This window comes from Musa acuminata, chromosome BXJ2-6 (assembly GCF_036884655.1).
Source record: "Musa acuminata AAA Group cultivar baxijiao chromosome BXJ2-6, Cavendish_Baxijiao_AAA, whole genome shotgun sequence".
Taxonomy (NCBI): Eukaryota; Viridiplantae; Streptophyta; class Magnoliopsida; order Zingiberales; family Musaceae; genus Musa; species Musa acuminata.
This window is the reverse complement of record NC_088343.1, coordinates 10,455,302-10,516,249: the sequence shown is the minus strand read 5'-3', so window position 1 is coordinate 10,516,249 and position 60,948 is coordinate 10,455,302. Positions and strand designations below refer to the sequence as shown.

Genomic DNA, 60,948 nt, shown 5'->3' with positions numbered 1-60,948 from the left:
CAACTAATGTAAGAAATAGAAGATCTCCTCTAGCATGGTTGTGAGCCCATCGAGCCGATGCCTCACTTCGGGCAATCCTAATAATGACGAAACAATTCCATTGCTTGCAGGACATATGCAACCAATGCCTCACTTCATGAGTTATCAAAACAACACAACTTATAACAATTAGCAATGGTAGACAGTGTACCCAGAAATAATGAAACGTGAGTCCATAGGGCATCAGGGGAGTACCATTTGCAGATCACGGCTCCCTGAAGTACTCTCCACGAGCTGAGGCCATGCGCGAACATCGTATATGATTGGCCTCTCCAACCACGGCACCATCAGATGCGTTCCTTCGGGACAAACCTGCACAACGAAGCTCCACCTTACCTACGATAACCAGAACTAAAACCATCAAAACCGCATTCAGATAGCACTCCCTTCGATGAAACAGGAAAGATCCCCGAAACACAATCGCCACACCCGAATCGAACTTGGTAGCCTCAAAGGGCACTCCCCACACCAAACTAACGAGGAAACCACACGATCGCCCTATTAGTCGACTAATTAGATCATTCGGGAAGACTTCGAGACCTTGTCCTTGATGCCGTAGATGCGATTGAAGCCGATGGCGCGGTGGCCACCTTCGCCGTTGCAGAGGCCGGCGCCGCCAAAGATCGCGACCTTGAGGAGGTTCGCTGCGGCGTGGAAGCAAACGCGCCAGGAAGCGAGTAGTGGCGATCGGCAGTGGAGGGTTTTGGAACTTCTTGCCCGTGTCGAAGCAGAAACTCGTGGCGTTTATACGACCGAAACGATTTTATCTCGATCTTGGAGTGATAAGATGAACGGCGTAAAAACATTATAAGTCGAGTCATAAAAGCTTGGATTGAAATAAATGTTTTATATATCATGTAAAGTAATTTTAATCGGATCAGTAAACAAGTATCGGAGAACACTTACGTCCTAACATCGCGGGAGGGATTAAGCGGGCAATTGACTTGGTCAACGACCCATCAGGATATTGGAGCTGGCACGTGCGGACCTGACTCCACCCGTTTCGGTTCGTTCCTTTTTTTACAAGTCAATTCTCCAACCTGTACCTCTCGACCACCTCCGACCGTCAAGAACGGCACCCCTTCCATCTCTATTCTTCGCTCCTTTTCTAATTCTTTTACCGGTAATCTTTCCTCTCTCTCTCTCTCTCTCTCTCTCTCTCTCTCTCTCTCTCTCCCTCGTGATGTTCGTTCCTGTCCGATCCCTGCATCTCCAATTCCGAAGGGTTGCATGAATCCATTAGCATCTCGATCCCACCTCCGCCACCGCCACCTCGCCGACTCCCGGCTCATGAACGCGGGCTCTTCCCGATGGATTCTTCTTCTTCTTCTTCTTCGCCCGGAAACATCGTCTTCTTCAGCGTGTCCAAGGAGAAGGACCTTCTGTACTCCTACAATGGCGGCGGCCAGGAGATCCAGGCTTTGGCTCTGAGCTGGTCGGACAAGGCGAAATACCATCACGCTTGGCACTCCCACACCGTCGACAACATGACCTTCGGCTTCCTGATGCAGGACGGGTATACATTCTTCGCCATCGACGACGACGGGAACACCGGCAACTCGGAGATCCTGCTGTTCCTGGAGCGCCTCCGGGACGCCTTCAGGGAGGTGGCCAAGGACGACAAAGTGGGAGACGAGCTCAGCTGGGTTATCAGAGTCCGAGCAGGCGACAAGACCAGGAACGCCTCCATGAAGGCGCAGCAGCTGTCGGGGGACACGCACGAGGAGAAGAGTCCGGAGGATGTCGGCGGCATTTCGAGCAGGGCGTTGAAGGTGGACGTGCTGCAGGGGCCGGCGGGCGGTGTGATTTCTCTGAGCCGGAGCTTGAGCTGCAGGCTGATGGCGCAGCAGCGGGCGCGGCGGTTGTGGTGGCGCCAGGTGAAGATTGTTGCCGCGGTCGACGCGCTGCTGTGTTTGACCATGTTTGCCGTGTGGCTGGTAGTATGCGAAGGCTTTCAATGTGTGTCTTGATGAGAGGATGAGGACGACGACGACGATGAGACTGCATCATTAGACTTGAATCAGTCCACATCCTCTTGTTTTCGATCTGCAATTCTACGCCAAAGCAGAGTTGTTAGCCCAAAAAGATTTCATGCTGGAATGATGTTTGCTGAACGAAATGTTTGATTTATCACCAGTCAAATGTCCTGTCCAATCTGACTAAATGTCTTGTTTGTTGTCATCATCTCCTTCCCTTCATGGACTTCGCGTACCTGCATACATTTAGCCTCCAAAGATTCTTAAGGTACATGTATAATTATTAAGTTCTTCCACATTGGACCATAGCATCAACTTCAGCATGCATTCTGCTGTTGAAAAATGTCATGTCAACAAAGGGGAGTCACCACATGCAAACTAGTTTTACAAGCAAATTTCACCACATTGAACAAAAGCAGCAACATATCGACTGTATAAACATAGACGGTTAATCCATTTATCAACGAGGGAAGAAACATATAAGGTGTTATGCTTGTTACCCACTACCCTAATTGCATTGTTCTTCTTCCTCGGCATCAGGCAGTAGCCCATTTCAGGCTTGAAAGAAAGACCATAAACATAAGGATGTATATTTATCCGCATCACGAACACCAGACACAACATGGCAACTGGTGCAACAGCAACCTTGGCAATCAAAGAGCCCATATTGGTGCCACATACTAATGGCCAAACCGCTACCAAAAACAGCATGGACAATTGCATTCCTACATGGGGAGAAGGTACGTCAGTGATTCTTAACCAGAAACATCATCCTGGCCTCCAAGACCTTTCTGCCCCGCGGCTGCATTCGTGTCGGCATCAGCATCAAATAAGGCTTTCTTTGAACCAGACTTGACAACCTCACCAATGACTGGTGGCAGCTTCCTCTTAGGAGAAAGTCTCTTGGCTTCTTCGCTTGTGTAAATATATATCTTCCTCACCATGCTGCAGAACTCACTGCAAAAACATGTGCATAAATCCAAATCAGTTTGGTGGCAGATGTTCATACACCTCACCAAAAAAAATTCAGAAGCGGATTCAGGACATGATTTCTAGTAATTTATATATATAGTTAAAGGGGAATCTTTCGGAGACTTACAGCCAAGGGTCATCACCAACCAACATCATGTCATCCTCATTGTCTGTGTAGACAACCACCCACTTTTTGACTGCACCAGAGAGCTCTCCTTCAATACTAAACATGTTTTCCAGCTTGTAAAGAAGATCATCATATCCACATAATCTTGTCAAGTCCACTGCCCTTCCAACTGCCATACCTTGCATGTGAACCTGCATAACAAGAAGGGCTTCAGTCATACTTCAATCTTAGCAAGAATATCCTTCGCTGCAGAAATTTTTTTTTTTTTCTGCCAGCATCTCTGGCAAAACAATTTTCCAATATTCAAATAATGAGTTTCTCCTGACCAGAGAAGTAAACTTTCAATATTAAGATGCAAAATTATCATGATCAACGGAAGGCAAATCAAAATGAAACATCAATCCATAACCTTGGTGCAGCTCCTCGGTTGCCTGCTTTGTGTCTCCCAAGATGACCTTAAGCATAACTTCTCCGGCTCACTGTTGTCTGCAGGTGCATCAGACCTCTCAATGTTTGATGGCCGTGACTGTAGGTCTGAATCCACTTCCAAAGATATTGCAGGTTGGTCCACCCCAACCCCTGAAATTGTCGGGACTGGTGACATTTCTCCCATTCCAGAACTCTCAATCAGCTGAATCCCAAATAGCCTGCAGCCTTTGCTAGTTTCCTGTTTTCTATCACATGGTTCTCTATTGATGCTTGCCGAGAAGGTGTCACTTTGAGTTTCAGTCATGATTGGCCAGCATAGGCGGCTGTTGATAGCAGTAGATGGAGCATGGCTGTTGATAGCAGTAGATGGAGCATTGCTTGCATTGAATCCAATGGAACCAGACTGTGATGCAGATGAGAATATACATGCTGGTTTATATGATGAATATGGCTCTTCACCTCTTTGTGGCCCGGAAAAAGAGAACATTTGGGCAGTCTCGACTTGGGATTTCCAAGAACCTACATAAACAACTACAGCAGTGTGACGGCAGCTAGGAAAAATTATCTGAAGAGCGGAATTAAAAGAAGTAGCTGACCATCATTACAGGACAAAAATGCGTATCATGTACAGATTACTTCATCTATTGATTCATCGAATACAAAAATCTTCATCGATCAGTGCTAATGACAAGAATAGTGTGGCGTTCTTTTTGTTGTCATTTATGAACAATTAAGTGTGTTATATGAAACACTCTGATGCTCCCTTATCTTTCAGAATATCTTAGTCCTTAAGCAGTTGATACCAGATTTGATGCAAAAGCTGAAAAAAAAAAATTTTGCAAGTTTATCTCACAGCATCTGAGTACTTGTATGAAGACTGATCGCTTCTCAAAGCATACAGATGGAAGTTAATTCTCGGAATGTTCTACACAATTAGTTCAACTGCTTATTAAACAACTGACAGGTCAAATAGCATCACCAAAAACAATTGAAGGTACTCAAATTCAGAAAGAAAAAAAGGATAAAATAAAACCAAAAATTGAAACCTGATTCACAGGTAAAGAAGGGAACTGGAAGCAGTTACAGATAGCTAAATTCATACCAGGCGTAGGAGAAGGTCCTGGTGTTCCAACAGGTGAAGCAGGTAATCGTGCACGCTTGATTCGCTGGACTGGTTGGGCGGACGGAGGAGCAGCTGCGATCAGCGGCTCCAACTCCCAAGGTGAAACACTGTCTGGACGCAGCGTAGATGATGGTTCATCCCATTGGACCTAATCATAAAATTCAAACCCCTTACTTGGCAGACAGACAATTCAGTAATTACTATTTAAGAAAAAACATAGTACAATCTAAAAAGTAAAAGGTTTCATATCATTACATGGATGGGGGTTAAAAAACTTCCAGAAACTTCTAAGTGGCATCATGCTTCTATGCCCCATAGCAGGAAATCTTACCTTCAAGGATCTCCACTCTGAATCTGCCCATTGAGATGATACCTTGTCTATGGCACCAACAATAGTACCACTAAATCTGCAACAACATAGAATGATAACTAGCTCATCACTGTCACTAGCAAGTCTGATTATTTAGCTTAGAAAGACATCAAAAGTACCTCCTTTCAGGAGTATCATCACCCTCAAATCTCATCTTAAACCTCATCCCTACAGAAAATTTGTGACTCTTGGCTTCAATATACTTGTTGAGACTTATGATGAACTCAGATCGACTTGCTCTGCAGTATTCACATTTCATTATAAGTCAATTTCTGATTTTGTGCTCGCAAGAAAATGAATTTAAATTGACATCTAAGGCAAATCTATTAAGTTCAGATAAGCTGGCAAAAGAAGACATAATAACTAGCTAAAAGATGTGGACCAAATGACAAAATGCAAATTGTTCATTACAAGTTAAAAAAGGAACTAAATGAACATTAATGTTAAAAAAAGACTTTATCACTGCATTGGAAAGCTGGACCACCAAGTTCCTCAAAACATTTTAATCTGCCAAAACATATACCTCAAAGCAAGTGTAGCGTGCGAGGATGGCCAAAGAGATTTAAGAGCATAAATGCCATAAATGAAGGGGGATAAAAATGTAACCTTGGTTTGTAAAAAACAGAAAAAAGAGTCCCAGTAGTGATAGCATGGGATGCTGTAGCAAGAACTCCAAGATGCATACTATGACTGGAAATGACAGATGATGGCATGTTATTGAGTTGCCTCATGAGCCTCCTGACACCAACTCGCAGCTCACCATTTTCCCCTCTGACACGAACATATATAGATAGAAATTTCTAAGTTAAAACAAATTGTATTTCTTGCCAAATAAATGTCAAGCTTCTCAATTGCTCAATGAAACTAATGATTTCCTCACCTTAAAAATATAAAAGCATCACCAGCCACCAATCGCTTTGAGCTGACAAATACACTCCAACCTGTTGTAAGCAGGTGGCGCCTAGGTTGACCTGGAAGAAAAGAAAATGAAAAAGCATTATTATCTTAATTCCATAGTTTAAGCACTACGTGATCGCTACTTCAATTGTAAATGATGACAATATTTGGCAAGTATCATAAAGGATTGCAATTTTCCAACTCTGGAGCTTAATGAGAAAAACACTTTTGGCACCTCACGGCTTTCTTGAAAATTGTCATGCCTTGCAGAAGTGAAAACTACACATTGACCCATATCAGTTACAAATTATAAAAAGCACGCATTATCAGAGAGTCTTTCCTGCAAAATACATGTGTCTGTTGCAAATTATATTCACTTTCTGACTCGGAAAACTTTTTTTAAAACAGTATGGGGTCATCCACAACAGAAGATATCTAACATTCTTGTCTAGCTGTTAAAGAAATTCTCTGGCCCACGTGAAATCAACTCCTAGTCCCTAAGTGGGAAACCAAATATTTGGGAAAGCTCGAAAGGTGCAATAACAGCATTGAGTAACAGAAATATGAAGTATATTTTATATGATTAACAATTTGAAAAATAAAATATAAACCTCGAAAAATGTGGCGGAACCGCCACTCGTTTCGATGAAGATCTTTGGCAACTAGTTCTTGGCAAGGTGGATCCTGTGTCATGTCCTACACAAGGATGAATGAATTTAGCAAGAAAGTTGAAATATACAAAAAAATAAGAACTAATCAAATTCATTTGTGGGACAGTTAAGAATCATAGCCTGCTCAGATTGATGAATGAGCATATAAGTAACACGTAATATCAACTAACCAATGGAGGAAGACATTCATCTGCATGTCTCCTCAGAACTGAAAAACCTCCATGAGTGCTTGTGTCCGAGGCAGTTAAAGTCTTACAGAAGGAGTAGACTTTGCACCTTTCAGGCTCAGAAAAAGGAGGATCCGGACTAGTGACCTCACCTTGCTAATTTATAGATAGCAAGAAAAGAAATGATAGTATAAATAACAAAGAAATAATCCAAAGTATAGTGACATTAGTATCAAAAGACTAATCATTTGAAAGAAAAAAAACTATCAGGATACATAATCTTGTTTGTAGAATCATTAGAATCAGAAAACCAACTTTGTGGTAAACAGATGAAGGAAAAGCATTAACAGGAATACACAATAGCTTATGACAGACCACAAAAAGAAACTGAAGCTTCGATGGTCACTTCAAAAACATCTTTCTCTGTAGAAGGAGAGCACCTCAAAACATGCATCACACATTTCCTGAATAACTTGATATCACAGACAACTATATAAACTCAATTAAAAAAAACTCACATTTGGTTCAGGTAACAGTATAATGTGTGCATAAACTTCGTCTGTATCTGGTTCTGCCTGCATCATGACATTACACGAATGAAAATAGCATTATTCCCTTTTATTACAGGGACATACATCAAAAAGAATGTTACAGGTAGAAAATAAACATGAACTTTATAGCACTTACTCGAAGTTCAACATTTACCACCCTGCACAGGATCTTTGGTGGTAGATTGAACACAGGCACATGCTGGTCAAGTCCCTGATTTGTTGATGCCTCCAGCTATAACATTGAAAAAAGAAAACTAAGGCAGAGACGAATATGTATCTAATGTTGTTTTATCATTAAAGCCCTTCCACAATCAGGATAATGGAAACAAGATGGAACTGGTGATCAACTACACTTTCCTAAAAGGCTGCATCACTGGTAGCAACTAATGCAAAACTCTCAAACCAAGTAAACAGAAGACACTCAAAAGCTTCTTGCACCTGTTCCATGTGACCTTGGGGAAAGTAATACACACGTTCATTTTCACGAGGTAAGGTAACCAAGGGTCCAGCACAAGCATGCCATAGTTCCTTGTACAAGACATCACCAGAAGTCCCTGGGAAAGAAGATATAACATATAAGTCCCAAGAACCAAGAAGAATTACAGCAGCCCCAAGAACCAAGCAAATTGAAAACAAACCCTCAATAGAAAGACGACCAAGAAGAATCTTGCTGTATATGAGAAAACAAGTTTGAAGGACTAGCAGTTTAGAAGAGATTATTGTTTAATGAATCTGCAACATACGATTGGACAAGCCAGAATCTAAGGCTATTAACGACATTGAACATCTTGAAGAAACAATACTGAGGAGGAGGAAAAACCCCCAAAAAACAATAAGCAAAGCAACATTAAAATTAGATTCGAAGCCCATCAAAGTAACATAATAAAGAATAAAAAGTGAACCAAACGAAATACCACATTCAGCGCACATCAAATTAGCAGAATCTAATGTGAAAACAAAACAGGACAAAAATAGAAAGAGTATGGTTGTGAGGAAAGGGCAAACATAGATTAGAAATCTTTTTAATCTTTGGACTTAATTTGTTTGTAGGAGCAATATCCAGAAATGCAGATTTCCTCAACCAAGGTACAAAAAGTATTACAAAAGCCAAGCAACTAAAACTAGAAGAGTAAAGAAAGAACCATTTAAAACACCATATTTCAAGCATAAAAATGAACACAGTAGCTCTCTATAGTAGAGATGCAATCACTGAAAGAAACCACTACTCAATTATATATATATGTTAACAAAAATAAACACTAAATGAAACCTGATGAGATATTCACATTTGCCACCGCCATATGGGAACAGCTGAAGCTTCACTCCAACAGCTAAGCAAGCAAAGGATTGAAATTGGGACAAAATCACAACAAAACAGATACTCTGCTTCAGGTTTCGTTACCCCATGACCACAAGGTATATGACAAACGGAGGTGGATCGGATCTCTTCTTCTTCCGGACCTTCAAGACAGAATAAATACTCATTAAAGCCTGCTGATCACAACATTAACTCCAACTCCAAACTACAGCACACCTACAAATCCCTACAAAACCCACCTAACTCTAGACTAATTCCGGGTCGGTGCAACACCTAATATAGAATATGAAGCCTATTTCTGATCCCGGCTTTGACGCTTTTACTCCAGTGGAAAAGGAAACAATCCCTCGCAGCCCTCACTCTTCAACTCCTGAGAAACAGATAGAATACAATCTTTAACGGCCGTAAGGAACAATAAAGGTGGCCATCTTGCCCTCTTGAAAACGCCTTCGGTGCGAATTCCTCTTGTAAACCACAGATCTGAAGCGAAGAACACGAACAACTCCGGAATTTACGGACTTGGAAACCTCACTTTAATGTCCAACTTCATTATTTGTTCTGAACATCAAATTCCACCAAAGATTCGTACTGACCTTCAAGATTCACGCGATCCTACAGAGAGAAAAAGAATAAGCAAGTCGACTGAAACCAGAACAAATCCGGCTACCAAGAAAATCGAATACCGATCTGAAGAGAGGCGCAGATCAAAGAAATCAAAGGAATCTACCTAGATCAGTCGATCTTTAGCACTCGAGCCGAAGTTCCTAACTGAAAACCGCTAAACCCCGAAAAGTAATCCCAATTCCGCGACAATCTTTCAGAGAAGACCCACAAAAACCAAGAATCCAAAATTCCTACGGAAACCGATCCCTTTCCGCCCCGTTCACCCCACGAACCGGCGGCACTCCGGTCCACGACCCACCGAGGACGCGAGATTCCGACCGATCTGATCCCTAAATTGCTCAAGATCGGAAGAACGAGAAGAAGAAGAAGCGGCAGAAATGTGTGGCTTTGAGGAAGAAAGATAGGATTTCTCTATATTATTTCTTCATGTGTGTTGTGTGCGTGCTGCCTCTGCGAGACCCTACACGGACTCCCCGGCAGCGATGTCTCCTGCCCTAAAGGTCGCTCGTACAAGTCTCACCGCATGATGTACCAAACGACTTTTACTATCGAGTGCCACGAGACCCGCTTCTCCAATCCCAGCCGTCCGCTTCGTGCGATGATAATTAAGTTCGCTTAGCTGGCCTCGTCAGTACCCAATTGTACGAAACGCTTTGCAAACCACTGGTAGGCTATTACTGATCTACCCCGAGACTTCGAACCGGACGGTTCAGGCCATCGCCAATGAATTTGATCGATCTGATGTCGAGCGGATAAACGAGGATTTCCGCGAGGCGAATCCGACCGTCGATGCCGATACATCTGGCGGCTGGAACCGCGACACGTCGACGAGGTAGGGGGTGGGGAAACCGTGGCGTGTGGGATAGTCTATGCTCGGGTGCGCGTTTATCCCGTGAGGGATGAAGCATCTCGTGTACGGTCCCAGACAGGGTTGAGGGAGTTCGTGGTTGGGACCCCGGGAAGCAGCGGCCACGAGGCGTGACGTCGGGTGGGGTCCAGCTGCTGGCGAGCCACCGGACACAGATCTCCGCGTGTCTGCGGTCCGCGTTGACCCATCGTACGACCATTTATGTGAGGTGGATTAGTTGCGTAAATATCCAATTTGTGGCTGCCATCGAAGGATTTTAATTATTTTATATATTATTTATTATTTGCTTCTTCTAAAAAGTTATATATATATATATATATATATATATATATATATATATATATATATATATATATATATCAACAAAGGTGGAAACTTGGTTGGGTATAAGAACTGGATGGGCATTAACAATGAATAATGCTACAGCAATAAGCCTCATGCAATCAGGGTTGGTCACTGGGCTGGGAAGAAGAAGACAACGGAAAGAGAGGAAGCAACTCCGGCGCCTCGGCGTTACGCGGCCGTGGCGAGGGGTGCAAGTAAAACCTCCTCTCCTTGATAGCCTTCTCCTCCTCCTCGTTCGGATCCACCTGCACCTTGTTGCCTCCCTCCTCGCGTATGTGAAGCCTGGCGAAGCTGGTCGAAGGAGACGCCACCACGGGGCTCATGGCAGGGGAGATGGCGGCGGGGCTGGCCGGGAGGGAGAGCGGCCGAGGCCGGAGGGCGGTGAACCTGCGCCGAGGGACTCCCCGCCGCTGCTCGTGCTGCCGCTTGAGCCCCGGCGTCTTCAGCTTGTGGGAAGAGGAGGAGGAGGAGGAGAGGGCGGGGTGGTGCTTGTGGGCGTCGTCGATCTGGGGGCCGGCCGTCAGCCGCTGCACGAGCTCTTTGAAGGTGGCCGTGTCGGTTCGCACGAAGGTGGTGGCCGGAGCGGGGCTTCGCGGCGCTGCCTTCTCCATGCACGTAAGTCTTCTCAGTCACTGCGGCATGAAAGCATGAAGAAAGAGCACAAAGCTAACATAGAACTCGAAAGAATTAATAGAGCAAAAACGGCGTGGAAATAAACATTATTTTAGATTCCAAAACATTAAATATTATTTCTAACTTCATATGATTATACATATCGATAGCATATAATACAAATCAACTCCAAGAAATATACCACCGCACATAACCAAACCTATCGATAGCATATAACCAAACCTACTCGTAGAATAGATTAAATGAGAAGGAACAAAAGAAGAAGAATTCCTCCTCACAGTGAACACACAGCTTCAGAGGTGTTCTTTGTAGAAAGGGCAAAAAGGTAACGACCGTTCTCCAACACCTCTTCCTCATTTGATGGGCTTTTCGTGTACGACTCGCCACCGAGCATCCCTCGTCACAACCAGAAGCAGCAGGCGTTGGATGAGAGAGAGGGAGAGAGAGAGAGTTGAGTTTGTGCAATTCGTGTATCATCTCATATTTAATCTGATATTTGAAGTGAGTAAAAGCATATACATAATCTAAACACGAAGAACAACAAAAACATCTCAAGAATCTCTCTCTATATATACATATACATATATATATGTATATATTTTCTTTTATTTTCTCTCTATATATGTTCCATCAAGTGGTAGCCAAAAAGAACAACTCCTCACCAGGTTATCTTCTTTGCGCAGTAGAAGACCTACTTCAAGCTGGAACTCGTCCATCGAGCTCTGCCAACCCGAGCCATAAACAAATCGAGATCAATTCGGCTTCCAAGAGGCCAAGCAAGAAGCGAAACGAAGAACCGGGCGAGGAGGAGGAGAGAAAGGAAGAAAGAGGAGAAGGCTATGGGCGTGAGGGCTTCATTTGCAGGGGAGGTGGACAAAGGAGCAGAGGGAGCTCCACAAGATTACGTTGGAAGCGTGAGGGGTTTCTTTGCGTTCAAGTGTCCATTTCAGATATTTTTAGCTAAACGGAACGGGTCAGCAAAGACACAGCCGAGCTGAGGAGGAATGCCAATAGACTAGAGAGGTTTGGCACCACACCAACCTCCTCCCGTGGCATGACAGAATAGAAACTCCAGCCATGGCGTGCGAGGCCGTTTCTAATAATACCAGCGGAGGCCGGTTGGGACAAAGCATTTAGCGGACGGTAATGCTTTGTGTGCACACAATGCCTGCATCAGGAAATCCTTCAGGTTTTCACAAGAAGACGACGCACAAACCGCTGTTTCGGCGTATCCTTTCGATATAGCCTGTCAACCTGCAGACCGAAAAGCCAGCCGTCATGAATTAATTGCTCCCTCGGCATCAGCTGCAATACAAAACTACGAATCCAGTAAATTAGATGATGACAATTTCGATTCGTATCACACACAGTACGTGTAAGCAACTGCATAAACAAAGGGGATTAATTCTAAACTTTCGTGCAGATTACGACTTGTAAGGAAAGTTCAACAAAATGCAGATCAATTCTACTACCAAGCAAAAGCTCTCGAAGAAAATTACTAAATATCAAATGTTTTCCGAAGGCCACAAAATTCTGTAGAGAATAAATAAAGAGGATCCAAAACCGATTCGATCCGAACTAAGATTCACCAATGGTTCCTTCAACTTTGAAGAATCAAATTAATTTTAATTTAAGAGATATATATATCAGTACGATTGAATTAACTATCCCAGGCTCTTAGTCAATTATTCAAACAAACCTAAATATCCAATTTTATAGATGACATGAACTCGATTTTATAAATTTTATCATGTCAATCAGATTTCAATTTGATTCAATTAAATTTAACTAATTCATTTAATATATATATATATATATATATATATATATAATTACTTAAAATTATAAATCAATTAACTAAATCAAATGAATACATTTTAAATAGATTCAATTAAGTAGATCAGAATCGATTCCGGTTCGAATTACATTCCTTTAATCGAACCAAACCGGAAAAAACAATTGAACCAGATGGTATATACACAGGTAACAGATAGCTGCTCGGACTTATATATTGCACATCACAAATGAATGTAAAAGAACTCAAAACTTCAGGAGCTTGTCACAAGTTGAGCATCGCACGTCGTTGGAATGGCAAAATGAACATTTACTGATAGTACCTTGAAACCAAAGATCATTGCACTTCCAGCCAGCATCTAAAGCTTCTCAAAACTTTTAGCAGGAGGAGGCTAACAAAGATTTAAAAAAAAAAAAGGTAATGATAACCTGACACCGAACGAAGACTCGTGGATCATAACTATCAATCAATACTTCTTATCGAACTGTCTGTCTGCCTGAAGACCTACCGGAGTATCTCTTCTCTTCCTTCCTCTTCAACTTTTTGTTACTAGGCTCATCACTACGATCATTGTCGTTGCCCTTTTCCTGGTGAAGATTTCTCTTTCTACTGCTTCTATCATGTTTCTTTTCTCGCCTGCTTCTGCTATGTGGTAAACGAGCATCAGCATCCTCTAGATCAGAACCTTCACTTCTGGCTTTCCAATCAAGATCATGAGAAGAAACTCTCAAATGGTGATCATTTGGTTTTCCAAATTTACCACTATGACCATCGATCTCATAGTCATAGGACTTATGCTTTGATCGTCGACCATATTCTCTACTTTCAGTGAGGCAACCACTGTGCTGTGAGGTGATTCTGCGAGAAGGGTCTACGTCGGAACCAAGATCATCAGAACAACTTCTTCCATTGTAGCGTTCTTCATCGATGCTAAGCCTGTGACTGGACTTGTCACTTGAGAGGCTATTGGAATGGTCATCACTAAGTTCTCTGTCATCATCAGTGTAGTCTGAAAATTGTGCATACTTCTGTTGTTCCTGAAATCTTGATTTGTACCTTTTTGATTTCATGTGCTCATTGACATAGGGCTTTACTCTTTTTTGCCCCGATGAGTCTTCCCTGTGTTTCCTCTTATATTCCCGGTCATCATAATAGTTTAACTTATCATATTCTTCAGATCGTTCATGCTTTTCCACAGAAGTGGGCTTCTCTTTGCTCCTACTTGATTGCTCCCTCCTGTTTTTGGCAGGAGAATCATTATCGAGTTCATCCAGCTCACTGTCAGACCTTCTAGAGAAGTACCTACTGCATCAAAACAAAAATATCGATTAGAGGTTAAATCACGAACTTGCAAAGGTGGCAAGCATGGATAAGGAATCATATTTAACAGCAATATTCCAAATTATTAACCAGTGTGTATTTGTATACAGTCTTCTATTTAACATTAATAGAAGCGGCTTAATTGGGAAAGGACATGCATCTCTTTATATGCATGAATCTGGTTTATGAGTGGATAATGTAAGCAGAATATGAGCGTACTTCTAATCTCTGATTTTACCTTAAGCATGAACAACTGCTAACCATGGATCTGATTACAAATACTGACAGCTGATGCTATCCCACTTCTACCTAATAAACTCATCATGTTCCTCTCACTTCACACCAGTCACAAGTGAAACAGGATATTCATTCAATATGAAAGCACCTAATAGGTTCTATAAGCCATAATTCACTTGACAAAAGAAACCTTATATTTCAACTTTGAAGAGAGAAGAGTTGCATGATGAATTTACAACTGGAAATCTGAAATGTTGATCAAGTAGGAAATTTCAGCAAGCAAGCCTACCTGATGTTTCTTTAGACCCCAACACAATTTATGGGATTGCACAAACTCTACATGAATTTAGAGTCATAAAATTACTGGATTCCTAAAAAAAAACTTAAAACAGATGTGCTTCTCATCTTGGAACTCTCAATTTACATTTCAAGGGTGCAGCACAACACATTCAATCCTTTTCCTCGGCTTCAAATTTGTTGCCAGAAACAATGTCCCAAAAACTAAAGGATGTAGAATACTAGAAACAAACATATATGACCAGACAAATTAAAACTAAGTTAAAGTCACAACATGAACCTGAGTCCATGAGAAGATGGGCCGATTTTGAGGTCCAACTTAACCCGCCACAAGTTTTCTAAGATACGGTGAAGGATACAAGTATGCAACCCATAACCCATGTGTATTCATGACCCCACCCCCAACCCCCAAACCAGAATATATATATATATATATATATATATATATATATATATATATATAGCATGTACCAGTTCAGTCATGACCATATCTTGGATATAATATCTATTAACCAAGTTCATAGTAAAGGTATGTGCAGCAATGGAGAGATACCAAAGGACTTCAAGTGAATATTCTCTTTGAAGCCAAAACAAGAACAATAGAACATACCGTTTGTCTATTGGTGTTCTCTTCCTATCTGAACACCTTGGCCTATCAAATTCTTTCAAATCCACCTGCTTGTGATGCTCATACTCATTTGAAGGACCAAATAAAGCAATCATCTTTCTGATCCAGTACTTGGGCGGAGGGTTGTCCCAATCAGCCCACTCATAATCTCCTCCAGGGTTGCGGAAGCAGTGAATGAAATTGCAAGCAGACCCATGAGAACAAGTCTGATAAAAAGAATGTAGAGTATGAATATGATGCGTCAACTTCCTACCTCAACTGCGAATGGTCATAAGTAAGAACTTAGAGAAAGAAGAAATACAATATAGAAGTGGAAAAGCATTTCTTTTTTCTGCATACACCAAAGGAAAAGGGATAACATAGAACCATACTTTTAACTTCGATTTCATGTATTCGCCACATATAGCAACCTTCCACTTTGTCACACCAACAAACTCACATGTTATCTGATTCAGATAAGTAATACTTTAGAACCATGAGACGTGGAAAACAGGAAGAACTAGTAAATGGCAGGAGAGTTATTTCAACTTTCAACACTGGCCTACAAGCAAAAAATATGCTGTCACACAGGACATGATGGAAAAAAAAAAAAAAGCATGCACAAAACTTGAGATCTCAAGAAGAAGATGAAGATCCACAAGTGCTTCAACAAAGAAAGATGAAAAACAAGTGACAGTCCAGGTACCTGTTTTCCAGCGAAAAAACGACCGTTAATGTTGTTATAAGCAAGAACAGCCGAGTCCAGGGACTTGTAGTGTACATATACATTTCCACGTAGATGGTAAGAACCATTCTTGCACACCTGAAAAAAGAAATATCAGAATTTACTTCCCAGATGGCCAACATAAGCAATTAAGCATAACAGGCATGTTGGTAAAAAGATTACAAACCATCAAATTTCTATCTGGGGATAAGTTAATTTTGTGGCTACCATAACCTTGTTGATAAAAATGAAGTGACTTTTGAACATGCAGAGCAAAACTTATGATTGAATCAACAGAGAACTGAATTCTAAGAGTAAAATTAGATTGTATTAACTCTTAAGCAATATTGAAGTTATTTTAAGGAACAGGCACATAAGATGGAACAGTTTCCAATATAGATAATGGGGTTACCAATGTGGAAAACAAAATCTACAAACCAATATTTAGAGAAGTTTCCTTAAAGGCCAACCGAGTTTGTGAGTAAAATTAATGATGAGATAGAACAATAGAGAATACTTGTTACTTTGCAAATTCCCCTTGATGATAATGTTGCTTAACTAGGAAATTATTAGTTATGATTATGCAATAGCACAGTAAAACCGTTCAAAAACTTTATCACAATTCAAAATATTGCATCTAGACAACAGGAACCATAAATGACACTTGGCTTTTAGGACCACCTCTGTTTCTGATCACTAAATAAGAATGCAAAGGTCCAGACATGAATGTAATGGCCACAAAGTGCAGAATGATTTGGCAACACAAGAATTGCAGCTACGCAAAGCCAAAGCATTGGAGCTTAAATTATGTTATAAGAGAATGAGTAGTAAGAATGAAGTTAGGAACAGATAGCAACCAAGGCTCATAAAGCTAGCACGACTAATTAAACATTCCAAAAGCTACAAATCCAGAAAAACAAATCATTGAATATCAATCTCCAATTGATAACCGGAAATATTTGAAGTTAAAATTTTTAACTGCTGCCAGAAGACTGATAAATGATAGAAATAACAGCTCGTCTGCTATGTCACAAAAAAAAGGTGGTAAAACAGTCAAATCACCTTGGAGCACAACAATGAATGAGATATAAAGATGATTCTGTGGAATCTTATTAGGTTTTCTCATAGCAAACTAATAGGAAGTAACAACAAAACTAAGCACATGATTTAAATTGGTTGCCTAGATCAGGTAAGCCAAGAACTGTCTGGATAATTTTCAGTTGCTAAAATCTTTAATAATTTCCAATCCACAGAAAACACAAATTATTCCACAACTACCTATAAGATGTGAAAGAACAAAAATTTTTGGCTGAGGTGTTTTGATAATCAAGCAACCTTGAAGTTTACAAGTTCACCGAACTTCAGGAACTCTGTATGCACATCTTCATAAAATTCTTCATAACAACGTTCAACCTCTTCATCTGTATACTGATAAATGCATGGGTTAAGAAGAGTAAGTTGTGCATACAAGACAATCAAGTAAACGTTGATGTTATCCTGTAACTACTTTCCAAGAAACAAAATGCACCTAAAATACAATAGAAAAATTTACTGGAAAAGAAAACACGAGTACGAAAATATACCAAGCTCATAAAATACTTGATTCCGGTTAAATTTAAGGCATCAAATAATTAATCCAAACACATTTTTTGATTCACATGACAGTTCTTTATCTTTTAATTCTACAAAATTCATTAATTGAATACATAAGTTACACAGAAGGAACACTTGAAAAAAATTAATTATCTTTCTCTGTTGCTACAACGACAAACTCCATATTCCAGCTCAAACGTGGGACTGATAGAAACCTAGAACCTTCACATCTTTCTAGTTTGGTTTAGCAGATAAGACCACAACAAAACTTAAGCTCCATAAATACTTGGAGGATCAGCCAATAACTATACAGGTGAATACCAATGAGATACAAGAGATAAACATAAGAATATGTTCCACTCTAAAGAGAAGCCAACAGGAGAAATTGACTTTTTGCTCCAGTAGTAAATAAAGAACGGAATCTGGATATCTTAAAAAAATATAACTAGCTTAAACAACAAAATTGTTGTGTCACACAAAAGAGACCAACACATGCTAGGCCTAGCCCAGGACTGCAAATTCCAAGTTCAATACATGATTAATTCCTACACGTGCATATTACAAACTTCCTAAAGTAGTTTTTATAAGGAAAATTTTAAAAGCCAACTGGTACAGTAAGGATATAACATCTTTATGTCAAGAAAATTACTAAAAATTTTATGTAACTTGTGACCTGCATTGGGTTTCTGATACTACATAGGTATAATCTGACATGTTTTTCAGGATTCCAACAAGCAACTCTTTTTACTTCTTTTATGATTCTGACATTACCTATGTCTACATTTCCTTGCACATTTTATCACTGCAGTTTCTCAATCCACAGTCAACAATTCAAGTGTCCTCGCAACAATTGACAGTTACAAATGCATACAAACTCAGTTAAGAATCAGACAATATGTTGAATTTAAAATCATGGATAAACAGCAAACTTACATTATAGTTACAAGATATATTATCACCTGCCAAGGAAATTCAAAATAACTTCCAAGCGCAGAATAGCATCAACAGATCATAAATAGATGACCAGATATATACTAGAGGTCAAGGAACTGCTTAAATAATCAGAGACATAAAACAATGTACATTGTTTAAGTACTCATCTCAAATCAACAAAAACATTATAAGACACTAAAAGGAAAGAAGATGCATTATTGACACTTCATCTTCTAAAATACATGATTGCTACTTGGTTGACAAAATATTAAACATGCTTAAACAAAAATAGCTCTGATTCAACGACATAGGATACAGAAGAATAATCAAACTTTCCAGCCTCAACCAAGAGAGAAACCTTGAGTCTCCATTCGAGCTCCTTGAGATAAAATCTGATGCTATAGTTGTTAAAGAACATGGAATCGTGTTGTAGATCTTATAGAGAAAGGGCTTACAATATTTCACCGGCAAGAAACCATTGTGTAGATCCATATCCAAGACAATATCAGTAAGTGTAATGAGAATAATTAGTTAAAAAATAAAAAAAGAAGCCCATTGCACAAGGCTCCTGCCAAGAGGATCAGGTTACATCATTTTTTAATAGCTGATTTGTATACTTAAACTTCGTTTTTAAATTGACATTGCTATTTTCAAATGCGTGCCAGTCTTACTAAGACTTTCTCTAAGATATTTTTATAGCATATCAAGCAGTAACCTTTCTGCGTTTCTATTAAAACAAAACCGACAAACATGCTGTCAGGAATCATGACTCCTACTGACAAGTTTACCAGGACAAGAAGAAGCCGTAACAAATTCTAAGCTATCTTCTGCATAGAACTCTCAATATAGAGATGTTTTGCTCTCAACATAAACCACAAAATGATGCAAAGGCCACGGGGGTTGGAAAATGATGTTCTATTCATTAAATTTATGAGGTTGCAAAATATATAAGTGTCAGTAGTTAATTTCATAAACAGAAGAGCTACAATAAGAGCATATTTTCATTGAAGAATGTCTCCAGCAGCTTAATTTGTCACATACTTCTCCAGCAGCTTAATCCAGAAACAGCTTCCATATAGTATGTGTATAATGTTTCTTGCAGTCTTCTCAGCCTTCTGGCTTCAATCACTTTCCTAGGTTAGAATTGTGACATCATCCAAGGACAAGGCAGACCTCTACAAAGCATGAAAGTACAATAGCTAGAGCATCTAATTAAAGTAGGTGCCAATCTTCCAAAGCTTTCCTGGTGCATAAACAGCTCATAATGATAACTTATGTTTACAAATATATGCAACAAGTGCATGAAAGACTAAAAAAACAATAATTTGCAGCAGAATAAAAAAGGCAATAGTCAGGATACCACATTATCCACGAGAGAGTATCATCTTACAAACCTCAAGCCCCTCATCCTGCTCCGAAACAAGGCCTGGACCATTATACATATTTTTGATGAGCAATGTGCAAGATTTATCAGGATGAAAATGAACTCTACTACAGCGTGGCCCAAAACGACAAGCTCCTGTCTTGAGGTGAAATGGGCAATGAGCTTTATCCTAAAAAGGAACAGAAAAAAGGTTAATTAACAATTACTGCAAAATATGAATATGTTTCATATGAAAATCAGAAATCATCTTAAAATCAGCATAGACATAAGATATCATAATAAATTAAAGGTCAAAGTTTTTAGTAAGACATACTTGCTCTGTTCCAAAATTTGGAACTTCTTGGGCAACCCTTTCCAGCACTTCTTGTGCAGAAATTGATGGACCGTTCATGTATGAAGCAAAAGCTACAGACTGTGGAGGTAGCGGATTGGAAGTTGGTCTGTTATCATCCTGTATGTTAATGAAGCTTTCAGATCATATCCAGGAACATATACCACATGAGTTCAGTAAACAAATTCTTTCTCCAAACAACCAAAAAGAATGGAGTGAAGAACTACACCTCTTCAGATTGCTGTTTATTAGCATTTTTCTTTGCAACTCTCACCCTTTTCTTTTTTACTATGATCTCATTCCCCTGCCAGATGATTTCAGCAGGGCCTTCTTCAATATAATCCCATTCATCATCTCCATCCTCCTCATTTACATGAGCATCATGCTGATTCTGTTACAATTCACAATGAAGAACAAAATAAGACAGTTGGAAGGGAACATGAAAGGTTGACACTTGAAGTACAAAGTACATCAAAAAACGTATTTGTAAAATCCAATTGTCAATTACCTCAAAATGCATGGGGTTTATCACACAATGATCCAGTTCATGGTCAGTTTGCTATTAAAAAATTAACTGATACATTGGTCATCAATCAATCCACAAGGTCACATGGCTTAGTAGTTTGTAAAGTGACACATTAACGTAGGACTGAGAAATATTTGATTACCACATCCTGACTCTCTCTCAGTCTCTCCTGTTTATGAAAGGTCAAGAGACATCCAACAAACTTTGGTATTAATCCATCGTCTAACATAGGGACTGGCAATTGCTTCAACTTGTCATATTACTTGGAACAATATAACAAAGGGACTGGTGATTGTTTCAACTCAGTACAATTCAGATTAGCATAGGCAAACAATATAGGGCCCAACCCCAACTATCTTTGAACAGCCAACCAGGTACCGAAACCTTTTCTCAAAGAAGCTACAAAGTCCAAATAATGATCCATTAACCTATCAAAGCCTACAAGTTAATAACAAACCACACACTTAATAAACGACTTTGGACCCACCATTAGGTTTCCTTGGAATAGCAAAATTATAGTTCATTGCAGTGAACGCCATTAACAACAAATATAAACACAGCAATCGAAGGCTCAAATAGCACGTTCTCATATGAATTGATTCATGGAAAACCCCCTTCTGTTCACATAGACAATCTGATATAAAACCTAACTTGAACCAACAAGGGGATCGTGCCAGTTTTGTTCGGTACGTTTAAAAGATCGAACAAAAGAGATTTACCAGAAACATGGTGCCAATTTTAGGTTAATTAGTCGATGCAACAAGCTCAACTAAGCAGTGAGAACACCAACTAGAATTTTTCTTAAATTAACAGCACCTTTTTCCAAGATGATTTTGAGGGAGAGAGGGAATACACGAAATCCATAACTACTATCAAATTAGAGATGGCAGGATGAATACCTTCTCTTGAGATTTCTCCATGAGCTCCTTCCGCCGCTGCTCCTCCTCTTCCTCAGCCGCCTTCCTCGCCGCGGCCGCCTCGAACCACAACCTCTCCCGCTCCTCGAACAGCTTCCGCTCCCTCTCCGCGATCTCGACCTCCTCCTGCTCCCTCAGTCGGATCTTACGCTTCTCCTCCGGGTCATTGGACCGCGCCTCGTCCTCCTCCCTCTCCCGAATCGCGGCCTCCCTTCTCGTCTGCTTCCGCTTCAGTTTCTTCAGAGCCTTCCGCTTCTCCTTCCTCGACGTGCATCCAACATCCGCGGTGGCACCAGCTTCCGCCACCGGCTCCGGCGACACCGCGCCGGAACTCGGGTCCGCCATCGGAGGAGGATCGCCCGCGAAGGAATCGGTTGGTTGGGGTTCGCTCATCGCCTTCAAATCGAGGGTTCAACCGTCGCCGAGACCAGAAAAGGTGGCGGAAAAGCTAGCTACGGAACATAGTTAGGGTTCTCTCGCGTCCAAGCGACCGATGGAACGAACCAGTCGAAGGCGTTATAGACTTGCAGAGACGCAGCGTTACCTTCGAGAAATAGCACGGTCACCCTTTTATTTAAGCGGGTTTACATATTTATCTTTTTTAAAATTACTTAATTATCCTATATATATATATATATATATATATAGATGATCGTCTTCCCGGACCATCTCAACCTCTTGTCATTATCCTTCGTCTTTTACCTTCATCGTCCCATCGTGCTAAATTATGAGTTGCCTTTGCATGGTAGTCATCTCCTCCACCTGTCCCCTCCACATAAGACCTGATCTTATGAAGCCTCTATCCCTAGTGTTAACTACTTTTCTTATTATCATTCTAGTCATCGCTTTATTGAGAATGAAGGAGGATGAGATGATCATCAGCGATGTGATAGGGGACAAGACATAACTTCTATCACATTATCATTATCTGTGATTCCCATAACCTCACCCCCAACTTTCTCTCGATTTTATTGGATTCCCTTGTTAGGATCAAGAGCACTAAGAGGGGGGGGTAAATTAGTGCAGCAGAAAACCTTCTACGAAAAATAAAAACTGTATTCGTTCGTTAAAAGTGATTTTGGTAAGAAAGCTGATTCGTAAATCACTTTAACTTTTGTTTAAGCGAGATGCAGCAAAGATATAAATGCAGTTTGCAATTATGATTCTAATCAGATAGTAGGCACAAACTGAAATATGATATTCGTACGAAAAAACTGATTTACGTCTAAATGCTGATTCGTAAATCACTTGATTAAGCGAGATGCAGTTTAAGCAAGGATATAAAGGCAGTTTGCAGTTATGATAGAAATCAAAACGTAAACGCAAACAGAAATATGATGATCGTACGATGAAACTTTTTTATGTCTAAACGCCGATTCGGAAAGTGCAAAGCTTGAAACCCAATTGTATATGTGCAGAAAGCAGTAAGCTTTAGAGGAGGTTTGCAGTAAAGATAATATGCTCAAAGTAAATGCAAATCGAGATTTAGAGTGGTTCGGTCAATCTTAACCTACTCCACTTTTGGCTTCCTCCACCGACGAGGTCACCGACGTCAACTAGAGGCCTTCCTTCAATAGGCGAAGGTCAACCACCCTTTTACAGTTTCACTCCTTTTGACAGGCTTAGGAGACAACCCTTACAGAATTTTCTCTCCTCTCTTTAAAGCTCAGAACTTTGGAAGAAAAAAGGGAGAAGAACTTTTGGCCTTTACAACAATTTTGAGCTCTAAAAATCACAGAACAAGATCAGGATTTCGGTGTATATTCAATGCCCTTTCAGTGCTGAATGGGTGGGGTATTTATAGGCCCAAATCCAGTTTGAATTTGGAGCTCAAAACTGTCAATTCCCGGAATTTCGCGATATGGCGGTTGCACCTCCTAACTGGAGCGGTTGCACTGCCTGGCAGAGCTCGAAGACTGAGCCTTTGGGCGGTGCCACCTCCTGTCAGGGGTGGTTGCACCTCTTGCCAGAGCTCGAAGATCGAGCTCAAGCGGTGCCACCTCCTGACTGAGGTGGTTGCACCGCTCAGCCAGAGCTCGGAGACCGAGCCCAGGCGATGCCACCTCTGTCAGGGGAGGTTGCACCGCCCAGTCTCGCTCGGAGACTGAGCCCAGGCGGTGCCACCTCCTGGCTGGGGCGATTGCACCACCCAGTCTTGCTCGGAGACTTAGCCCAGGCGGTGCCACCTCCTGGCTTAGGCGGTTCAACCGCTTGGCAGAAATCAGGGTCTGAATGGGTTGATCCATTCGACCCAATTTGGGTTTTTCAGGGGCCCAATTGCCCCAAGATTAAGTTAATGGGATCACCTCTCATTTCCAACTTAATCATTATGCTAACTACAATTTTTTCTAAGATATTTACTGTAACTTGCTCCGGTGCGTCAATCGCTTCTTCCGGCGAGCTTCCGGCGAACTTCCGTCGATCATCCGATGAACCCTCGGTGATGCTCCTATGGACTTCCGGAAAACTCCTGGACTTGCGACGATCCACTTGGCGAGTTCCGACGAGCTTCTTTGGCAAGCTCATAGACTTCTCAGATTTGTTCCCACAGAACCTCCGACGATTGTCCGAACTTCCGTCGAACTCTCAAACTCCCAACGTGATCATTGTCTTTTCTCCGGCGTAACTCCTGTTGTATATCTTATTTTCATCGTAGTTAATCCTGCACACTTATCTCAACATATAGATTAGATAACAAATGACAATTGATTTTATCATAAAAATTCGAGATTCAATATCCCTCACATTTGACTTTTATAATTTACTGTATTGTTGTCATTGTCTTTTTATGATTATGTTACCATGCTATACTGCGGATCGCCTATACATGATCATCACATCTATCTGTAATACCCCTTTGCTAAGGCATGGTCATATCCCCATGAAGTCTTTATCCCTAACATTAACTACTCTCATTATCATTACCCGTGTTACCCTTCCTCCAATGAAGGGTGAGAAGATAGATGGAGTGGTCTAACGATACAGTAAATGAGGAGGTATGGCTCCGTAATGCCCATAGCCTCACCCCCAATTTCCTCCTACTTCTTTTGGACTTCCTCACACTTGATTTCGACACCATAGTATAACAACTTTCCCTCATTAACACTATAAATTACCTCACTTGAATCTCTTACACCTCTTCCAGCGCTCCTCCCTCCCCTCCCCCCTCCCAAATCATCCCCTTTCTCCCCAAGTATCCCGCCTTCACTTAGCCCCCACAACCAATGTTGTCTCTAGGTTCCAACCTTATATCCTCATCTCCAATTTTGACATTGGAGAGGATGAGACATCGAGATAAGGTGATGACGATAAGAGCCTCGAGATGATAGAGATATCGGACAACGATAAAGGACATAGGTGATCACGATGAGGCAATAGAGCAATGGGACAAATGTCAATGTCCACGTGATTAAGGCCATGAGTAATCTTAACTTTTACTTAAAAAAAAAAGTAAAAACTTAATATGAGTATTCAAGCTAAACTAATTCATCGAAGAGATATATATTTTGGTTTAATTAATCAATTTTGATTGAATTAAATTATTTTTAATTTAAAAAATTATCATCGATCGAGTTTGTTGTCTTAAGCTCTTAACCAGTTCAAAATTGATCCAAATGCCCAATTTGATCTAATTTCAATGCTATAATTTCATAAATAATATAGGTCTAATTTTGCACATCCCAATCGAATCCTTCCACAATGGGATGATTTATCTTAAATAGCTCGATTTTTTTTAATTTTACTTTTTTTAATTTATAGTCATATTATTTTTAGTCTTGTTATGTTATTAATTCTTTTTCGTGTGCTATTTTAGTTCCTTTAAACAATTAATTTCCATGGCTTCCTTAGCCGGCCGATACAGACGGCGCAGGTTCCAGCCGTTAATCCTCCGTCATGTACCGGGAGAATCACGGCCGTTCATATTTAAACCCAACCATCTCAGGATCTCTACAGCTGTCACGTCCACGAGGATCTTTCCCTCCCGTCTTCTTCCACCGTGAGTCAACGCGAGGATCCTACCCACACGCGGAAACTTCCCGGCCATAGTTTTATCCCCAAAATACTCCTCATATCATCCGATCATTTACAATCAAATCAATCGAACGGTCTCCACGTAAGGGTAATTTAGGAATTTAACTCCAATGGGAATTTGGTGTCGGTATTTAGTTCCCTTCTCCGGTCAGGAGTTCGCCGCGTTCTTCCGCAACCTGATCGAGGTCGTCGTCTGGTCCAGGGAAAATCGCCGCCGCCGTGCCTCATGATGGATTCATCTTCTTCCTCCCCTTTGCTGATCGCCGCTTTCCTGATTTGCAATCTGAATAGCCTCGCTGTCCAGCCTTCCGATCTCCCTTTTTTGGTACCGTCGACGCCGTGGTTTCGAGAACTGTGGATCGGAGTCTCGAAATAGCGGGAGAAGGTAATACGTTAATTGTTGCTCACAAAGGTTGTTCTTTTTTTTTGACATTCTTCTTCTTTTTTGAGCCTTCTCGTTGGGTTTCTTGGGATGATTTGTGGAAATTGCTCTTTCACCTGTTTGGTTCTTTTATTATATGTTTACTAGGAGTCAGTGAGCTGTATATATATATATATATATATATATATATATATATATATATATATATATATATATATATATATATATATATATATATATATATATATATATATATATAAAGGAGAAACAGGTTTTAGGCATGTTGATGAATTCAAATAGCTGAAGTTGTGAAATTGCTTAAACTTAACAAGGTTGATATGTTAAGTAGTTGAAGAACATAATATTTCAAACTTGTTTTAATTTTTTTCTGATTCTGAGGATATAAATTAGTGCAGTTGTGAATTTTCAAAGTTACATGACTCCCAGATTATTTACCTGATTATTTATGATCTCACTTTTTCTCAAGATCTTAGACTTTCTTATCTGTAGCTTTATAACTGAGTTGTTAGATTTTTCTTCTGTGACAAATATCAAGCAGAATAAGGTGCATGAGGTGGCCCACCGTGACCTATCAGTTCAACTGCCTCAGTTTTATTTATGTGAATTTTCATCTGCTTTTTTGTTTTCTTCTAGTGATTTCATTATCAGTCAAGCCAACTAGATCTCGAAACCTCCTTGCCCATTCATGTTTTTTCTACTTTTAGTTTGTACTAATGATTATAATGGCCAGTGAAGTGTTTCTTCTACTTTCAAGATTTAGTGATTGCTTTATTATGTACTTGCCTTTACATTAAAGGCTCTGAATGATTATAATGATCTAGTGATTGCTTTATTATATGCTTGCCTTTATATTAGTGATTGATTTATTTTTTACTTGCCTTTACATCAAAGATTCTGAATGATTTAGCGATTGCTTTATTATCTGCTTTTTTGTTTTCTTCTAGTGATTTCATTATCAGTGCAGCCAACTAGATCTGGAAACCTCTTTGTGTCGGTCTTCCTTTCCAGCTCACACTTTTGAACTTCAGGGATTACGTCCATTCATGTTTTTTCTACTTTCAGTTTGTGCTAATGATTATAATGGCCAGTGAAGTGTTTCTTCTACTTTCAAGATTTAGTGATTGCTTTATTATGTACATGCCTTTACATTAAAGGCTCTGAATGAAACAGGTTTGTGTAGAAATTGGTGCAATCTTCTTAAGTTCAATCATCTTGGTGAAAAGAGTTGAAGAAGGTGTTGATTGTTCTCATATTTTCAATATTGAGAACCCAATTTTTAAGTCCAGGATGCAGCGGCCTAAGATTCAAAATTCTGGTTGGGCTGCTTTTGGTCGCAAGCATCAAGGGAAAGAAGGCACGCTTCCTACAGACACTGTGGATCCCTTCCCATCCATCTCAGACTCGAGTTCTTCCTTTGCTACAAAAAATTTGATGACTAACAATTTTCCACCATTGAAGTCCTTTTCTTCAGTAGTTCATCCCCCTCTGGATGTCCCACCACTTGGGACTAGCTGCATGATCAGGACAGTAAATAATAATCCGTGCAGGAAGCATGTTGATTGTCAGGCTACTACTGAAACTAATAGAGGTTCTGCCATAAAGTTGCTAAAAGATGTCCATACTTGGGCTGACCAACAGCTGATTGAAGGTGTTTTATCGGCTGTAGATTATGATGTAGGCCAAGCATCTGTTCTTCTTAAAGCCATGGTTTCACCTGATACCAAAATCAAGGAAGCTAGTCTTGCTAACCCAAGTTCTTCGATAACAATGGATCGGTGCGGAGAGAATAATAAAATTGTCCAGCAAGGCACTTCATTAGAAAATAAAATTTCAGGTAGCGCACATAAAGCGTTAATATCAACCAAATTGTTATCTGTACCTGCTGAACCTGAGTGGGAAGAAGATGATGTCTACTTGAGTCACCGGAAAGATGCAATAAAGAAGATAAGGTATGCTGTTTTATACAGAATTTATTTGGGTCTTTTGGTTAACTTGTTTTTTTTTTTGGTTGTCACATGTTAATTTATAAGGAGGAACAAGTGGATACAAGAGCACAAATGCCATCAGAAGATTTTCAGATGATACTGATTACAGAAACTTCCCACTGATAAAATCCATTAGGGTTTTCTAAATCAACAATAAGAAGATGAGTTATGCAGCATTAAACATGAATCGAGGGGTTGTGGTTAGGAACTAAAATCACTGTCGACTTGCAACTTATGATTTTCTTTATTGGATAATTTGTTGTATAGGTGAATCAATTTGATCTCTGGACTCTTGTATGTTTCTATGAACAATCTTAATCACCATATGATGTAAGATCAGAGATAAAATTCAAATTCATTATTTCTCCTAATAGTTAATACCATCCAATATGCATTTCCAAATACCTCTAAAACATATTTCTTAGTCTTGGTGCTTTCATGCTTTATATGGTCCATGAAATCAAGGTTTAGGTATAAGCATGACTATGTAGATAAAGACAGACGAGTGTATGTCTAGCATGCCAAACATGGCCAAGTTTAGCTTTAGATTTGATGCATAAATTAAATGGAAAGATCAGTATCTGTCGTAAAATTGTCAACTACAAGTATCAAGGAGATAAAGATAGTCAGGAACAGGAGAATAGCATATGTTCTGATTGTTGTCAGATATGCTTATAACTATTCATTCTTCCTTCTTTTATATCAAGAGGTTGCAAGTCATGAACTTTCGTATCGTGCACTTCATTTACTTTTTCTAAGATATGCCATTTTGTTGTTGTTTCCTACCAGAAAGCATTAGTTGTTTTACACTGTGACCTGTTGAGTATCTTTGCTTAAAATAAGACCTAAAATGCCGTTTTTCAAAAGAAAGAAAAACAATTAAAATGCCCAGCAGAAGTGTGGCCCCACAAGTTAGTACAAAGGAAAATTTATTACATGACTACGTGAATTATCCCTTCTAAACCTGTTAGCTTTATACTAGGCTCTGATTCTTTCCTATGTAGAGCTGCATTATACACTTTATGATTCAGTTTATAGAATGCAATAGTTTAGTTATGATATCAGAAGAACCTCAAATCTGTTTTAATGTGTTTGAAAGATTCTGTGGTGTCTCAGACAATAATTTGGGCAAAGAAATGATGACGAAGTTGTCCAGTATGTTAGTGACTGCAAAACAATTACACATCAAAATCCATAGAGAATGGTACACTCAAGTTGAAGAACTAAAAGATAAAGCCTTGCCAGTGGAAACATTTAGAATTGTTCATTATAAGAAGCCTAAACAATAAGCTTGAATGCAAAAGGACAATGATTTAATTATAAGGTGGGAATTGGCACAGAACCACCTATTGAGCCCAATGGCATTCATGAAATTCCATTAGTTTATTCGACGTGAACCTTTTTTATTGAAAGACTATTTGCTCCTTAAATGTTTCTTGATTATGTAATTTGTTTTATTTTTTGCTTTCTTACTGATTTGTGATGCTACTGGATATACATATCATGTTGTCTTAGGAAAATTGTCATCATAACAGTGGTGTTCTCATTAGCTCTGTGTATGCTTAAGAAGTTCACATATTTCTATTTAGGCTTTTTTTTTTGTGCAACAGGGCAGCATCTCGGCATTCACGGGCTGCTAGTAATGCCTTTTTCAGGGGTGACCATTTTTCTGCACATCAGCTTTCTGTAAAAGCTCAAGATGAGTGGATGGCAGCTGAAAAGTTGAACAATAAGGCAGCAGACGAAATTTTACATATTAGAAATAGCAATAATGACTTATGGAAGATAGACTTACATGGTCTGCATGCACCTGAAGCTGTTAGGGCACTGATGAACCATCTTCATATGATAGAGTCTGGGATCTTGATGAATCGTGTAGCTTCTTCTGATGGATTAGCAAAACCAGAAGCTGGTATGGTATCCTCTCCATCATCTGAATCAGTTAAAGACTTTCAAGCAGATTCTATGACCAGGAAGGCATTACCTCGGCAAAGGCAGACAGTATTGCATGTTATCACGGGTAAATAGGTTAACATGCACTAACTTATGCTTAATAGTAGCTGCTGTAAGCTAAATTGCATACTAGGATTATGTCATTGGTAGCATAACATCGACGGGTGCTTTTAGTAATCAGCATGAATCACTAATCCTCTTGTTTGGTCCCCGGTGCTGATGAACTCAGGTTAGGTATGGCCATAGCTGTCATTGTAGGTAGTTTTATACTTGCACGGACACGTGCTATTCTTATCATCAATCTATCCACATTTTTCTAGGAGCTTGTAAATAATGAAACATGAGTTTTCAAGTTTTTGCAATTTAAAACATATGTTAGGTATATATCGATGGTTCAAGTCATCTTGCTGTGTGGTGGACCTTATACTTGATGTTTGGTATATACTAATGTGCTATACGTTGCTAATCAATTTACATGAAGGAAGCATGACTTCAAAGAAATCATGCATAAGCTGATTCTTGAGCATCAATTAAAAATGATTCAGTTGGATGTTCGTAGAGACCATAGCTCTTGTGATTTAGATCTCATCAAACATTTCTACTAGTTCTAAAATTTTTCTATTTTCACTTACCTGTAGTCTTCTCAAGACATGATCTGGAAATGCTTGATCTAATGATTCATTTTCTTACAGGGATGGGCAACCATAGCAGAGGGCAAGCATCACTTCCTTCGGCAGTCAAAAGCTTTCTTATTGAAAAGGGGTAAAAATTATTAGAACCCATCTTAGCTTAGCTGTATGATCTTCGAGAACTTTCTTGTTTCCGTTATCACCTTTGATCTCCATTAACATCCTGCAGATACCGTTTCGACGAGGTAAGACCTGGTGTAGTTGCTGTCCGTCTGAAATTTCGCCACAAGTGAGGGTGGGACCCTACAAATCATCTGTGGATACATGGCTTCTGAATCCTCATCTGCTACTTCTCAAATCAGTCTTCGAGTACTTGCCATCCTTCTTTCCTTCTCCAGTAGTCAACCATAGAAGCTTCAAGAGTGTCAATTTAGCCACCCAACTGATAGATGCGTGAATGCTTGATGATTCCTCTGTGGCACACTTCAGATTAGGTGTATATTGTGCCACACACACTGTCATCATCCTTTTGGAATTTACAATGATGCAAGTCATGCTTAATGTGTTGTGATTTGTCGCAATTCACCAGCACACGATGCAGTCTGGTTTCTTTAAGAAAGAACAAAGATTCAATATAAGAGGCTTCCATCAACATTGAATTTTTATAAAAAGAAACAAAACGAAATTGAAAATTCATTTTATGATTCCCAAGTTACCTGCATTTTGCTTCATTAGATATGATGTTTCTTCAACACAAAGTATCACGTTTTGACTTATTGAGGTGTCATTGACTTGTTTTGTATCAATGTATATAATCTTATCTTACCTTTTCCCCGAAATAAAGAGGATATTACGAAGGTGGGAGTGCTAATTTCTAACGGCAGGGAAGTCTTGTCCTATTAATAGACGTATCGAGCGAATGCAACATACACGGAGATGGACATTGATCCGACGCTACCCGACCCGTGGTCTGGTCCGATTAGACCGGGATTTGTTTGAACCCGTGCTGCCAAAGATCGGCGCGTGAATCCGACCCAGGATAGATCAAATTATGGGTTTTAGTTAACGATATTAACCCTTCGATTTAAATCCAACGGTGGAAGAAGGTTCCCTGACCCGAAGAAAACTAGTTTGTGTTCCATGTACTCTCAAGTTCCGGCCCCCCCTCTTACGTCTACCTTTCCCTTCTTTGCGTCACCGACGGCCGGAGACCGACCTCTTCCGTGACTCCATCAGCCGACGGCGCTCGCCACCCTTCCGTCCCTTCGGGGATTGGAAGTCCGTCTTCACCGGCGGCGGGAGTGCCACAGACACCGCCTCCTACTCCCTGATCAAAGGCGCGCTGTCGAAGGCCGATTCGGCCCGCGATCGGGCACTTTCTTCTCCTCCCTCAATAACTGAATGCCTGCGTGCCGCCGCATCCACCTTCTTCTTGGTCGTATTGGGAGGAGAAAGTGAAGGGATTGATCTTGATCTTCCAATATTCAAGGTTCTTCCTCGCCCCTTTTTCCTTTCAGGATAGATATGGTGTGTGGCGCGCCCCGCCCTAAGGTTACAGTTCTTGGTGAAAAATGGGTAGAATTGAAGATACAATAATTGATTTCTCATTATAAGATGTGCATGAACTGCTATGTAACTGGTCGTTTCGAGATCTGTTTGTGTATCTGCTTGATTGGTGTTGGGATAGCTTCTAATCTTGAGACATGGGTTTGTTCTCGTTAATGTAATTGGGCGCAAGCTCTATCCTCCGGATCCCATATCGTTAGTTGCCCTAAAGCCTTTGCTGGGATTTTATGGTTTCTCCTCAAGCTTGACCTGTAAGTCGATGATAAACTACACTCAGCAGATATCCATGTAGCTGGGTCACATTGGATCAAGCAATCTCTGGGCGATAATTGGATCAGGCATGGATTTTAGTATTGGATTTACCAAGCATTGCATTCAATGTGGATCAAACCCAATCATATCTAGGTTCTATCCTTTTGCAGGCCTAAGAATGGTGATTGAAGCCCATTGAAGTTAAATAAATAATTATATGTTTTTTAAGCATGCTAATTTTATGTATCACACACATAACAGAAAGATTGAATTTGTTAAAAGTTTTTGGGATTTTAAAAGCTTGATGAAGTCGCAATAAATACGATTGATTTATGTGATTGTATTTGCAGAATTATTTTTATTTCAAAAAAGGAAGGATTTCACTGGTGTTGTGAATACTGATTTGTTTTTTTTTTTAAACAATTAATGCTGCATAACTAATTCTGTTTATTTGGATGAGAGTTTTATTCTTCTTCATTATGTGAATTATAGAAGGAACTCCATATTTTTCTTATGTCTCGCTCAGTGATTTTGTTAAATGAATTCTAGTAGTAGTTGTTATGTTCTTTCGGTGTTTATGTTAGTAACTCTATGATCCACTGCATTGTTTCAGTGTGCTTAAATATCATTCTTCTTCTTTTGGAAAACACTGTAGGATATGTGGATGAATTCTATAAATTAATTTGCTGTATTCTTTAATGAAAGGTAAGAACACACTGTCAATAGCTTGAAATGATTTTGAACAGATGGCCGAAAAGAATGAGTTATGTATTAGCAAGGTAAAAAGTAGGAGTGTCTAGTTGTTCTACTTGTTTCCGATATTGTTTGATGAAAAATGACCTTATTACCACTCTGGTGAAAACCTTTTGTACCAATTGCTTGTAGAATGCTACAACTAGGTGACTTTAGTTGATTGAATGTTTGCTTTGGAATATGATTTTATTTTCAGGAGCTATGTTGTTAGTGTTAGTTTACAAGTTGCATGGGGTCCCTGTCGAGTGCCTCGTTTTGTATTTTATTTTTTAATTAGTTTTCTACATTTGAAAATGCTTTCTGATTTGAAGATTCAGTCATCCTAGGTTTCTTTGGTTTTTTTGGATCTTAAACAGTTTGCAAAAATTGATGCTTCTGCTTGGAAAGTGTGGTGTCTAAATTTCACTTTCGGTTGCTATATTGCTATCAGAAAAATACAGTTTGTGCTTAGATCATATTTGTATCTAGCTACAAAATTCATCTATAAATCTTATTCAGTTCACATGCACTTAATCAACCTGTTGTTAGAGAGCATCTTTTTGCCATTTGTACACTTATTGGAGCTTGCCTTAACTTGATCTTCAAAGTCTGGAATTTATGGTACTATCAGCCGCTGAGCACGATTGAAGGTTCAGTTTTTTATGAGAGTTTGCTCTAAAACACATCTTCCAAATTATTTTTAGCTTAGTTTATAAACCAGGATATTGAAGATATTGTGCTTCCAAAACCATGCCAAAACGAGGTTTCTTGTTCTTCTGCTCGAGGAACAATGGATGGGATCTATAATGCTGAGACTGCATTCATGATGTTATACTTGTTAGTCATTAACTTATTTACTCATTGTTTTATTAATTATTATACATAAATAAATTAATCGGAAGCCATATAACCTATACAATCTATACAACCTCATATAAACTCATGGCTGATTAGTTAGAGAATCATATAAACTCATGGCTGATATAGCATAGAGATCTACAAAGTTCAAAGGGGTTTGGACTTTGGATTGAGTGAGAATCATGGAGGGATGGTGATGATGTAAAGTGATTGCCAATAAACAACAAAAATCAATTCAGATAGCCAAAACATTCTCGGTCATTGGATGAAGAAATAAAGACCAATATGTTAGATCCGAGATAAAGTGAATCTTTATTATGGTAGTGAAGATCTTTTTCCCCCATTGTGGGAGCCAGCTTAAAGCTTTACCAAAGCATCAAGTTTCTTGAGCGAAACCCAAACTAATTGTTGAAAAGTAAAGTGACACTGTTTATAATTTTACATGTTGATGAGACCATATCTAATTCCATATTGGTTAGAGAACCGGATAGCCAGGGTCAATCCTCTCCTTGAAGTGCCTTTTGGGGTTTACCCTAAAGATAAAATCATGCATGGCTTAGCCCAGAGTGGACAATACCCTGTGGGTCACTAAGTCTGAATTAGTGATGGCTTGGTGATGGACCTCATCATATGATGGTTTAGGCAAGTCTAAGTCCTGTGGCTTTCCAACCATGAGGCTATAATAATACCACTGGTTAGAGAGTTGGAGAGCGAAAGCCTCAAAAGAGCTAAGGTCACTCCTTCCTCAATGTGCCTTTTGGGATCCCATCAAAAAGACAAAGCCATGTGGGGCTCACCTTAGAGGAATAATACCTCATGGGTCACTAAAACCGGCCCACTGATGACCTAATGATGGACTTCAGTATATGCATCTTGCAATCAAATGCTTTAAGTTAAACTATTGAAGAGTACTTTTGGCAGTGGATACTGGTGGTTAGATGATTATTTCATCTTGAAAATGCGAGAAAAAACATATTATTCAAGAGGAAATAATGACTTTCTTTCCTTATCTTTGAAATTCAATTAACTACATTGCTGAAGTGCATTACATGGCTACAGAAACAAAGTTTATGAAATTTTTTTTTTGGGGTCATAGGCAATCATATGTAAACATGAGTAACCAATTTTACAAGTTCCATTAGCTAACTTGTGTCACATAATTTTTGTTTCAAAGAAGCTGTACATCCTAATTATTTGGGATGCTTACATGGACTGGGGATCTATCACTAGTTGAACCAAGAGCTTTTAGATAGTATGTTAATCATTATATGCAAATCCTGTAGTTGGTAATCATTATATGCTAGCTTCATGATTGTGTGTGGATCACTTTCATGTTGTATTTGTAGCTTAATCCTACTCATCTTTTGATGTCATATTGGTATATTCTTCTACATAGGATTCCTAGTATCTTGAATCCGATATGACAATATAATCATCGTTCTTTTTTGTTTTTGTCAGCTCCTGAGATAATTGAACTGAAGAGGCTTGTAATGTAAACTCATAGAAATAGAACATAGTCCAATGTATTGAATGATGTTTTGCACTTTGCAATTGATTTGATGACCTTATGTATTTGAATAATTTGTTTATCTTTAGGGATTTACATCTGTCATTTTCCTTTATATCATCAAGGCTTTTATTTGGTGTTTTATTTGTTGTCATATTCAGGGTATTCTTCCAATCAATTGTTCTGATGCAGAAATAATATCTGAAGAAGATAGAGCCATGTTAAATGTTTATGATGATCCATCAGAACAAAGGTCTTTGTCTCTGGACGACACTAGCAGCACAGGGGAATCCCAAGAGGACACAAGGCTTTCACTGGAAACTTCTAATGATGTCATTCCCTATATTGGTCAAAGGTTTGAAACCCATGATGCTGCATATGAGTTCTATAGTGAGTTTGCAAAGCGATGTGGCTTCTCTATTCGTCGTCATCGAACCGAGGGGAAAGATGGGATTGGAAAGGGACTAACAAGGCGGTATTTTGTCTGCCATCGTGCTGGCAATACTCCTGTAAAGGCAACTACTGATACCAAGCAGCAGAGGAACCGTAAATCTTCTCGATGTGGATGTCAAGCATACATGCGCATCAGCAAAAGCATGGATATGGGTGTTTCTGAATGGCGAGTCACAGGTTTTGAAAGCCACCACAACCATGAATTGTTAGAACCAAATCAAGTGCGGTTTCTTCCTGCCTATCGAACTATCTCCGATGCTGATAAAATCCGCATCCAGATGTTTGCAAAGAGTGGCATTTCAGTGCAGCAAATGATGAGGCTCATGGAGCTGGAAAGGTGTGTCGAACCAGGCTATTTGCCTTTCACAGAAAAGGATGTAAGGAACCTTCTTCAGTCCTTTAGAAAGGTAAAGGAGGATGAGGAGAGTATTGATCTCCTCAGAATGTGCAAGAGTATTAAGGCGAAAGAGCCCAACTTTAAGTATGATTTCACAACAAATTCAAATAAAGGGCTTGAGAATATTGCTTGGTCATATGCCTCATCAGTCCAGTCATATGAGATTTTTGGTGATGCAGTTGTATTTGACACAACCCATCGTTTGACTGCCTTTGACACGCCACTTGGAATTTGGGTTGGCATGAACAATTACGGAATGCCATGCTTCTTTGGTTGTGTGCTTTTGCAAGAAGAGAATGTTCAGTCCTTCACATGGGCATTAAAGGTAAAGCCACTAAGAAGCCCCCATTTTCATTTCTCTATATATATGCTTATTGTTGTGGTTTATGCCAGGTGTTTTTGAACTTCATGAATGGAAAAGCTCCACGAACAATTTTAACTGACCAAAATATGTGTCTCAAAGAAGCAATAGCTATCGAAATGCCAAACACAAAACATGCCCTATGCATTTGGTTAATTGTGGTGAAGTTCCCGTCATGGTTCAATGCAGTTCTTGGGGAGCGGTACAGTGAGTGGAAGGTTGAGTTCTACAAGCTTTATAACTTGGAAAATATAGATGATTTTGAGCTTGGATGGAGGGATATGGTCAACTCCTTTGGACTCCATGCCAATAGACATATTGTAAACCTGTTTGCTCTTCGAACGCAGTGGGCATTGCCATACCTGAGGAGTCATTTTCTTGCAGGATTGACTCTAAAAGGTGTGTCAAAAGCAATAAATTCTTTCATTCAGCGGTTCTTGAGTGCACAGACGCGTCTTACTCATTTCATCGAACAAGTATGCCCTTTTTTATCCATTAAGTATAGTTTACACACGTGGAAATTTAATTTTGAATGTGATTAGTCTGCCAAACTTGTTGATTACATGTGGAAATTTAATTTTGAATGTAATTTAATCATTGTACGTGATTAAAAGTCTGCCAAATTATAGTTTACACTTGGAATTAGTCTGCCTATTTTTATCCATTAATTGAACTTGTAGTTTACACATGTGAAAATTTAATTTTGTATGGGATTAGTCTGCCAAACATGTAGGTTACGTGCGGGCCATGATCAAACGAGCCAGATATAATATAATTTATCTACTTGAAGACTTGCATCACATTTAAATTTTCCATATTAATGAGGAATCACTGAGCCTTAGTGAGTCAAATCGTTGTATGTGATTAAAAATCTTTTATTAGGGAAAAAAATGACATTTCTCTCTACACAGGTGGCTGTGGCTGTTGACTTCAGAGACCAAATGGGGGAGCAGCAGACCATGCAACAGAACTTACAGAACATCTGTTTCAAAACAGGTGCTCCTATGGAAGCTCATGCAGCCTCATTCCTCACTCCATATGCTTTTGGTAAGCTACAAGATGAGCTTGTCTTGGCGGCACACTATGCCTCCTTTCCGATGGGAGGTCTTTTTCTTGTTAGACACCACACAAAGATGGATGGTGGACGGAAAGTGATATGGATGCCACAGGAAGAGTTGCTCTCGTGCAGTTGTCGTATGTTCGAATTTTCGGGGATCCTCTGTCGACATACTCTCAGAGTTCTCTCAACACTAAACTGCTTTCAGATTCCGGAACGCTATCTGCCCATCCGATGGCGCCGAATCAGCACAGTAGTGCCTTCAAACCTAGCTTATGGAGCTGCCTCGTGTGAGCAAGCTGAACGGGTACAGGCACTGCAAGCTATGGCCTCATCTCTGGTATCAGAGGCTGCCAAGTCCAAGGAAAGGATGGATATTGCAACCAGGGAGATATCATTTCTCCTATCCCGCATAAAGGAACAACCACTTTCCTTGAATGCTTCAAGAAACTGTATTCATAGGAGTCGGTAGATTTACTTTGCTGGGGATAGCATTATTGACAGAAAAGAGATTATTGCTGATTGAGAGAAGAAATTGAGTTTTTTTGTTGTCATGGCTACATGGAGTCAATGGTATCTGATGAGCATAATTATGATCATTTGTGCACAACGTGTAATCAGCATTGCTGTCGAGTGGAAGAACACAAGGTCTGTTTTCTATCTTCGATCCTTCACATCTGGAAGATGAAATCCAATGTATTATTTATCTACAGCTATTTCTGCACACATGCAAAATCAAGATTGCTTGGCTTCTCTAACTTAAAAACACTTTTCCCACATTCCAGATGCTTAATTGGCACGTGCTTGATCCCACCCTATGCACAAGTCACGTGATGCGGTCTTATACACGTGAGGACTCGTTTTAAGAACAGATATTTCTATCAATAATTCTCTTTTTATTATTTATAATCTCATCTTAAATTTTTTTAATAATTTTAAAATACTCGTTAATGCTCTCATCTTTCTCTTCTTATTCTTCTTCTAGTATTTTTGGTTGGTCGAGTGATCACTATCATCGCATGAGTCACAATAATGGTCGCCTCTATCATGGTTGTAATGGTTGTCACGATAATAATCGTGTGCTTGTTCTATTTGTTGTTCATCGTTTTGAATGACTTTGACACTTTTCTCCATGGAGGACTCAACATTATTGGTAGGATCCACCTTCTTCCTGCCTTCTTCTCGAACAACAAAGGAGTATGGAGCATAGTAACGAGTGACATCAATAGCGAACGGAGATGCAATAAGCTACATCTAGTTATACCTATAGTGAGCATCGAGTGAATATCAATAGTACTGACAACAAGCTATCATGGACAAATTCACACTAAGGGTATTTGAGATAATGTTTATATATATTTCTATATTTCGATTATGTTCATACTTTATACAATATATACAAAACTTGTATTAGGTTTGAAAGTCCCATTTTAATTGGCTCTTATAGTCATTTTAATTCTTTAAACACATGTATGCAGTCATCGTATAGAAATAAAATTGTCCAAAAATAGAACATCTAAGCAATCATTCGAGGGATTTTCTAGCTCCATATAGTGGTATAAACAGCATAGCACCATAGAGCTACCCGAATGACACATGACTGAATAGACCTTTAAGGTAGTGTTTAGGGTTGGTTCACTGTCTTGTTCCACAGCAGTATCATATGGGGACTTTTGGTTACGGTGGACCATATTGGACCCATTTTCATATAACTATTCAAGGTTTGTGCAGTATATATTTATAGTTTACATTGCTTATCAAGTATTTACCGAGATATCTACTTAAAAGGATCTCGAGTTAAACGTATTATCTAACTTATCTTCTCTTTTGCATGTCTTTAATGGAATCATAAGAGGTTTTGGGAAAGTGACCCTTTGTAGATAGACATGCAAGAGTGTCACATAACTTAGGTAAAACTAACTAAGTCTACGACATATGATATTAGAGAGAGACAAACACACTTAGAAATACTTGATGTTAGGAAAATTTATCATTGATATCTATATCAACACGACATGGCCCTGATCCGAGTGCGAGGAGCTATCCGGGATGATATAGGGTCATTCCAACCTTCTTCCTACACAAAGATTAAGACTAGGGGGGATGTAGTTTCCTCGTGATTTGATCCCTCAAACATTCAAGTTAATGATTTTTTCTTTCTCTTTTGGGAACTATGAACGTGTTTTTATACTAACCTTTATGGGGGGGAAGAATACCTAATGTAGATCTCATTGAAGGGGAGATTTGTAACTAACTTGAATTGTCCTATCTTCCTGGAATATATTTGTAATTGACTCGAATTATTTCTTGATCTTATTGGAATATTCCTATGGATATTCCGTAGGGGAGTTAATTTGTAACTAGTCCAAACTATCCCTTAATCCTCTTGGAATATTCATGCAAATATTTCGTTGGAAAACTGATTCATAATCGATCTAAATTATCTTTTAATCTTTTTAAAATATTCCAACAAATATTCCGTAGGGGGTTTGGCTTGTAATTGATTTAAATTGTCCCTTAATATTCTTAAGAGGCATCTCGACAACTCAATAGCTAAATAGCTCGACAGCTCCAAAATTGGCCTGAGCCACTTTTTGGATCCCGACCTTTATGGATAAGATAATATCAATCCTAATATAGTACTGGCATAGTGAATGATGGCTAGCTGATCTCATATTCCCTATCACTTGACATGTAAATGTGGGTAAACTAGAGGGGTTGTGCTGAGTATAACCAACATGTACAACTATTTAAGGGAAATGAGCATAGAGATGAAGGGAAAGGAGTTGCTCAAAGGAATGAGCGTCTGAAATTGACACTTAGAAAAATGATCAACCCTTTTATGTAAGAGGCACGATGAGGATAAGTGAGCTGGGAAGAACACATAGCATATAAAGGTTGAGATGGTTGAGTTTAAGCTATGGCTCGACATTGGTAATCAATCTTGATAATGCTAAGGGGCAGAGGTGCTTGGCAAAAGATGAAACCCTACAAGGAGGGATGGATTGCTTGGTGATTCAAAGAGTTGTGTAAAGCTCATAAAGGCTAGGAGAATTATTAACTTGAAGAATTCGATACTCACACAAAGGCTTATATGCGGATGATGGACTATCCATGACCATCCCAAGGTGACTTGGCAGATAAAATCTTTCTCTTTAGAATAAGAAGGATATATCCATTAGTGGTTGAATTGTACAATAAGTTCAGTATATTGTTAGACCTTGAGAGGTACGTCGAGAGCTATATTGGTGAAGAATTTTAATTTAGTACGTGCATTCGTGAAGATAAAGTAATACATAGTTTGTTCAGCAAAGTGAAGCAATCCAAAGGGATGGTGGTCCTTGAAACTTCCAGAGAGAAAGATTCAAAGAGAAAAGTTGTTCTAGTGAGATAAATATCTAGGAGTAATAAGTCTCGATTATTTATAGTAAAAATCATGTGCAACAAATTACATATATTGAGTGGGATACTTTAAGATGATAGTTCTATAAAACTTAATGGATCAAGCGAGTAACGAGGAGCCGTCGCATGATCTTTATACAAGGTAATGCATTTGTAGATGTATTGTAAGATCAAGTGAGGGAGCAACCAAAGTAACACCAAATGAATGCACACTAATAGTCAATGTGGAGATTGGACTCAATGGAGAACTAACCTATGGAATGGTGTGCGTGAGACTACTATTAACTTAATGTAAATTGAGAAGCAAAACAACTTAGGTGAAGATTAGTGAAGTGCCCAAGCTAAATGAAGAGAGTCAACATAGAAGACGTATTATAGAGCGGAGGTTCGAAGCTTTTCTTAGATAACAGTCAAAGACAAACTTTTGTAGAGGCAAGAGCGATATCATGTTGTTCCATGGGTCCCTCGTTCTGATAAAGCCGACTTATCTTGCATGGTGTTAAAGTCGAAGGGAGCTTCAAGACACATGCGTTTTATCTCGACGAATCAAACTAAGGTGACTCAACTTATGGAGGTGAAATTAGAGTTAGAAGCCTTAGCATGGGGCAAGAGAATATAGTGGCAGATACTCTTAAAGAATATACTATAGTACTACTATTCGAGTTGATGCAAAGGAAGTTATGTATAGCGGAGATTGTGTTGGTGGGCTAGGGACTCAAGATCTAGAAAATAATGCATCAATTTTAGCGAAGTCGATGTACTTCGAGAGCTATTGGACAATGAACTATCTAAAAGCTATGCTTTATCTATTAATTTCTTTATCTTATTTCGGTGAAGCAATTGATTAAGGAATTTAGGTGACTTAACTTGCAGAGGCAAAGTTAAGGTTAAAAACCTTAGCATAGTGCAAGAGAATGTAGTAACTGATACTCTTGAATAATATGCTATAGTGGTACCATTCGAGTTGCCACAAAAGAAGTTGTGTAGTCGAGATTGAGATTAGGGGCCTAAGATCCAGACAATAGTGTATCAATTTCGATGAAATCAATAGACTTTAATAGTTACTAGACAATTGAGTGTACAAGAGCTACGCTTTATCCATATATCACTCGAGAGAAAGTGAATAAAAGTTAATTGCCAAAGGAACAAATATAATCTAGGGTGGCGAAGGGCCTGCGATATATTGGCAGAGGTCACACATGGAGAGATCACAATCTGAGTTTATTCCATAAAGATCAAAATGCAATAAAGATATCACTAGAAAGCGACTTGATACAATGAATTATGGTGAAATAGTTCAAGGTAATGCAACACACATATAATAAGTCTCATGAGGGACTTGATTATATAGAGGTATGTTTGGGAGCTATTGAGAGCTCCACTTCCATAATAACAAGAAGAGTTATCAATTTAAGAAGTGAATGATATAGTATCATAGAGACAGGTCTTCCATGCATAAATTAAATTTTGTATTAGATGAAAGTCTTGGTCATCAATATATAGGTGGTGTATACCACTAAGGGAGATTCCGAGTGCAAGTATCAATGAGTCCTATGCGGAAAACTTGATTATTTAGAGATATAAGTAGGGCGGTTAGAGAGTTGGACTGCTTCATAACTCATATTTGCTTGAGAGAATTTGGCAAGTTGGAAGACAAAGTAAAGCAAACAAAAATTGCTACTAAGAAAGTGATAAAGAGCATAATCGATACAAGCCCTATAACATAATGATAGAGAACATACATGAGAGTTATAGTATATCTTTCTATTAACCATGAAGAATTCTTAGAGAACATAGAGGTATTGAAGCAAGTGGTCGAAAGGGATGAGGAAGTGTTGACAAGTCTTGAGGGACTTGTTAGGATCGAGAGCACTAAGAGGGGGGGGGGGGGGTGAATTAGTGCAGCGGAAATCTTACAGCGATTAAAAACCAAAAGCTGCGTTCGTTCAAAAACTATTATGATGCAAAAGCTAATTCTCAGTTTGTATCTAAGTGCAGTTTGCGTCTAAGCGCAGATTGCGTCTAAGCGCAGTTTTGCGTCTAAGCGCAGTTTACGTCTAAACTCAGATTTACATCTAAACGCAGATTTACGTCTAAACGCAGATTTACGTCTAAACGTAGTTTTACGTCTAAACGCAGATTTACGTCTAAACTCAGATTTACGTCTAAACTCAGATTTACGTCTAAACGCAGATTTACGTCTAAACGCAGTTTTACGTCTAGACGCAGATTTACGTCTAGACGCAGATTTACGTCTAAACTTTGAAACTCGTTTGTATACTCGCAGAAGGCAGTATGCAGTTGAAATCAAGACGTAAACGTGAACTGAGTTCTGATGATTGTGCGAGGAAAGCCGATTTACGTCTGAATGCAGTTTTACGTCTAAATGTTGAAACTCGTTCATGAAATCGTAGAGGACAGTTTGCAGTTATCAATAGGATCAAAATGTAAGTGTAAACTGCAAAGAAGCTCGTTCGTAAAAGCACGGAAGACAGTTCTGCAGAATCAAACGTAAACGTAAACTGTAATGTATGAAAATACGAATTTACGTCTGAATGCAGATTCGGAAGAACAACACTTAGAACTTGTTCGTGAAAGCGCAGAGAGCAGTAGTAATGAAGGAGGTTTACAGTAATGATAGAGTGCTAAAAAATAAACGCAAACCAGAAATTTAGAGTGGTTCGGTCAGCCTTGACCTACTCCACTTTTGGCTTCCTCCACCGACGAGGTTGCCGACATCAACTAGGGGCCTTCCTTCAATAGGCGAAGGCCAACTACCCTCTTACAGATTCACTCCTTTTGACGGGCTTAGGAGACAACCCTTTCAGATGTTTTCTCGCCTCTCTTTACAACTCAAACTTGAAGAACAGAAGGAGGAAGAAAACTAGCAGTTTTGAGCTCTAAGAACCACTGAAAAGATCAAGATTTCGGGTAAGTTCTTGCTTCTTTCAGTGCTGAATGGGTGGGGTATTTATAGGCCCCAACCCAATTCAAAATTCGAGCTCAAAACGATCAAATCGATCAAATCCCAGAATTCTGGGATCAGGCGGTTGCACCTCTTGACTGGAGAGGTGGCACCGCCTGGCAGAGCTCGAAGACTGAGCTCAGGCGATTGCTCCTCTCTGCCAAAGCTCGAAGACTGAGCTCGATGGTTGCATCACCTGGCAGAGCTCGAAGACTGAGCTCGGTGGTTGCATCACCTGGCAGAGCTCGAAATATGAGCTCGGTGGTTGCATCACCTGGCAGAGCTCGAAACTGAGCTCAGGCGGATGCACCTCTCTGCCAGAGCTCGAAGACTGAGCTCGGTGGTTGCATCACCTGGCAGAGCTCGAGACTGAGCTCAGGCTGATGCACCTCTCTGCCAGAGCTCGAAGACTGAGCTCGGTGGTTGCATCGCCTGGCAGAGCTCGAAACTTGAGCTCTAGCGGTGCTACCTCTTGACAGAGGAGGTTGCACCGCCCAGTCTAGCTCGAAGACTGAGCTCTGGGCGGTTGCACCTCTTGGCTGGGGCGGTTGCACCTCCCAGCCTCGCAGCCCTGGCTGTTGCACCTCCTGGCTGGGGCGGTTGCACCGCCTGGTGCAATCAGGGTCCGAATGGTTCGCTCCATTCGGCCCAATTTGAATCTTTTCAGGGGCCCAATTGCCCCAAGATTAAGCTAATGGGATCACCTCCCATTTTCATGCTTAATCATCATGCTAACTACGATTAACTCTAAGACAACTTCTGCAGCTTTGCTCCGATGCGTCAATCGCTTCTTCCGGCGAGTTTCCGGCCAACTTCCGTCGATCATCCGATAAACCCTCGGTGATCCTTCTGCGGACATCCGGCATACTCCTGGACTTTGCGACGATCCACTTGGCGAGTTCCGACGAGCTTCGCTTGGCAAGCTTCTGGACTTCTCGGATCTGTTCTCGCTGAACCTCCGACGACCGTCCGAACTTCCGTCGAACTCTCGAACTCCCAACGTGATCATGAACTTGACTCCGGCGCAATTCCTACTGCTTGTCTAACTTTCATCGTAGTTAATCCTGCACAACAAAACAAAACTTCGATCGAGACAATTAATCCTAAGCAATTAACCAAGTTGTCCGACATGTCATTGGTCCCTCGACGCTTCGTCCGATTCTTCGGCGCATCGTCCTCTTCTGCAGCCTATTGCCCAATCGGCCAGTCGACTCCGCAACTCCGATATCCTTGGCACAATACCCACTCTTCTTGGCCCGATGCCCGAGTCCACGGCCCGAAGCCTTCTGTCGATACGTCGACCGATCCACCGGCCCGACGTCCAATCTTCTGACACGTTCCTTCGGCACAACATGATTATCCTGCTTTAATTGTCTCATCCTGATCGAAGCATCCTGCGTCACTCAAAACGCAGATTAAATCATAAACATATATCAAGTAGTTTCATCATCAAAATACGAGATTCAACAGGACTTAGTTACTTAAAACCAAGCATCGATTAAGATGAAGATAGACTTAGAGAAGTGCTATAGTGGAGAAATATCTACCGATCATGAAAAAAATGAGACATATGTAAGACAACATATAGTAGCCTCATTTACATGACAACATTAGGGTACTATAGAGATGAGACTTCTATAAAGTCATCAGTCTCTTACTCTCACGGAGTGAGAGCACATAGTCATGAAAGAGGGCCAAGGAGGTGTAGAATACATATGCAAACTCTAAGTATTGAGATAAAGCCAAAGGGTAAAACCCATGAAACTTTGTATTATCGACTAGTCGATTTCTTATCAAGATAGTTGAAAGTGGTAGACTTTAAGTTGATGCAGGAGTGCTTAACCTAGGAATTAAGTAGGCAATAGACGAGATTAAATTATGTTTTTTTTCTTGCAAAACTTCTTGCATTCGAGAAGTTTAATAGCAATAAAGATGCAAATAGTAGCAGCTAACTCAAACGCAAAGAGTGCAAACAATTTGAATACTTTGAAAGTGTGGGCAAAGAATAGATAAAAGCTAGTTACCAGCTTAATTCATGAAGTACAACCATCAAAGAGATGGGCGAAGTCAAGTAACATTTGCCTTCTTAACTTCTAAGAGAATGTAAAAAAATTAAATATCTTAGTTATCTTATTTATCCAGCAGAGGAGTTTTGCATATATTCAAAGATCAATTGAAGAAACTTAGTGGATGAGAATAGTTGTAAATCTCTCACTAATGGTGATCAGTTCTACTAAGAATATATTATCCGTTTTATTTTCTAATAAAATACTAATTAAAAATAAAAGTAATGTAAACCTGCTTAGAGGTGATAACTAAGTAGAAGAGGAATTGATAGACAAATTTTATAGATGAAAGACCTCAAAAAACTTAAAAGTTTATGAGACGATACATGTTAAAGTTCTAAAAGATATCCACCCAAATCCAATGATGGAAGACATTTAAGAGACTAGTGCACAATAATGAAAGTCTTTTCCTTCCTCTACGGATCTGATAAACTAGTAAAGATTAGTATAACTCGATCGACCTAACATCGGAGTTTAAGTCATTCATAAGTGAAAGCAACATTAACATATCAAAGTTCGATTACTCAACAATAGTGACGGAGAATAGCTAGGAGCTAAGAGACACATTGCAACTAGGGTAGAAAAATAAATATTCACCAAAAGCGATGAGATATAATATTCATAAAGCTTTCGACAAAAATATCGAAGGAATAAGTGGAGGTGAATATCATGCATAAATCTATATAAAGAGTGTTCAATATAATGTTTGTATATATCCGTACCTTTCAATTTTATTCATGCTTTGTATAGTATATAGAGAGCTTACAGTATACTTAGCAGCTCTATTTTGGTTTGTTCTTGAGGTTATTTTAGTTCTGTAAACATAAGTCGTGTGCAGTCATCATGCTAACGTAAAACTGTTCAAAAATAGGTCATTTAAGTAGTTATCTTTGAGGTTTTCTAACTCCACAGAAGAGTATGAAGTGTCAACCAATATAGCACTTTTAAGCTACTCGGGCGGCACATAGTTAGATGGGTATTTGAGGTAATATCTAAGACTAGTTCATTGCCTTATTCTACAATGATGTCATGTGAATACTTATGGAGAGTTTTGACTATAGTAAACTACCTTAGACCCTTTATCATGCGATCATTCAAAATTTAGAACTATGTTTTTGTAATTTATATTGTCTATAAAATATTTCTTAGAATATTTACTTATGAGATCTCGTGCTAAACATTTTCTCTAACCTATTTTCTTTTTTGTAGGTCGTTAAGGGACAATAAGATGTTTTGAGAAGATTAACTCTTCATGAACATACATGCAAAGGTATCATATGACTTAGATAAAGCTAGCTAAGTTTATAACAGAACAGTGTTGATGGATGAAGCAAAGAGTTATATAGAAGAAGAACAAAGAAATGATAAGATTAATAATAGTGGGATTGTAAATAGTAAAATAATATTTTATTATTTTTAAAAAGATTGACAATAGCAAAGGATTGTTAATGGATTGTGAATTACAAATTTTTTAAAGATTTTTTAATATTCAATGAATGTCCCTTTATAAATGAACATAAATGTTATTTACTTATCACTTATTTAAACAAACTTTTCTTACTCCTTTTATATATTTTTTTGCTCTTCTTTTTTCTCCTCTTCTAATCGTCCAATGATCTTTTATTGATTAAAAATTTAAGGATAAAAAAGAAGTTGAGAAATATTTTTTTATGTTAGTTAGATTGATTTAATAATTTTAGGGTGACATCATGTTACAACTAAAAAGATCATATTTAAGGTATTTCTATAATAGCTAGGCAGGTCATATTCTAGGACTATAATTATTATTTTAGGTATTTATCTAAGTAAGGTCAATCTTCTTACATAATTTAAATGATAATATCTGAGTATTTGGCGACGATGTTATCGGCAAGGAGCCACATCAACAATGAGAAGATGAAATAAAGGGTTAAAAGGAAGAAGAAAAAAAGAAAACAAAAGGTAAGATCAATAATAGAAGGATTGTATATAGTAAAATAATATTTTTATTAATTTTTTATGAGTTGTCAATAGCAAAAGGGTTTCAATTGTAAAAATGGATGGTGAATAACAATTTCTTTCTTACCATAAAATCTTTTTTTTATTCTCCTCCTTATTCTTCTCTTAATTATCACAATAAAATCTTTTTCTTACCATAAAAAGGGATCAGAGGAGGATATGAGAAATAAATGTTTACGTTTGTTAGATCAATTTAATATTTTTAGGGTTTAATACATGACAAGCCCTAAAGATAATATTCCAGATGTTTTTACAAACAACTCAGAAGGTCATATTTCCAGCCTATAATTATTATTTTATTATTATTATAGATAATTGTATAAAGTAAGTGATAAAAAGAAAAAAACAGTATGTAGTTGGATTGTAAATAGTAAAATAATTTTTTTTATGAGTTATTTTGCTATTAGCAAAGGGGTTTCCATTAGTAAGAAGGGATCACAAATAACAAACTTCTTTAAAAACATATAATATTCCTAAGATACTAAATACTCTTAATTTATCACTTAATTTCAATAATTTTTTTAACTCATTCTATACAATCTCTTTTTTTTTTTTTGTTCTTCTTCTTCTTTTAACATCATTCATCGATGACAACGATATAAAGATATTTATTAGATCAATTTAACATTTTACAATTTTAATATATCAAATTACAAGTCTAAAAGATAATATTCTAGACCTATAAATATTAAAATTATATTTTATTTTTTATATAATTGAATGAAGTAAATGAGTCGTCCTTAGAAAATGTCTTTCTATTCAATCTTCTTTTTTTCCTTCTTCTTGTTTTTCTCTTAATCGTCGAAACATCTTTCATCGACGAAAACGATATGAAGTTCGAAGAGAAAGATGTGAAAAATATTTTTTTATATTTGTTAGATCAATTTAACGTTTTAAAATTTAATATATCACATTACAAGTCTAAAAGATAATATTCGGGACCTATAAATATTAAAATTATATTTTATTTTTTATATAATTGGATGAAGTAAAAGAGTTGCTCTTAGAATCTCATGCGCTTTCTTCTTATTGCAGATAACAGCTGACAACAAACAAATACCTTCTTGTATATGACGTACGATTAAATCCTCGCCATTTTTGCACTACCTCGTTCTCGATCTATAAATCTGATCCCCGCAGACCCTCAGTGATATCACGGCGCACTTCCACCAAAATGGCTAGTTTTGTCGTCGGACTGCGCCGCTTCCTCGGCGCTCTCGCACTCTTGCTTCTCGCTCATCAAGCAGCGGCGGCAGAGCCACTCGCGTTCGTCGGGAGAAGTGGCTCCAAGTTAGTCGTCAACGGCTCCCCCTTCCTCTTCAACGGGTTCAACGCATACTGGCTGATGAACGTCGCGTCGGAGGACCAGGCGAAGGTCTCCAAGACCCTGAGCGACGCTGCGGCGGCCGGGCTCACCGTGTGCCGAACGTGGGCGTTCAACGACGGCGGCAACGCCGCGTTGCAGTCGTCGCCGGGGGTCTACAACGAGAAAATGTTCCAGGTGCGTCCTGCCTCCGCTTCCTTCCCATATCGCAACGCTGTCGACAAGCGTTCGTGTGGCGACCTCAATCCATCCTCGTCTCTTTAGGGGCTCGACTTCGCCGTCTCGGAGGCCAAAAATCACGGTATCCGTCTCGTTATGAGCCTGATCAACAACTTCAAGGACTTCGGCGGCAAAACTCAGTATGTACAATGGGCTCGCGACGCAGGTGAGGCCATAAAAACCGATGATGACTTCTACACCAATGCCAAAGTGAAGCAGTACTACAAGAACCATGTCCTGGTAAATTACGCGCCGTATCATATCATATCATATTCATGTATGTCGATGAAATTGATCTCAACTCTCTTCCTCTTCTCTCCTGCAGAAGGTGCTAACACGAGTCAACACCATCACCAAAGTAGCCTACAAAGACGATCCCACCATCATGACGTGGGATCTAATGAACGAACCGCGCTGTCCATCAGAACCCTCCGGCCAAACAGTCACGGTGAGAACCCTCTCGTTAGCATCAACCACAGCAGGGAATGCTGCTGCTGCATTCATTAGTGTCATCGTTTGAGTTAAGCGATTGCATCGAGCAGGCGTGGGTTAAGGAGATGGCAGCGTACACGAAGTCCATCGACAGCAAGCACTTGTTGCAGGTAGGATTCGAGGGTTTCTACGGGAGTTCCACCCCGGACAAGATCGGGCTCTACAACCCTGGTGGCTACAAGTATGGCACGGACTTCATCATCGGCAATCAAGTCAATGAGATCGACTACACCACCATCCATGCTTACCCGGATGCATGGTAGACCGCATTGATAAATTCATATATATATATATATATATATATATATATATATATATATATATATGGTAGACCGCATTGATGTTCTTTCTCCTACGGTAGGCTCCCACAGAAGTCGGAGGAGGAGCGGAAGACGTTCCTGCAGCAGTGGATTTCGAGCCACTTCAACGACTCCGTGAATGTCATCGGCAAGCCAATGGTGTTCGAGGAGTTCGGGAAGTCGACGACGACTCCGGGATACTCGCAGAAGGTCCGCGACGACTTCTTGTCCTACGTCTACGGCATGATCTACAGCGACGCCGAGACCAGCGGCGGGTCCTTCAGCGGCGGGCTACTATGGCAGATCATGGGCGAGGGGATGCAGTCATACTACGACGGGTTCGCCATCGTGCTGCCTCGGGATTCAACGACGACGGCGGTGATAAAGAAACAGTCGGACGCCATGGCGGCGCTCAAGAACAGGCTGAGCGGCTCTCGTCATTAGAGGCCTCTCTCGATACCTCGTTGCTTTTGCCATCCGATTCGAAATTATTATGATAACAAAAAAATAAAGTTATTATGATGACAACAAAACGCATGTCCTGATATCATCATGATAACAAATTTATAGTCATCAAATTTCTCGTTTTTTGATATTGTTTGAGGATGTTAACTTATTATTATCGTGTTCTTTTATAATAATAATAATAATAAATAAATAAATAAATAAATAAATAAATCATATAAAGAAACTTAAAATTAGCGAAAATAAAAAAATAAAGAAACTTTAAATTAATGAAAATAAAAACGTGAACGGCAGGATTCGAACCTGCGCGGTCAAAGACCATATGATTTCTAGTCATACCCGATAACCACTCCGGCACGTCCACGGTGACGTGTCATCTTTCATTATCACTTATTAATAATAAAATTAATTAATTAATTAAAAAATTAAGAAAACGGAAATACAATAATTATTAGTTCTATTGTCCAATTTATAAGGTCTATCATAATTTTTTTTAAATAATCTTTATTGGAATTAAGGTCGTGAGGAAATCCTTTAGCCTAGTAAAAAATTGGAGATCTCACTCTAATTGCATACTCGTTAGCAAAAATAACTTAGGTTAATCATACATGATTCATGTTTGTCGAACTATCTTTGTTACGTAGTGGTGTCAGATTAGACGAGAATATATCAAACTAATATCCAACATAGTTAAAGAGTTCAAAATGGCACAACAAGTTTTTTTATAGTCAAATAAAACCATGTGAAAGATCACCCGATCAATGAAACGAGCATTTGATTTGACAAATTACATCAGCATTGCGGAAGCAACACTAATACACAGAAGATAAAGGTTGGAAATAATCAGGCCAATCACTCATAAAATTGCCCCTAATGCTAGGTAAAGAAAAAGGAGGGAAAAGCACGTTTAGATCAAACCTCTTAATTTCCATCTATTGCCCTGTGAAAGGCCTGTATCAATCATAAAGATACTTCACAATGCAGATAACACTCATTAAACAGGAGAACACTACCATAATAAGTGAAAAGAAGAAATCTACAACTTCACAGGTATATGGTCAGCTACCAATGTGCAATATGTGTAATTAGTACTCTATCATTTCGGCATTCCGTATCTCATCTCATCTCAACGACAATACAGGCTTTCGAGACACATCACCGCCTTCTAGAAAAGCTTTTATGACAGACACATTTCTTCTGGTCGGCGATGCTGCATCAACAGTAAGCTGAGGCGCCATCTGCAAAACTTAACATGTATCAACGAAACTGGAGATTCGTTCACCGAAATGTTTGCTGACAGGAAACTTAAATCTAAGCTATGTTGATTGAAATATTCTATCGAGTAAAACATCTAGGTAAAGAACATACGAGAAAGATTGCTTCGGAAAGTACTTTGCTCCAGCAGACAGAAGGAAAAATGATTTCGAAATGTATCAAACAACAAGAGATTTTGTAGCATAATTAAACATACTTGACCATTGTGATGAAGTCTTTTATGCATTTGATATAGTTAAACAGAAATTGATATGGTGGGAGATGGCATATATTGTGTGCATCAGTTATTAGTTGATTCACAATCAACAACTGTCTTGTCACCTCAGATATCATTTTCTACCTTATTAAGCACTTGAAGAATTGTTAAGAGTTCATTAGTTCCTTGGTGCACACTATCATTTTGTCTAATTTGAAAACTCATTTTCATCTGAAGAAAACTCAACCATAGTTCAGTATTTTCCTACAACATGGTTGGTGCATCTCTAAGCAATACCCTTCTTGAATCAGATTTTTTAAACAATAAAATGATTTTTTGTTCTTGCTGCATTGCAGGGATAATGCAAATTGTTCTTTGTATACGTGAAGGACCAATTTGTCCCAAATGACCAACAGATTTCTCTTCCGAATCAATTCGGAGTTTCTACATGCATGTTTTTCTCAAAAGCATAAGAGGTTAGCACTAAGATCAGTTACTAGAGGATTAAATCAATTAAATTACTTTGTCATATATGGTAATGCAATAGCAAATTGAATTTAAGAAATATTCAATATTTAAAATCAAAAAATAAAATGATCCACATCCTAAAAGAGCTTAATGTTCTAACTGGAATATAGCAGTAAACAAAGAATAAAAAAATTGACTTCAAAGAACAAAATGAACACACATCCTGGAAGCAGCACAGTGTGCTACTGGAATACCAAGAAGCTATACTCAATGGTCAATTTACTTAGAGATCATTAAGAAAAATTCGTAACACATGTAATGTGAATCAAGTATGAAAGGAATAGTGTTCGATGAATGAAAGTGTGATTCTATTGATGGAAGATTGACTCAAGCCTTTACTTAATTGAGCAACGGAGGTAAAAAGCATGCATTTCAAATGAAATTGATTCTATTGACACAATAACAAATTTTGAGGCTCTTAATTGCGTTTAGATTCTTCACATAAAGATAATAAGACTGTATTTGGGTAATGGTTGGAGAAAAGAATTTGAATGAATGTACACTTCTGAATATTTGGTAAACAAAATCTGCATTTTAAATATGTATTGACGTAAATATTCTTTTTTATAAAATCATATTTTAAAAGTCTAATAATTGTTTTATGATAAATTTATCTTTTTAATATTTTAATATTTATTCAAAAGTGAATAGATTTTTTTTATTTGAATTATAAGTAAATAGTAAATCCATATCCCTAAGATATATGAATCTACCAAGCACAAAATTTCCCCTGCTATTTGCTCGAAAGCAGAGATGAGCTCACCTTGTCACCCGTCAAAGCCCTATGCGAAACGCTTGGGTTCTCCTGTTTGATACTGTTGAGCATTCTTCCCAGCACGGCGAACCCCACGAAGGCGGCGAGGACTGAGACTGACCAAATCGGCTTCACCTTAAACAGGTTAAGTTTCAGGTTTCGGAATGGCATCGACCACCACATCACTCCTCTCCTCTCTTCTCCACAACAACCACTAATACCAGAAGCATCGGTCTCCCCATACTCCTCTTTCAACTCCTCAATCTCATCTGATGTCAACTCCAAGTCTTCCTCATGCTCCATCTCGTTAGCCCCACGAATGCCGTCGATCCCGTTAGAGCACGACTCTTTCAGGATCAGGTCATCACTAGAACTCGATTGCGTCATCGAGTCCCCTCCATCGCTTGAATCGATCATCTGCCTCTCGTTGGAATCTTCGAGATCGGAGACCACCGTTTCGTCTCCCCGTTCAGCAGCACGCTGCGTCATCAAATCCCCTCCATGCCTCAAATCGATCGTCTTTGTCTCGTCATCGGAGTTGGAACCCTCGTGATCGTAGCCAGCCATTGCCTCTCCGTGGCTCCAATCGATCATCTTCGTCTCGTACTCGGCGTTGGAATCCTCGCGATAGGAAACCACCAATTCCTCTCGTCCGTCAGCAGCACGCTCGGAATCTGAATCAGGAAAGCCCCATCTGAGGTAATCGGAATCGAGTCCCCCATCTCCGCTCTCCTCCTCCTCCTGCTCCTCCGACGAGGATGGGGTGGGCGTCCTCGCGTCGGAATCAAAGTTCTCGGACCTGACGTCATCCGCGGTTCCATGTATAACTACGAAGCCGTCACTCGCGGCGGCGGCGGAGGAGGACAGAACTACCCAGTCTTCGAACTCACGCACTGCCTCCATATCAGAACTAACGATGGAGGAGCGTCAATGGCGGCCTGTGTACCTCACGGGGCACGCTTGATTCGACGTGGAAGTGTTTGCAGAGAGAGCACAGCAGGGCGTTATTGAGTCCACCGACGAGGGAAGGATCGAGCGGAAAGAGAACAACGAAAAAAGATGACAGATTTCTCTCTCTCTCTCTTTATATATATATATATCAGCTTGTCGGTAACTCTGAGAAGATTAATTTGTTTGTTATTAGTTGCATGATTAAAGCAATTTAATTTGGATAACTTGAGATAAAAATAACTAAATAAGTAGTTTAAATTGTGGACAGAATTAGAATAAGTTAAATTAATTTTAATTATGTTATATTTATTTATTAAAGAAATCTATATTTACTGATTTTATAGTAAATCATAAAATTATGGGATGGTTGAGTGTTGAGATGGAAACTTCAAATTTCTAAAGGTAGGAAAATTTGAAGAGAGGAAAACAACAGATTAAGTAGTTTGGGTCGATTTGGATCTTCATAAAATTAGTTAGGATTGAAATATTCAACAAAGTTATAATTTTCTTTGATTTTTACATCTTCAAAGTCAACGACGGTTATGTATTGTATTTACAGACTTTTATTTTTATATTTGATTTTTGTTATCGCCTATAAACTCAACAATAACATACAAAGAAGCTTTTTTTATCTTAGGCTAATAAATTTGCTATTTTTATTCATATTTAAGACAAGTTAATAGAGGAAAACCCTTATTTATGTAGAAAATGTTCACTAGTCAAAGTTTTTGAGTTGAACATATCACACACAAAAGAAAATATTCGTATATTTTTTATCCTACGTAAACACATCATGATGTATTGATCGCGTCTAATATTTTAGATGTGTAGTATCTCAAGTGAATAAATCTGACGTAAAAAGGATGTGTTGGTTATTTTAGGTGAATAAATCTAATGTAAAAAAGGATGTTATGTTTTATTTTTTTTTTTATTATGGTTACATTAGATACAGCTAAAAGAACACATTGGTTACATTAAATATTTTATATATTTTTTTATTATGGACAAATATTTCACACACAAAGGGGACGTATTGGTTGTGTCGAGCTTTTCAAATGCTTCATCTTGGGTAGATTTATAATGCTCATGAAAAACTCATTAGTCGCGTTGGATGATATGACATCAAATAAGTATATTATATATTTATGTTATCAGCTTTAATATATTTTCATTCGCCTTATGTTAATGATGCTTATAGAATTCTGATATGGGCTGTGAGAGGTTGGTCGGTTCTGATAATGATGTTTGTGTTGTAAGATGAGCAATAATGAGTCACTCTTCATTTGGTGGTTGAGCTTTGTTGTATTAAAGAGAATATTACGTCTCGGTAATTGGTAGATCAAAAATACATTATTTCATTCTTTCTACCTTATCGATCTAAACAAGTCATGTATTACTTAACCAAGTCGTATTTAAAATGTCTTAATTGTACGACCATCGTTCTTCTAATGAATCTTATCTTTGGTGTTCTTAGTGTATGAATGCTTATGAAGTAGTCATGGAGAACTTCGTCTGACTATGCTACTATGCAAAGTGTTGCAGGTCCATCATCACGAAATCAATATATTTATTAATAAAATTTTTAAGATAATTGATATGAATGAGACAGTTTATGTTATTGCATTGAGATATTTAAGGATATATCTCAAGGATTATTAGAATTGTCTCGTAAATGATATCTCAATCGTATCTTGGAGGGATTTAATATATAATTTTGCTCAGCTAATTATATACCTATTACTAAAGGTTAAAAATTCAGTCAAAACCAATACCCGAAAAATGACTTAGAAAAAAATAAAGTAAAAATAGTCCTTATGGGTGCACAGTTGAAAGTCTATTATATATGCCCAAACATGTACAAGACCATATATCAATTTTGCAATTGTAATGTTGGAAAGATACCAAAGTAACCCAGGAATGAAACATTGAAAAATTACAAAGAAAGTAATAAGATATCTGCAACACATACAGGAGATCAAATTAGCTTGAAGTAACAGGATTTTCAGTAACAATGGAAGCCATTGAAGATATTTTGTGATAATACTGGAATAGTTTTCTTCTCTAAGAATGGTAAGTACTCTAGTGGTTCCAAACACATCGAGATAAAGTACTTGATAGTTAAAAAAAGAGTCTAGAAATAACAAGTATAAGAATCCGAGCATCACTATGATGATTACTCATCCATTGACAAAAGCTTTACAGTATAAAATATTTAAAGAACATGTTCTGAGAATGAGACTTGTGAGCAAGTCATATGCATATTTGTTTCTACTATCTTGTTTATATTTATGTGAATGTTATTATTAACATTTTTTTTTATGTGAATGTTATTATTAACATTTTTCTTACTTAATTAAAGTTATTTGTTTCTATTATCTTGTTTACATTTATGTTTATGCATATTATAGTTCAATGTAACAATAGGATTGTCTTAACAAGATAAATTACAGGGATCATTATGGACTATATTAGAAAAGAGTAATAATATTGTGGTACATAGAAGGGAGTATGACATTAATGATATACAACCGCTATGACTCGCATTGATAGTTGGACTTAATATAGTATTATTGTTCTTATTAGACTTGTTGGCTTATTTTAAAATTTTATGGTCATATATAAAATACATTTCAAAAATTCTTTGGAATACAATTAAGTAAAATTATTTTTAAATAATTTTTATTTTATTTATTTTGATTTTGAATATCTCTTTTATATCTTATCAATTAATAAACCAAGTGGGAGAATGTTTGATTTTGTGGTCCTTTATAATTGGATAAGATATATATAATATAACTAATTGGATTCTAATAAAATATATTGGCCAATAGAAAAGAAGTCCACTTAAAATAGGATTCCTTAGGAGATAAACGGGAGAAAATCTCATAATTACTTATTCTAGACTCTTTGCTCTCGTCTATAAATAGATAGGACCTACAGGGATTGAAAAGTAGATATACATCTCTCACAAAAGTTATAGTTGAGGGATTACAGTATCTCTCTCAACTCTTCTCCCTAAACCATTAATCTAGCCCTATGAAAGGATAGGAACGATCTAGTTCCTCTTTGCATATTGACGGTGTCTTTATAGATCAAACAGAGATCTATTTGGGATTGCATCAAAAGGTACATATCGTTAAACCAGATCTAAGTATTTGATTTTAATCATGACATGACGGTGTCTTTTCAGATCAAACATAGATCTATTTGGGATTGCATCAAAAGGTACGTATCGTTAAACTAGATCTAAGTATTTGATTTTAATCATGACATAAAATATTATTTTAGCATTTAATATAGCATATTAAAGTTTTTATGCTTACGAAGGGTCCCACAAGGACGCATGGTGTTCCCACTCCTCTAGCTCGCTCACCTCAAGGTTGCAAGCTGATGGGCTCAGCAGTAGCGCCTCTGCCAGCTCCACCGACATCTTGGGTGAGTCCAACCCCAGCTCGTCATTGTTAGGATCGAGAGCACTAAGAGAGGGGAGGGGGGGGGGGGGGTGAATTAATGCAGCGAAAATCTTTCAGCGATTAAAAACGAAAGCTGCGTTCGTTCGATAAAAATGATTTCGATGTAAAAGCCGATTCTAATATTACTTAAGATTGAGCGCAGTCTAAATACAGTTTACGTCTAAACGCAGTTTGCGTCTAAATGTAATTTGCGTCTAAATGCAGTTTGCGTCTAAACGTAGTTTTACGTCTAAACGCAGTTTTACGTCTAAACGTAGTTTGCGTCTAAACTTAGTTTACGTCTAAAACGCAGTTTTACGTCTAAACGCAGTTTGCGTCTAAATGCAGTTTTACGTCTAAACGTAATTTTACGTTTAAAAGTAGTTTACGTCTAAAACATAGTTTTACGTCTAAACACAGTTTGCGCAATTTACGTCTAAACGCAGTTTTACGTCTAGACGCAGTTTGCGTCTAAACGTAGTTTTACGTCTAAACGCAATTTGCGAAGTTTATGTCTAAACATAGTTTCGAAAAGATCTGAACTTAGAAACTCGTTCGTAAAAGCGCAGAAGACAGTTTGCAGTTATAAATAGAATCAAAACGTAAACGTAAACTGCAATGTAAAGATCATACGAAAACACCGATTTACGTCTGAATGCAGATTCGGAAAGATCAGAACTTAGAAACTTGTTCGTAAAAGTGCAGAGAGCAGTAGCTATGTAGGAGGTTTGCAGTAATGATAAAGTGTTCAAAATAAAAGCAAACCAGAGATTTAGAGTGGTTCGGTCAGTCCTGACCTACTCCACTTTTGGCTTCCTCCACCGACGAGGTCACCGACGTCAACTAGAGGCCTTCCTTCAATAGGCGAAGGCCAACTGCCCTTTTACAGTTTCACTCCTTTTGACGGGCTCAGGAGACAACCCTTACAGAACCATTCTCTCCTCTCTTTACAACTCAAGACTTGAAGAATAGAAAGAGGAGAACTTTTGGACTTAACACAAATTTGAGCTCTTAGAATCATAGAAAAGATCTAGAATTCGGTGTAGGTCTATATCTCTTCAGTGCTGAATGGGTGGGGTATTTATAGGCCCCAACCCAGTTCAAATTTGGAGCTTAAAATGATCAAATCCCGGAATTCCGGGATCAGGCGATTGCACCTCCTGACTGGAGCGGTTGCACCGCCTGGTAGAGCTCGAAGACCGAGCCCAAGCGATTGCACCTCTCTGTCAGGGGCGGTTGCACCGCCTGAGTCTGGCTCGAGACTGAGCCCTAAGCGGTGCCACCTCCTGACTGAGGCGGTTGCACCTCTCTGCCAGAGCTCGAAGACCGAGCTCAGGCGGTGCTACCTCTCTGTCAGGGGAGGTTGCACCGCCCAGTCTTGCTCGAAGACTGAGCTCAGGCGGTGCTACCTCTCTGTCAGGGGAGGTTGCACCGCCCAGTCTTGCTCGAAGACTGAGCTTAGGCGGTGCTACCTCTCTGTCAGGGGAGGTTGCATCGCCTAGTCTTGCTCGAAGACTGAGCTCAGGCGGTGCCACCTCCTGGCTGGGGCGGTTGCACTGCCCAGTCTCGCTGGGAGACATAGCCTAGGCGGTGCCACCTCCAACCCTGGCGGTGCCACCTCTTTTACTATTTCAGCTCACTTGGTTTGGCTCCAAACTTGGCCCAAACCAGTCCGAACTTGAGCCTAATTGGCCCCTACTTGGGTTATAGGATTAACACCTAATCCTAACCCTAATTAACATGCTAACTATGAATTTAAAGACATTTTCTAAGCTATTACAAAGTCCGCAAGTCAAGACTTCTTCTGGCGAGCTTCCGGCAAACTTCCGGCGGTCTTCCGATGAACTCTCGGAAACCATTCTACGGACTCCCGGCAAGCTCCTAGACTTCACGAATTGATCTTAGCGAGTTCCAATGAGCTTCTTCGACAAGCTCCGATCTTTCTCGGCGAGCTTCGGTAGCATTCCCGGCGAACCTTCGGACTTCCGTCGAACTCTCGAACTCGCAACAAATGCTTCGCGCTTGACTCCGACACTTTGTTTCGCTTTATGTCTTCATCGTTATCATAGTTAATCCTGCACAATTAAAACAATACTTCGATCGAGACAATTAATCCTAAGCAATTTAACCAAGTTGTCCGGCATGTCATTGGTCTCTCGACGCTTCGTCCGATTCTTCGGCGCATTGTCCTCTCCTGCAGCCTATTGCCCAATCGGCCAGTTGACTCCGCAACTCCGATATCCTTGGCACAATACCCGCTCTTTTTGGCCCGAAGCCTTCTGTTGATACGTCGACCGATCCACCGACCCGACATCCAATCTTCTGACATGTTCCTTTGGCACAACATGATTTTCCTACTTTAATTGTCTCATCCTGATCGAAGCATCCTGCGTCACTCAAAACGCAGATTAAATCATAAACATATATCAAGTAGTTTCATAATCAAAATACGAGATTCAACAGTCATTGCCCAACCACTCTGGCGCCAGCGTTGATACCATGATAGTCCTGCACCGGAGCCTCGCGACCGCCTCCAATGCCGCCACACATATGTCCTCGGGGTTTGAGCTCCGAGGCTACGGAAGCTACTCAACAGACTCCGG

The 60,948-nt window shown here is 39.1% G+C and overlaps 8 protein-coding genes and 1 non-coding gene across 16 annotated transcripts; 4 read left to right on the top strand and 5 right to left on the bottom strand.

The window, feature by feature from the left end:
- The first annotated feature begins 1,349 nt into the window (after positions 1-1,349).
- Positions 1,350-2,009, top strand: LOC103987666 (phytolongin Phyl1.1-like). Its single transcript, XM_009406031.3, has one exon. The coding sequence runs from the start codon at positions 1,350-1,352 to the stop codon at positions 2,007-2,009; it is 660 nt and encodes a 219-aa protein (XP_009404306.1).
- A 411-nt stretch (positions 2,010-2,420) lies between these two features.
- Positions 2,421-9,735, bottom strand: LOC135583329 (auxin response factor 7-like). 5 transcript variants are annotated; one of them, XM_065112441.1, is made up of 16 exons: positions 9,368-9,735; positions 8,880-9,252; positions 8,593-8,783; positions 7,761-7,876; positions 7,459-7,554; positions 7,290-7,346; positions 6,775-6,927; positions 6,545-6,629; positions 5,917-6,007; positions 5,643-5,807; positions 5,156-5,275; positions 4,998-5,073; positions 4,646-4,814; positions 3,524-4,074; positions 3,115-3,305; positions 2,421-2,972 (listed from the first exon to the last, which is right to left on the bottom strand). In XM_065112441.1, exons 3-16 carry the CDS (start codon positions 8,621-8,623, stop codon positions 2,771-2,773), a joined length of 2,103 nt encoding a protein of 700 aa, XP_064968513.1. In that variant the 5' UTR covers positions 8,624-8,783; positions 8,880-9,252; positions 9,368-9,735; the 3' UTR covers positions 2,421-2,770. The 5 variants fall into 5 exon arrangements, with proteins under 5 accessions (XP_064968513.1, XP_064968517.1, XP_064968514.1 ...); XM_065112445.1 differs by having other exon boundaries at positions 8,609-8,783; XM_065112442.1 differs by having other exon boundaries at positions 8,914-9,252.
- Positions 9,736-10,533: 798 nt separating this feature from the next.
- On the bottom strand, positions 10,534-12,191 carry LOC103987664 (VQ motif-containing protein 31). Its single transcript, XM_009406026.3, has 2 exons — positions 11,773-12,191; positions 10,534-11,109 (listed from the first exon to the last, which is right to left on the bottom strand). Exon 2 carries the CDS (start codon positions 11,086-11,088, stop codon positions 10,576-10,578), a length of 513 nt encoding a protein of 170 aa, XP_009404301.2. The 5' UTR covers positions 11,089-11,109; positions 11,773-12,191; the 3' UTR covers positions 10,534-10,575.
- A 966-nt stretch (positions 12,192-13,157) lies between these two features.
- Positions 13,158-22,323, bottom strand: LOC135614750 (zinc finger CCCH domain-containing protein 5-like). 2 transcript variants are annotated; one of them, XM_065112439.1, is made up of 9 exons: positions 21,757-22,323; positions 20,561-20,722; positions 20,314-20,451; positions 20,011-20,169; positions 17,426-17,518; positions 16,073-16,189; positions 15,759-15,833; positions 15,370-15,593; positions 13,158-14,210 (listed from the first exon to the last, which is right to left on the bottom strand). In XM_065112439.1, the coding sequence occupies exons 1-9, from the start codon at positions 22,165-22,167 to the stop codon at positions 13,382-13,384; spliced, it is 2,208 nt and encodes a 735-aa protein (XP_064968511.1). In that variant the 5' UTR covers positions 22,168-22,323; the 3' UTR covers positions 13,158-13,381. The 2 variants fall into 2 exon arrangements, with proteins under 2 accessions (XP_064968511.1, XP_064968512.1); XM_065112440.1 differs by having other exon boundaries at positions 13,158-14,207.
- A 3,646-nt stretch (positions 22,324-25,969) lies between these two features.
- Positions 25,970-31,337, top strand: LOC103987663 (uncharacterized). Of its 2 annotated transcripts, none has more exons than XM_009406024.3 (5): positions 25,970-26,191; positions 27,380-28,158; positions 29,805-30,214; positions 30,840-30,909; positions 31,006-31,337. In XM_009406024.3, exons 2-5 carry the CDS (start codon positions 27,497-27,499, stop codon positions 31,067-31,069), a joined length of 1,206 nt encoding a protein of 401 aa, XP_009404299.2. In that variant the 5' UTR covers positions 25,970-26,191; positions 27,380-27,496; the 3' UTR covers positions 31,070-31,337. The 2 variants fall into 2 exon arrangements, with proteins under 2 accessions (XP_009404299.2, XP_064968510.1); XM_065112438.1 differs by having other exon boundaries at positions 25,987-26,191; positions 27,364-28,158.
- A 789-nt stretch (positions 31,338-32,126) lies between these two features.
- On the top strand, positions 32,127-38,676 carry LOC135614749 (protein FAR1-RELATED SEQUENCE 11-like). 2 transcript variants are annotated; one of them, XM_065112437.1, is made up of 4 exons: positions 32,127-32,265; positions 35,884-36,866; positions 36,935-37,378; positions 37,814-38,676. In XM_065112437.1, the coding sequence occupies exons 2-4, from the start codon at positions 35,910-35,912 to the stop codon at positions 38,429-38,431; spliced, it is 2,019 nt and encodes a 672-aa protein (XP_064968509.1). In that variant the 5' UTR covers positions 32,127-32,265; positions 35,884-35,909; the 3' UTR covers positions 38,432-38,676. The 2 variants fall into 2 exon arrangements, with proteins under 2 accessions (XP_064968509.1, XP_064968508.1); XM_065112436.1 differs by having other exon boundaries at positions 32,132-32,265; positions 35,853-36,866.
- Positions 38,677-49,564: 10,888 nt separating this feature from the next.
- On the top strand, positions 49,565-51,168 carry LOC135613837 (mannan endo-1,4-beta-mannosidase 5-like). Its single transcript, XM_065110856.1, has 5 exons — positions 49,565-49,891; positions 49,979-50,173; positions 50,259-50,381; positions 50,476-50,684; positions 50,787-51,168. The coding sequence occupies exons 1-5, from the start codon at positions 49,565-49,567 to the stop codon at positions 51,166-51,168; spliced, it is 1,236 nt and encodes a 411-aa protein (XP_064966928.1).
- A 303-nt stretch (positions 51,169-51,471) lies between these two features.
- Positions 51,472-51,553, bottom strand: TRNAS-AGA (transfer RNA serine (anticodon AGA)). The gene has a single exon. It is a non-coding gene; the product is annotated as a tRNA-Ser (tRNA).
- Positions 51,554-52,120: 567 nt separating this feature from the next.
- Positions 52,121-54,983, bottom strand: LOC135613481 (uncharacterized). The gene is made up of 2 exons (XM_065110515.1): positions 53,952-54,983; positions 52,121-52,427 (listed from the first exon to the last, which is right to left on the bottom strand). The coding sequence occupies exons 1-2, from the start codon at positions 54,843-54,845 to the stop codon at positions 52,311-52,313; spliced, it is 1,011 nt and encodes a 336-aa protein (XP_064966587.1). The 5' UTR covers positions 54,846-54,983; the 3' UTR covers positions 52,121-52,310.
- Between the last annotated feature and the right edge of the window lie 5,965 nt (positions 54,984-60,948).

Coding starts and splice junctions, on each gene's coding strand:
- LOC103987663 (XM_065112438.1), top strand. CDS start 27,371: ATGAAACAGGTTTGTGTAGAAATTGGTGCAATCTTCTTAAGTTCAATC. Junction 30,215..30,839: donor AGTATTGCATGTTATCACGG/GTAAATAGGTTA, acceptor ATTTTCTTACAG/GGATGGGCAACCATAGCAGA. Junction 30,910..31,005: donor AGCTTTCTTATTGAAAAGGG/GTAAAAATTATT, acceptor AACATCCTGCAG/ATACCGTTTCGACGAGGTAA.
- LOC135583329 (XM_065112441.1), bottom strand. CDS start 8,623: ATGGCGGTGGCAAATGTGAATATCTCATCAG. Junction 7,347..7,458: donor TGGTAAATGTTGAACTTCGA/GTAAGTGCTATA, acceptor GTCATGATGCAG/GCAGAACCAGATACAGACGA. Junction 5,808..5,916: donor GATGCTTTTATATTTTTAAG/GTGAGGAAATCA, acceptor TGTTCGTGTCAG/AGGGGAAAATGGTGAGCTGC.
- LOC135614750 (XM_065112439.1), bottom strand. CDS start 22,167: ATGAGCGAACCCCAACCAACCGATTCCTTCGCGGGCGATCCTCCTCCG. Junction 17,519..20,010: donor AGCAGGATGAGGGGCTTGAG/GTTTGTAAGATG, acceptor TGCATTTATCAG/TATACAGATGAAGAGGTTGA. Junction 15,834..16,072: donor GTTTTTTCGCTGGAAAACAG/GTACCTGGACTG, acceptor TATCTGAATCAG/ATAACATGTGAGTTTGTTGG.
- LOC103987664 (XM_009406026.3), bottom strand. CDS start 11,088: ATGGAGAAGGCAGCGCCGCGAAGCCCCGCTCCGGCCACCACCTTCGTG.
- LOC103987666 (XM_009406031.3), top strand. CDS start 1,350: ATGGATTCTTCTTCTTCTTCTTCTTCGCCCGGAAACATCGTCTTCTTC.
- LOC135613837 (XM_065110856.1), top strand. CDS start 49,565: ATGGCTAGTTTTGTCGTCGGACTGCGCCGCTTCCTCGGCGCTCTCGCA. Junction 49,892..49,978: donor ACAACGAGAAAATGTTCCAG/GTGCGTCCTGCC, acceptor TCGTCTCTTTAG/GGGCTCGACTTCGCCGTCTC. Junction 50,174..50,258: donor ACTACAAGAACCATGTCCTG/GTAAATTACGCG, acceptor TCTCTCCTGCAG/AAGGTGCTAACACGAGTCAA.
- LOC135614749 (XM_065112437.1), top strand. CDS start 35,910: ATGTTAAATGTTTATGATGATCCATCAGAACAAAGGTCTTTGTCTCTG. Junction 36,867..36,934: donor CCTTCACATGGGCATTAAAG/GTAAAGCCACTA, acceptor GGTTTATGCCAG/GTGTTTTTGAACTTCATGAA. Junction 37,379..37,813: donor TTACTCATTTCATCGAACAA/GTATGCCCTTTT, acceptor CTCTCTACACAG/GTGGCTGTGGCTGTTGACTT.
- LOC135613481 (XM_065110515.1), bottom strand. CDS start 54,845: ATGGAGGCAGTGCGTGAGTTCGAAGACTGGGTAGTTCTGTCCTCCTCC. Junction 52,428..53,951: donor GGGCTTTGACGGGTGACAAG/GTGAGCTCATCT, acceptor TAAGTTTTGCAG/ATGGCGCCTCAGCTTACTGT.